General features: G+C 38.0%; 1 protein-coding gene and 1 pseudogene across 1 annotated transcript; one reads left to right on the top strand and one right to left on the bottom strand.

Moving 5' to 3' along the window:
- Positions 1–11,586: 11,586 nt before the first annotated feature.
- Positions 11,587–12,330, top strand: LOC132549182 (uncharacterized; annotated as a pseudogene).
- A 45,523-nt stretch (positions 12,331–57,853) lies between these two features.
- Positions 57,854–58,348, bottom strand: LOC132549180 (uncharacterized). Its single transcript, XM_060213098.1, has one exon. The coding sequence runs from the start codon at positions 58,346–58,348 to the stop codon at positions 57,854–57,856; it is 495 nt and encodes a 164-aa protein (XP_060069081.1).
- Between the last annotated feature and the right edge of the window lie 13,741 nt (positions 58,349–72,089).

The raw sequence follows: 72,089 nt of genomic DNA, 5'->3' as shown, positions 1-72,089 counted from the left end.
TTTAAATTACTAACCTTTGTTTGTTACTTAATTTATCTACCTCTGTTTGTTACTTAATTTATCTACCTCTGTTTGTTACTTTATTTATCTACCTCTGTTTGTTACTTTATTTACTTACCTCTGTTTGTTACTTTATTTACTTACCTCTGTTTGTTACTTTATTTACTTACCTCTGTTTGTTACTTTAAATTACTAACTAACCTTTGTTTGTTACTTAATTTATCTATCTCTGTTTGTTACTTTATTTACTTACCTCTGTTTGTTACTTTATTTACTTACCTCTGTTTGTTACTTCATTTACTTACCTCTTTTTGTTACTTTAAATTACAAACCTTTGTTTGTTACTTATTTTATCTACCTCTGTTTGTTACTTAATTTATCTACCTCTGTTTGTTACTTAATTTATCTACCTCTGTTTGTTACTTAATTTACTTACCTCTGTTTGTTACTTTATTTACTTACCTCTGTTTGTTACTTTATTTACTTACCTCTGTTTGTTACTTTAAATTACTAACCTTTGTTTGTTACTTAATTTATCTACCTCTGTTTGTTACTTTATTTACTTACCTCTGTTTGTTACTTTATTTACTTACCTCTGTTTGTTACTTCATTTACTTACCTCTTTTTGTTACTTTAAATTACTAACCTTTGTTTGTTACTTAATTTATCTACCTCTGTTTGTTACTTAATTTATCTACCTCTGTTTGTTACTTAATTTATCTACCTCTGTTTGTTACTTTATTTACTTACCTCTGTTTGTTACTTTATTTACTTACCTCTGTTTGTTACTTTATTTACTTACCTCTGTTTGTTACTTTATTTACTTACCTCTGTTTGTTACTTAATTTATCTACCTCTGTTTGTTACTTAATTTATCTACCTCTGTTTGTTACTTAATTTATCTACCTCTGTTTGTTACTTAATTTATCTACCTCTGTTTGTTACTTAATTTACTTACCTCTGTTTGTTACTTAATTTATCTACCTCTGTTTGTTACTTTATTTACTTACCTTTGTTACTTAATTTATCTACCTCTGCTTGTTACTTTATTTACTTACCTCTGTTTGTTAATTTATTTACTTACCTCTGTTTGTTACTTTATTTACTTACCTATGTTTGTTACTTTATTTACTTACCTCTGTTTGTTACTTAATTTATCTACCTCTGTTTGTTACTTTATTTACTTACCTATGTTTGTTACTTTATTTACTTACCTATGTTTGTTACTTTATAAGTCGCTTCTGTTTGTTACTTTTAATTACTAACCTCTTTATTAACCTACTTCTGTTTCTTACTTCGTTAAAACTTTTAAAACAAATGTACATTGTATGATAGAAAACGGTGTTTCTACGAGTTCAAGTTCACTAGAACAAACTTTATATTTAGCTGGGTTTGTGATTAACCCATCATAAATATTTCCTCTAATTTCAATTTTACGGTTTCATTCTCATTGAATTCCTGTTACAACTAAATAACGTTGATGAAACAATGCCGAAAGCTCCTATTTAGGTGGTAAGAGTGACGTGCCCCGGCTTTAATGGATGATTTCCTCGAAAAGTAACGCTGACCTTGACACGGATCCTTGAATCATGACTTCAGGAGACGTTTTATAGAAAAAGAAGCCAGCGACATGAAGTATTAAGGTCGCCGTGTTGTAAACAGCCGGTGGGTCTTTGTTGTTGGACTGAGGAGAAAGTAATTTTAGATTAATTGTTTACAGGCATGTTCATTTCCGATTCGTTATTTTCATGTAACACTGGGATTTCAGCTCATCAGCAGTCAGATGACAACTGATGTGGTGTTTAGAATCTGTAGGAACCTCATGGTACAAAACATTGAGTGGGCGTTGTATATGATGTCACTCAATTATTTTTCAAAAGTAGTTAATTATATAACAAAAATAATAAAAGAATCAACACAGGGCGTGAACATATCATCATATACAACAACTATGTGTTTGATTGATCTGGGTTTGGTACAATTAAAAATACTTCCGGAAATTTATCGACCTGTTCTGTTCATTACGTTACGAATTATAACAGGTAAAACAGGGTTTGTCATCTTCAAAGCCATACATTAAAAAGTGGTCGTTTCACAGTTTTTCCCAGAAGTCCATGTTTCTTACAAAATGATTTTTTCCACATCTACGTACTAATATATAGAAATCTGTCGATATATATATGTACATGTAGTTACATACATACCACCTTTGAACACTTTTCAGAGTTGTAAACTGTAACAATATGCTGTGTATCGGCAATCCACTTGTATTGTAATTCCGTAAAATGTAAATACCACCTGTACTGCGTATGCGCAGTGACTGTAATCTACATTTCCGTTGGTGTTGTTGTTGAATACACCTGTGAGTTAACACGTGGCTGTGTCTGTTGTCTCTGCCGTGTCTCCGGCCTACCTGCCTCTACATCAGAGCGAAACATAAACGATTTACGGTTTTACGTCTTGCTGTCAGTCAAACTTATGTAGTAATGTTTTTTGTTTTTTTCCAAAATATTTTCTGTGGTGCTATCTGGTGTTTATTACAAGTATGATGGATTTTGACGCTCCGTGTATACTTATCCAGTTAATACAATTTAAAATGTACGTGTTATACGTAAGGCACGTTTAAATTTTAAAAATATGCTACCTGCATTTTTGTGATATACCGTTATTTCCACTAGACGTCTCGCCGTGAGCTCAATGGTTTTGTAAGACGAAATAATTATAAACATAGTTGTGAAGTAGTTTATCTCGCATGACACTGAATTTTAAGTCCATATGTTTTTGACGGATTTTGACGCTCCGTGTATACTTATCCAGTTAATTGTTGTCAGATAATCGTATAAGCTGAATGTAGAAAAAACAAAGTGTCATAAGTTATTTTCTCTATTTGATATAGTTTTCTCAAAGATATCGCGTGTGATTTATAGTTATAGTTATTACAGCGTATGTTGTAATGTTTTCTAAGATCCGAGTCTATAATTTACAATATTTCATCTTATGTCGTGTCATAAAATTTTCGCGTCGTGTGTCTCTCTTATTACTGCGTCCGAGTTATAAAAGTGTATGATGAGGAATTAATGTTACTAATTAGCACGTTATCGTACAGCGTATGTCACGTAATACAGTTTTCTGATTTCAGTGTCGTGTAATTATTAAAGCGTCCCAGTTATAATAGTGTATGCTATAATAATATTCACGTCATACGCTTATAGTTAACATGTATGTCGAGTAATAAAGTTTTCTAATGTTCGCGTCGTGTGTCCAAGTTACAATATTGTATGATTTCTAAACACAAGTACGTGTGACATGATTTATAGTATTTTTTTTATCCGTGTCGTGTGATTCCGAGTCGAGTCGAGTCATTGAGTTTTCCACGAGTCGTATCGTGTGATTTATTGGTTGTTTGTATAATTAAGACGTATGTTGATCGTAAATTATGAAGTCGAGTCGCTCATATTTATCACAGTTTTATTTTCGAGTACTGACGTTTTCCAATATCCACGTCATTATGATTCACAGTTATTTCGCTTATTTTGACTTATACATATGTACATGTATGTTCAAGATGAACGTAAGACAGTCCAAAATTGCATTATAGTATATAGGTGAACATTTTTACATGTCATTATGTCGTTAGCTTTCTTTCTTTTTCTTTCTGTAATTTTACTTTATCATTTATTTATGCCTTGTATTATTTCTCTTTATTTTTTGTTGTTACAATATTTTTGTGTTCCAAACAGATAACTATAACTTTTTTTTCTATCATCGTAATTTTTTTCTCTTGTATTTTATCTTTCTGTGGAAAGGTTCTCCCTGAAAACCACAAAAGTTCAAAATGCACTTCTTCCTACTTTCAATTTGCACTCTTATCTTCTTTTACCTATCACATTTATCCCATCCTTGTCTCCTTTGCTATCTTCCATTCCTTCTATATCTTCAGATGACGTCATAGCTTTATGAACATATTGTTACCCCTGGCCACCTTATCACACGTTTTCATAGATATTATGCCTTTTACCCTCCATGATGGGTTGTTGTATTGATACATGGAGGTGTGCCATAGGTACATTTTATTGTGAGTCACTTCCTTTTAGTAAGAAATTGCATTCCATTGATAAGTATGACTCATTTCTTACCATGTTTGAAACCGCTGTAAATCCATGCATATTATTCGCATATTATTGTGTGATAACAATTCAAATTGTTATCCTATTTTGAATATATATTTTCATACATCCCACTTTAAGATGATAAATTTTCACAGATTGATGAAATCAATCAATTTAGTTAGTATCTTTATCGTTTCCTGTGTTAGGAATTTCCATTTCTTTATCAAACTGTTGTTTTTGATATTGCTGTGTATGGATGTTGAATCGAATCCTGGCCCTGGTTCTGACGAGATTGCAATATTTCATCTAAATGCAAGTATCAGAAATAAACCAGATTTTATTGAAGATTTTGCTGGTGAATTTGATGTTTTATGTTTTACTGAAAGTCACTTAGACGATAATGTTTCCATAAATGACCTACTTATACCGGGATTTCATTCTCCTTTTAGACGTGATAGAAATTTTGCTGGTGGGGGCGTTACTGTTTACGTAAATAATTTACTAAATGTTACTAGATTAACAGCCCGTGAATATAATAGCGATGAAACCATCTGGCTACAAATCACTTTTCCTAACTTCACTTATATAGTTGGCACCATTTATAGACCTGAAAATTCTGTTTTACCATTTTGGGACAATTTTAGATCAGCTATTCATAGGCGTTTGACATGTCACCAAATGTTATTATTACAGGGGATTTCAATGTAGATTTATTAACTGTTGTACCAACGCATGTTTTTGTAGATATAATGAATTCCCTCAGTTTGTCAAATGTTATATGAGAACCCACTCGTGCAGGTCATACTAGATCAAGTTTACTTGATCCAATTCTTTTAAGTGAATCTCTGTCCTGTATATACTCATATATTATAGATATTGATAGGTCAATCAGTGATCATTGTGGTTGTACGGTTAGTGTTAAACTACCATTTTCTTTTAAATCAATTTACAAACGTAAAGTTTGGTTGTATAATCGAGCAGAATTTGGTAAATTCAATGATCTTATAAATCAATTTGACTGGAGTGAAGCATTTACAAATTCTCAATCAGTCGATATCGCTCGTGAAACTTTTACTAATGAATTTATTAGATTTGCAGAATTATCAATACCTTCGAAAGTTGTAAAAATCAGACCAAGCCATGGATAACACCAGAATTGAGAAAAAATATACGAATAAGAGATAATTGACATAAAACAGGTAGAAAAACAAAAACACAACATGATATCAATCTGTTTAAAACTCAGAGAAATAAGGTCAACAATATGAAGAAGTGCTACAGACAAATATTTTATGAAAATGTCCATAGGCTAATAGATAACTATTCTTCGTCCGTCCCAAAAGCATATTGGAGATTAATTAAACGTCTAATGAAATCTAGCGGTTCATCTGATACAATTCCAACTCTTATAGATCCAATGACGGATGAAATAATTGAGTGATAAGGATAAAGCTGATGTATTTAATGGTTATTTTTGTAGTATAAGTCGTATTGGATAATGTCCCAGATCCCATCATAGTCTCAAAAATTAATAAAAAAAATCAGAGTGAACTATACCGAAATTAAAGATGTCGTAGAAATATTGAAACTTGGCAAAGCCTCGGGCCATGATGAAATCAGTCATCATATGATAAAAATGTCTGTAATTCAGTTTGTAAACCTCTTGAGTTATTATCTAATATGTCATTGTCTGCTTGTATCTATCCTAAATTATGGAAATTAGCAAAAGTCATGCCACTATTCAAAAAGGGTGATAGACATTCTCCATCAAATTATCGTCCAATATCTCTCCTTGCACCGTTGGCAAGTTTTTGAACGTGTCATATTCAAACATATCCACAATTATTTTATTGAAAATTCATTGTTCTATAAACATCAATCAGATTGTTTACCTAGTCATTCCACATTGTTTCAACTTATTGAAATGTATCATAATATTTGTTTATCTCTTGAAGAAAAAAAACATACATGTATAGTCTTTTGTGACATATCGAAAGCTTTTGATCGTGTTTGGCATAATGGTTTGTGTACTAAGTTAAAATCCTATGGTTTAGAAGGAGAGTTGTTGGCCTGGTTGAAAAATTATTTACATCAAAGGCAACAACATGTTAGTGTTAATGAATCTCTATCTAAATGAGGTTTTATTGATGCTGGGGTTCCCCAAGGTTCTATGCTATGTCCGTTATTATTTCTTATTTATATTAATGGTATTGCAGATGTATTTAATTCAGCCTCTCGTCTTTTCGCGGATGACACATCTCTTCAATTCTCTTCATCTTCCTGTCACGAAATTCAAACTATTCTTAACAATGATCTCTAATCTTTAAATGCATGGGCTAAAACATGACTAGTATCTTTTAATCCAGATAAAACTGATGTTCTTTCAAATAGAAACGAAATTGATGAATTATTAGAATAAGAGTTTGATGGTAAGTTTTAGATTTTACAGATAATCATAGGCACCTTAGCGTAAATTTCAGCTCCAGTGCCAAATGGGGGATCATATACCAATTATCTATTTTTCTGTTATGAAAAAAATAATGTTCTGAGAAAATTGAAATTTGTGTTATAGCGATATGCCCTTTTAAGAATTTATCGAACTTTTATTTTACCTGTATTAGAATACGCATGTGAATTATGGGACGGATGCTCAATTTCTCATTCATTCAAACATATTTTATTGATAAACAAACAAAAGGATTAGGCACAAGTTCTTACAACTTACTACGCCTTCTCCCAAAAATACAACACAAATGGTTAAATATATATAGCACGTGATGGCAGGAACATACAATATATACACAAAGACAATTTACTATCTCAATTAAGAACAATAAAGAAAAATAGGGTGGGTGAGGAAAGAAGAAGAAAGAAGGATGGGACCTGAAGAAAAAAGCTCTGGTTGCACCGATTGTCCACTACTTGGTTTCAAATCTCTTTGTCGATTTTATAAATGACTGCACGGCAAGAACGATGTTAGCCTTTGTATGGAAGGGAAGATCTGCATCTCCCCATATCAGTAGTTGTAGTTAGGGGACAGGCTGAATACCAATGTTAGAAAGAGCATCAAATAATCTCAGACGAGGGATGGAAAACTGTGAACAGACAAAAAAAATAGTGATACGCATCTTCATTACCATCATTGCAATAACATTCAGGTGTGTCACAGATACCTACACTTAACAAATTACTCTTCAGGCCACTGCAGTTATGTCTAATTCGCGCAAGGAGAACAAAGAGAAATCTATTGCCAACAGTCAAATATCTCGGTAAGACACGTGGTACAAGTGATATTTTCTTATTGAAAATAGCAGATGATGAGACACTCTTAACAGAATTGTCAAGTCTGTTCCATAAATCAATTGTAGATGGGATGCACGACTTTTTAAGATTATCTAGAATACACCGTGGTGTTTGATAGTTATCGGGATTACGTAAATCACGATGGAGATCGTCTCTTCGTAAAGGAAGCAGGTTACGAAGATAGTCTGGAACTAACCCGTTATGCATCTTATAAAAAGTAGAAAGTTTAGCTTTTTCTCTTTTGGACTTTAAAGGTAACCATCCAGTTTCAAAGTACAGTGCCTCATAAGAGGCGACCGACGACAGACCAGATACAACCCTGGCTGCTTCTAACTGCACCCTCTCCAAGGCTCAATTTCTGAATCTGAAATGCTAAAAAAGGCCCAACGCGAGGCAGCAAGAATTATCACAGGTCTGCCATCCTATGCTAATATTTATTCTTTAACTTTTGAAACTGGTTTAGAATCACTGTCTGCTAGGAGAACGAGAAGGAAACTTCATCTTTTATATAAAATGCATACTAACAAAACTCCTAAATATCTATCTTCCTTACTTTCCTCTACTGTTCAAGATGAAATTCATTATCCTTCGAAAAACAGTAATAATTATAGAGTCCCATTCTTCCGTCTTTCAAATACCATGTCTTCTTTCTTGCCGTCTACTCTTCGGAGTTGGAATACGCTTGATAGCTCTATCAGGTCATCAGCCTCGCTTAACTTATTCAAAAAGTCTTTAATACTGTAAACTAAACATTATTCATACAAAGCTTAGACATATTTGCAGTTCCCTTAATTACGACTGATTTCGGATAAACCTTGTGGATACCCATAGCTGTGTATGTGGAAATATGTGTGAAAAAGGCTATCACGTTTTCTTTGAATGCCAGCTTTATAATGTTCACAGAAATGTCCTTTTCCAACGTTTAAATGATATGAATTTACACGTTCACTGTGACTTAGATCTGCTCCTTGATGGAAATGATCAACTGTCCCCTGAAACAAACGAGTCCAACATTTTATAAAAAAGTAGCAACAGGTTTTAACCATGAAACTCTGTTATATTTTACTTCCAATGACGTCATCCCTTCTAATTTACAATAAACTATGTTTAATTCAAATAGATGAAAGTGCTTTCGGTCAAAGTTCAACATATCGGAATACCGGGAGGTCATATACCACTTGTAGTATATACATTAAATTTATCCGACGATCAGCACGTTTACACAGTGGTCTTGAAGTGGAATAACACAACGTAAAGAGACAGAAAAATGTTGTACCGGTATAGATGGGTGCTATTCAATTCCCAGGGCATCAAATATTCATTCCAACTGTTGTATAAACAGTATGTTATTCCACGTGAGGTTTAACAATTTCGCATGTTCCGATTGGCTGACAGGATGAACTTTGACCGCACTCACAGAAATTTGAGCGCACAATTAGTAGTTCACGATTTTTTAAAAATTTGATTTTTATGGTTTATATATATATATATATATATATATATAGTTCTAATTTGCAATTAGTCACAATATCGCTAGGTACGTGTATATAACTTCTAAACATACCTGTAAATGAGCGGTTTGCATATTCAGACCATATCCATACGCCACAACTGATATTGTAAACAAAACATACGTGGGTTCACAGGCACGGTAATTACATACCAGATTTATTGTGTTAGGAACAGGTCACACTAAGTCCTTGTTGTTGTTGCTAACCTAGGAAAACACTTCCTAAAGCTCGTGTTTCTGTGGGGTGTTCCCAGTTTGCCAACACCAACTATCTGGTATGTTATTTTAAGGGATTAAAGTCAGTTTCTAAATTACGGATTACCTGTAGAATGTCTGTTTACCTGTGAGAGATACTTAGTGTGCAAACATTTTGACTATGGACTTATACAATGGTTATTGTAGGCTAATATAGTTGGTTCATTTTAGAAATTGTACATTTATATTAATTTTATTTAGTATTTTATAATAATGATATATACTAAAAGGATAAAGAAACGCAGGGTGAACTTTAAACCAGAAATTAAGTATGATATCGGGCTTCATTTAAAACGAAATTTTGTATACTTACAGATAAATTAAAGCTTAAAAATTTTCAAAGTCAGTATTTTGCATCTGACAATTGGTTTAGAGGTACTAACGATTAAATTGAATGGACCCATAGGATTTTAAAATTGAAATGAGTCATCAATATTTTGTGTGTCCGCCGTTTGCTGTGGTCACTGCCCTTATTCTTCTGGTCTCAGTTAATGAGAGCGTTAATCCGTCTTATGGGGATGTTGTCCCACTCTTCAATCAGAGCTCTGGCCAACTGCTCTCGAGTAGCAGGATGTGGCTGGCGCCTTCGAACCTGTCTATCCAACTGGTCCCAAAGATGCTCGATCGGGGACAAATCAGGGCTATATGGCGGCCAATCTAGTGGTTGAATGTTGTTGTTGGCCAGAAAGACTTGGCAAATCCTTGCTACGTGGGGCCTAGCATTATCCTGCTGGAGGGTTAGATTATGCTGCTGTAAGAAAGGGATGACATGGGGTCGGAGGATCTCATCTCTATACTTAGCTGCTGTTAAATTGCCATCAATAACAACCAATTGTGATTTAAACCCGTGTGAGATTCCTCCCCACACCATTACTGAACCGCCCCCAAAACCTATCCCTCTCTACAACGCAAGCGTCCGTAAAACATTCGCCACGACGTCGGTAGACACATTGACGGCCGTCACATCGATAAAGACAGAATCGAGACTCGTCCGTGAAGAAAACTTGTCTCCACTGCCTCAGTGGAAACCGTCGTGGAGCATGTGCAGCGACCCAGGCCATACGACGCTGATGTCGAGCAGGGGTAAGGTGTGGACCTACGTAGGGGCGACGTGCTCTTACACCAACTTCCCGTAATCGATTCCTTACAGTTTTTGAACTTATAGGACGCCCATGATTTCCACGAACATTAAGTGCACTCTCAACGGCAGTAAGGCGCCGATTACGCACATGAGAGACGACGATATAGCCATCCTGACGTCGTGACGTTAAGCGCCGACGTCCTGACCTAGGTCGATCGGCCAGTCGCCCAGTTTCCCGAAGACGTCTAACAAAACGTTCTATGGTGGAAACATTAACACCAAAGTGCCTAGCAACCTGATTTTGCAGCTGTCCTTGCATCAGCATCTGAATGGCCTGACCCCTCTGAACTTCTGTGAGTCGTGTCATTCTTAAAACGAATCAAATTCTCAATTAATTTTAGGAAAGCAGTTGGTCCGTATAAAGACTAACGAAGAGTGACTTGACCAACGCTGCATGAGACCAGAACAACACGGTGCACGGGATTCTTGTTTTTTCCTTCCTCAATTTACCAGAGCTGCGCACTGTACCGTCACAAAATTTTCGATACATGACAAGGTGTAATATGACCTAATTACTCAATCCACAAAGTTTCACTTTATTTGGAGAACGCGTTCTCAAAATATCGGAATAAATATTACCCTGCGTTTCTTTATCCTTTCAGTATATTCATTTATTGTTTTTTACTAAAATCTTGTTTATTTACAATAATTGTATTTAGTATTTCATATGATAGATATAGATAGGGTATTGTATTGAACAAATGTGTTATATCATTATTACCATCTACTGTGACGGAACATTCTACATCTGCCCAAAACTCTTCTATCAGATTTACTCAATACACGCACAGATAGACGAACACATGTATCCTTTGGTCTACGCTCTACTACCAGGAAAGACACAGGAGATCTACACCAGATTTTTTTCACTTTGTTGAAAATTACCATGGCCGGTTCACCTGTGACGCGCACCTGTAGTGGACGGTGTTAACATCGCTCCGGTAAAATTCTTATATTTTACCATTTTCTGTGATACCCCATAAGCTGTTTTTTGACATGTGTAGTTAGGAAGGTATTGCTATTCACATACCTACATTATTTGTGCCACCTATATTGGGAAAAGTGACTTTGGAGCGTTTCTGATATGACAATGGACTAGCACTACAGGTAGTGACCACCACTCACGGCCACATTTGACTATACAACTATAGCTATATACTTGGACACTTCGCCAGTGTTTTATATCGATACACGGAGAATTTGTATACCTATTCTTATTCTTACACTATTAGACTTTTGACAATGTGGGGCCCAAGAAGTCTGCGCCTATGTCCATATCTGACAAATTAGAAGAATTGTCACTGAAACCGGAGAACTCTATTACGAAGGAGTATATTGATATGGTCGTCGGGAAGTTGAAAGAAGAATTGCAGATCGAGATTTGCAAAGAAAATGAAGAGCTTGTGAATTCCCTAAAGTGGAGGATAAGCACTTTAGAGTCTGAGAATGAGGTATTGACGGAGAAGGTCAGTGTGTTAGAATAAAGAGAGACCGACTCGGAAGCTTTGATAAGCGACTTTGAGAACCAGCTCAATGACCTTGAGCAGCATGGTCGGAAGAATTCTGTAAGGATAACCAGTCTGCCTGACCCGTCAGTGAAGGAATCAGTGGAAGAATGTGATAAGAAAGTGGTTGACTTCTCTAACACACAGTTGAAAGTTCCCCTACGCCCGGAGGACATCGACATCGCCCACCGATTGGGAAGATTCGACAACGCCAGGAAAAGAACTGTTATTGTCAAGTTCACACACCGACGGAAAAAACACGACATCATCAGGGCTCGGAGGATACTGAAAGGATCAGGTTTCACAGTTTCGGAGGACATGACGAAGGCCAACCAACAGAGACTGTCGGAAGCCTTTCAACTGGACTGTGTATAGAATTCCTACAGTATAGACGGTAAACTTTTTGCAGTGCTCAAGAATGGGAAAAAACGAAGACTTTTTCATGATACCAAGCTCTCAAAACAGTATCTGGAGAACGATGCCAATTTCGGTTATTCAAGGAAGTGAATTAACTAATGAGGTCGATTATGACTGTGGCTTGATGCCTTTTTCGATCAGTGAAAATATGTGTTTCTTTAAATTTATGCGATTACTCCTTGAGTGAATGAATGTGCGCTTGATACATGTATTATATCCGTGTGATGTGTTCTCTTTCTTTCTGGATATTACCCTATTCTTATCAGAGGTAAGTCAACTATTTAACAAAGTCTATACGCTGTAGTATGTAAACTTTTGTAACCTTTTACATTATTGCAGTATGGTTGTATACACGTATATGAAGTAGTCTTATTATATCACTATCATTATAAATTATATTATACCTCAAATCCTCCTGATCAACTGTATATTTTATCTATATTTTTGTCTTATGAACGTCAGATTACTAAACTATGATATATACTCTTACTCACTGACATTAGTTCTGTAAAAATTTGGGGGATTTTTAGACATTGCCTGTGGCTTTTCCCCCCATACGATTGAAAGTTTCTGACTCTCACTTCCGTCGGCTATTTTTTTTAAGGTATAAAGTACAGTTTTTTAAGATAATCACGCAAGTAATAAAAATATACATATTATGGAATAGGTATTTTACTTCAGGTTGTTTACTACCCATAGATAAATATACTTATCATCCAATGGCAATTTGTCTATCTTTATGCATTATTATCAGTCATTTATTACAAATAGGTCCGGAAAATGAATCGGATTACGTTTTTTTTTTACGCGTGCTGGGTGTACTTCCGGTAGAATCTACACGAGGATCCGTGGATGGTGGTCGCTACTCATTGACCACGTCTCATGTCTTTTTACTACTTTCTGTTTCTTCACTTACTTTTTTTATTTCACTTTTATTCTTTTCTTCTCCTTGTGCCAGGAGATTATACATATCATACAGGTAAATATAGCAGTGTCGGTAATAATATGCAATGTAACCTATCCAATATGTTATGGTCTATGGAGTCCGAATACTAACCGCTAACTGTCAGGGCTTGGGGGATAAAAATAAACGTACAGATGTTTTTGCTTATTTGAGAAGTATGAACTTTAACATTTATTGTATACAGGATACACATTTTACTGTTGACATAGAAAATATAATTAGAACAGAATGGGGATACTCCTGTTATTTTAGCTCTTTCAACTCCCATTCTAGGGGGGTAGCAATCCTACTCAATAATAATTTTGAAGTAAAGGTAATGAAAGAAAAGAAAAGTACAGATGGAAATTTTTTAGCACTTGACATTATAATAGAAGATAAGAAAGTTTCACTTATTACCATATATGGACCAAACTCGGATACACCTGCTTTTTACGATCAAATTGTAGATAGTATCCTTGATTTCGGTAATGATTCATTTATCATTTGTGGTGATTTCAAATTGGTTCTGAACCCTGAGTTAGATTGTTTTAATTATAGACAATTTAATAACCCTAAGGCAAGAGAAAAGGTTATTGAAATAATAAATGAATTGGGGCTTATTGATATATATAGAGAACAACATCCAGACAGTAAAAGATACACATGGAGAAGAACAAATCCAATAAAACAGGCAAGACTAGATTATTTTTTTAGTTTCTGAAGACCTTTTATCGTGTGTAGAAAAGACCAATATTGACCCAGGCTATCGAACTGATCACTCCTCTCCATGTATAACATTAAAATTTAATGAGTTTAAGAGAGGCAAAGGACTTTGGAAATTTAACAATTCATTACTTCACGATTTAGAATATCTGAAATTAATAAACAAACATATACTAGATGTTAAAACTCAGTATGCTGTACCTGTATATAACCTTGATAATATAGATAATATTTCAAATGAAGACTTCCAATTTTCTATAAATGATCAACTCTTTCTAGAAACACTATTATTTGAAATTAGGGGAAAAACCATTTTGTATGCATCTTATAAGAAAAAACAGAGAAATTGCCAAGAGCAAGATCTGAGGGAAAAAATAAAGGAAATTGAAGCCCAAGATGTAATAAACATAGATGAGTTAAAAGTTTGCCAAAAAGATTTAGAAGCTATAAGAAAGCATAAACTTAAAGGAAATATTTTAAGGTCAAAGGTAAAATGGGTAGAAGAGGGTGAAAAACCCACAAGATATTTTTTTCAATTTAGAAAACAGGAACTTTGTTACCAAAATCATACTAGTAATAGAAAAAGATAATGGAGAAATAATTAGAAATCAAGGGGAAGTCTTACATGAAGTAAAACAATTTTATGAAAAACTGTATTCAGAAGACTGTGAATTGCATAGCATTAACTTGAATGACTATCTTAGTAACAGTAATATAGAAAAGTTGAATTATATAGAAAAAAATAATTCGGAAGGTAATATTACAATAAATGAAGCATCTCATATTCTAAAAAATATGAAAAATAATAAAAGCCCAGGGTCTGATGGATTTACAGTTGAATTTTTTAAGTGTTTTTGGAAACAACTGGGTCATTTTTGTAGTAAGGTCAATTCAATTCGCTTCTGATATTAAAAATTTGTCAGTAACGCAGGAACAAGGAATTATAACATGTTTACCCAAGGGAGATAAGCCAAGACAATACTTGAAGAATAGGAGACCAATTACACTTCTGAATACAATCTATAAAATTGCTTCAGGTTCAATAGCTAATAGAATAAGAAAAGTCTTAGATAAACTTATAAATACTGATCAGTCCAGTTTTATCTCAGGTAGATATATTGGTGAAAATACAAGGATTATATATGATATTATGCACTATGCCGAAGAAAATGAAATTCCTGGTATGTTACTTAATGTTGATTTTGAAAAAGCCTTCGATTCTGTTAACTGGGATTTTATAGATAAAGTACTGGAATTTTTTAATTTTGGAAATGACATAAGGAACTGGGTTCATATTTTTCAAAATGGTTCAAACTCATCCGTTAATCGGGGGGCAATCTATCACCTTTTTTAATATCAAACGGGGCTGTCGACAAGGGGACCCTATCTCTCCATACTTATTCATTTTATGTGCAGAGATTCTAGCAATTAAGATAAGAAATAATGATAATATAAGAGGCATAAATATAGAAGATACTCCAATTCTACTGTCTCAGTATGCAGACGATACGTCAGTCATCCTTGATGGATCTAATAATTCCTTAAGAGAGACACTCGAAGAACTAAGAAAATATGCAGATATATCTGGACTGAAAATAAATAAAAGTAAAACAGAAGTAATTTGGATAGGTAGTAGGAAATACAGTGATGAAAAATTTTGTACAGACTGGAACTTGCATTGGGGAAAGCAAAAATTTACTATTTTAGGTATTGATTACCATGTAGATTTATATAAAATTATTATAATGAACTATGACAAGAAATTGGTTAAGCTAAAATCTCTGTTAAGTAACTGGAATAAAAGGGTTTTTACTCCTATTGGTAAAATGCATATAATTAAGTCATTGCTAGTATCACAATTCAACCATCTTTTTATTGCTTTACCAAACCCAGACATATCTTTTATTAAAAAATTAAACTCTAAACTTTTTAGCTTTCTTTGGAACAGTAAAGTAGATAAAGTGAAAAGGGACATTATTATTAAAGACTATACAGAAGGAGGTTTGAAAATGATAGATATCCATTCTTTTATTATGGCACTGAACTTAACATGGATAAGAAGGTTGTACTCTAGACCAAGTAAATGGCAATATATTCTCAGCATAAGTATTGATACAGGTATTTTGGCTAGCTGTGGATCAGGATATATACAGGAATGTGAAGTTAAGTGTAAAAATCAATTTTGGAAGGATGTATTCAAATCTTGGGGATATCTTAAAAAGAAAGAAAAGACAATGACAAATAGGTCTGTCTCATTATTAAAAACTCCTCTTTGGTTTAATGAAAATATAAGAGTAAATGATAAGATGGTGTTTTATAAAGATTGGTATAAGAAAGGAGTTGTTATGATTAATGATATACTTAAATTACCACACATGAATACATATTACACTTTTAACGAGTTTATAGAAAAATACCATATTAATACCAATTTCCTTACATATCGGGGCATAATACATTCCATAAGAAATTATTCTGCTCATAAACAACTAGAAGATGAAAATGTATCATACCCATTAATACCCACTAACTTAGAATGTTTCTTGAAGAATAATAAGGGTTCAAAAGGTTTCTATAACATACTTTCTTTTAATAAAACTGTATCTAATGGAAAAAGAAAGTGGAATGAATTGTTTGATTTTGATGACGAAACTTGGAAAAGTATATTTAACACCCCGTTCAGAGTAACTAAATGTTCATAGCTACAATGGCTTCAGTATAGAATAAATCAACACATATTAACCACAAATTCATGTTTATTTAAGATTGGTTTGACAGAGAGTCCATACTGCTTCTTACGTAAAACAGAAACGGAAACAAAAGTGCACTTATTATGGGAGTGCAGGGAAGTACAATCATTTTTTGAGAACTTTGAGACCTTGTTAGATTCTCTTTTTATTCCATTTACTTTCGATAAAGAAACTTTTATTTTTGGTATTAGGAACAATAGAAATACATACTATACAACTGACAATCTTATTTTGCTCATTATGAAGCAATACATCTATAGAACAAGGTGTTTACAAAAAACTTTATCTATTCAAGAGTTAAAATCTATTATAAAAGATAATTACATTATACAAAAGTATATATACACTGTACAAGATAAAGAAAATAGGGCAAAATTGTTCAATAGATGGAAAAAATGGGACAAGCTACTAGAAATAACACCCATCCCCTGACAGTGCGTGTTGATATACTTATTTATTTATTTTTTTTTATTTTTACTGAAGATTTAGTTTTAGTGGCTTTCAACACACTGGATTTTCAAATAGTCTTGCTATATCAAGTGGCACAAGTCTCTCTCTTCTCTCCTCTCTCTCTCCTTTTCTCTCTGTGTGTGTGTGTGTGTATGTGTGTGTGTTAAACTATATGTTTTTTCCTGTGTGTGAGTGTATAGCAGTTTTATTTTGGTGGATGCTGATGAATGTACGTTTTGTATGTATGTCAGTGTGGTAATGATGATGATGAGGATAACAATGGTGATGATGAATGTATTCACTAATAGATGATGATGATCATGCTACATCGTAATCATGAAGAGGAATATATGGAGATGGTGGTGATTATGAGGATGATGATGGTTATGGTGATGACTGTATATAGATGCTGCTTATGAGGAGGAGGAGGATGATAGTATAATGATGATAAATGACGATGAACACATTTTATAAGAATGAACGAATGATGATGATGATGATGATGATGATGATGATGATGATGATGATGATGATGATGATATGAAGGAGGAGGATGATGGTTATACATGTATATGGTGATGATTGTGTATTGATACTGCAGCTGATGATGATGATGATGATGATAACAGTGTATACATAGTTTATGGGTGTATCCCACATGTGAATGTATGTGTGTGTACATGTGAGGGAACATGTGTGTGGTAGTTTTTTGTCATATGTGATGTACATATAATGAAAACTCTTTAAAAATAAAAAGTTACAAAAAAAAAAAAAAAAAAGAAAAGAAAATGACCATGGCCAATGTCAACCTCCCACTCAACCCGACGACTGCATTCCTGGACTTCGAGATAGCTGCCCACAACGCCCTTCGACGAGTCTTCCCTGCAGTCAACATCCGCGGATGTTTTTTCCACTACACCCAGTGTATTTGGAAGAACTCCCAGACCAACGGCCTAAAGATACCCTACCAAGAAAACGACTACATCAACCGCCTTTTGAGATTGGCAGCAGTACTACCCCTGATACCACTGGACCACGTTGAGGATGTTTGGTTCAACGCCCTGGAGGAACTGGAGGAGGCTAATGTCATATGCATATGACGTCACCAAGAAAGGAGACACAAAGTGAGAATATCGTCAATATAAATTTTTCGTCTGTTTTAAACGCAATGCTGTTTCCACGAACTTTCGAAAAAAAAGTATCAGAATTATGTGATCAAATGAGACTTGAATTTGTTTCGATTTTATATGAATTGTTATACATCTATCAGAAAACTAGGCGTCACTTTAACGGTTAGTTGTATGATGTCTTCGGAGAAGATGAAATGTTGATGTTAAATTAAACAAACGAACAATCTTTCCGGATGCCATAGTTATCGTTCACTTACTTATTTGAATTTTTCGCGATTTTTTTATTTAAAAGGAGTGAATTTGATTTTGACGAACCTTAAGTTTGAGATCCGAATACAGTTTGTTTGTGAATATTGCTTCGGATTATATAAACTGTATTCTGTACCATGTCTTAAATAAACGATTTATTCCAGACAACTGTAATTATTGAAACATCCCTGGATTATTTGAGAGGACTGAGTGGCTACTTAAGTACCACTTTCTACAGCGGTTGAAAATTACGCGTGTCTTAGTTTTCTACTGGCCGAATTTCCAAAATACCGTCCCGTGAAAATGTGAAAATATTTTCTCTTCGAAAATGACCGACTCTACGTTATAATTTTTATAATTACCTTACATAACATAAACTTTAACTGGAAAATGTTATCCCCGTGAAAATGTTATCCCCGCAAAATATTATCCCCGCGAAACTAACCGACTACACGTTATAATTGTTATAATTGCCTTACAAAGCATACCAACAACCTTCAATGGAAAATGTTATCCCCGTGAAAATATTATCCTCGCGAAAATGTTATTCCCGCGAAAAGGCTTTACGTTATAATATTATAATCACCTAACAAAGCATACCCTCAGCCTTAAATGGAAAATACTGCCCTGTTCACTTAGACTGGTTAAGTATATGGTTTACCGATCAACAGTTAGAAACAAGCAACATGGACATACGGCAGAATTAGAAATGGACAGGGTTTTTGTCTAGTCTCTTACCAGAAAAAAAGTATTTGCAAGTCTTTACGCTTTAAGAACCTTTGTATTCTTTCCCGAGCACTCACGGCTAGCATGTTCACTTTATTTCTCTCTCTGAGGTGGAAAGTGTTGCTGATTTTAGTTATAAATTGACCTTTGTTATTTTCGATGTGGAATCAAAATTTAGAACAATTTCATTTTTATGGTAGAAAATTATACGAAAGACACAATAGCGAAAACCACCATTCGATACCAATTAAGAGGTAGATAGAGAAGAGCCAAATATCGAGTTAAACTGCATCATAGAGATGTCTCGTCGCTACATTTTGATACCTAGGAGGCGAATAAGGAAAGCCAATGCTGAAGAAATGTTTAAATCTAGATGGGGACATGCACTAGCCGTATAATTACATAAAATAGTTATTTAAATTCCATGTATCTACATACCACAGAAAACGTCAGGTATGTTTACATGTGCATTATGCACCAACAAAAATTATGCAGCTGCTGCGCATGCGCTACAAAGGATCATATAGACCTTTTGACTATGGGCAGTTCGGAGACTCCATTTGTCAGAGAGGATACAAGTTACTCTTTCTTCAATACTTTATAGTAAAACATAAATGTCTGTTTGTTCTTAACATCAGAGATTTTATTGTCACTGTCTGCTGAGGTGTGGAAATACTGACAGGAGCATGATCTGTCTATAGTTTACCTTGTTCTCATTTACTTACTTGTATGGACAAAGGTTTACATAGCGGGTGTCGTCGATGAAGTAGAAGGCGCTTACTCTTCTGGAACACCTGGTCTTATTTTCCTTGTTCTTTTTCAGGAATCTCTGTGAAAATCTTTCTTTAGTTCATATTTTGCCCTAGCTTTATTGAATTGAGTGTACCATGTGATTAAAAAGGATGTGATATAGTTTAGAAAACGTAAGATAACGGTCTAAAGGCCTTAGGGCAGACCTTTGTCTTGGCTTCAAACAAAATAGATTACAATGACATTTTGATTCGCAGACAAAATCAATTGAACTGATCTGTATTTAGCTAAGATATGTTCTTTCTTTGAGGCTAAATCTTCCTTCTGTCATATCTAATGATCAATATATTTTCTTGCAAACTGACCTTGCTCCCGGATCGAAAACCGAGCCTGCGTTCATCATTCATTTTATAAAGGAGCTCAGTTTAGTGGACTGCGCGCTAAACATAAGATGGAAATCTATTTTGCTGGCCAAACAAAAATTTGAAAACTGATGGTTTGTGTTCAGTCTTTTTTTTATCTAAATTTAAATTCAAAAACTTGGTAATAAGCTTAAACTGTGTCCCTTACTAAGATATGAATAAATATCTGTCAATATTGAATAAAAAGTGATTCATTGATCATTGCTTATCAACAGCTTAATATAACCTAGCCAACATCAGCAGAGCCCGCACCAATCGATCTACTTCTGGCTTTACATTCAACATTAACAGAAATCGTGTGACCTTCTTAACTTCTTCTCTACTTAAACATCGTCACTGACATTCACCTTAATTTTTCATTGACATTCACCTTTATATTTCACTGACATTCACCTTTATTTTTCATTGACATTCACCTTTATTTTTCATTGACATTCACCTTTATTTTTCACTGACATTCACATTTATTTTTCACTGACATTCACCTTTATTTTTCAATGACATTCACCTTTATTTTTCACTGACATTCACCTTTATTTTTCACTGACATTCACCTTTATTTTTATCTGATTTTGATATATTTTATTATGATGCTGACCTGATTAAGAAAAGAAAATTATGTCTTAAGAACTAAAAGACAAATGTGTTTTATGTCTTTAGAAATAAAAGACAGGTGTTATGATCGGTACCTGTGATAAGTTTAATGTTTCTTAGCCATTCTGTAGTAGGTTTGACTGATCCCTGTATGAATGGCGAGCCTCAGTTGTTTGTAAGATTCGCGTTTTCTCAAATGAGGGTCTGCTATTACTAGATTAGTGTTTTGTTCGAAAAAAAGATGTTCAGAATTATCAATACTAATATATAACGTTAGATTTTTATTTACATTTTTTTGTGTCGATTGTTTCATTTCTGCGGAGTATATAGCTGGACCCCCGGGGGTCTACAAGTTCATTGCAGCACACTTAAGGCAAGTGCTCTCTATGATATCTATTATCTAATGTTCTTAACAGTAATAACTTTAAATAGTTAGACACAATATTTTTATTGACTGATATTTCATTTAAAGCAGATGACTTTAGAAAATGATTTTCCTTTAAAAGTGATAAATATCCTGATTCATACATGGTGTCCGACAGCAATAAAGATCAAAATGGCGGAGCGTTGCTTCCTTCTCTCTAGAGAACAAACGACACAGCCAGGTTACCTTGTGAACACTTTTTGGGCAGTTTATCTTTATTTCTGGCCGGGACTTAACAGTTTGTCCTATAAAGACTGATGTCCTGTGGTGCAATGACGTCATTCAATGGCACAGTAATTAGGTATTGTGGCGGTTTAAGGGTATTACAAAGCATGATGGTTAATGGGCACCACGTGATTTATATTGATCTAATAAAAATTAGATTCATGACACCTTACCACTTTCGTCTGTCCATTACCAAATCACGTGTCTTCTCCACAGTTATGTTAATCAAGTATTTTACAGTATGCAAGACATCACTGGAAAGTTTCTCTACAGAGAAATGCTTAGGTAACACTTTCATTGGAAGATAGCGACTGACAGCATAGTCTACACGAGTCTTGGCTCCCAACGTTACACTGAGTAAAATATATTTTGATGAACTTTGTGTAAAGTACTTTGAATATTTTAAAATTAAAATGACATCTTTCGGAATTTATTTCTGTGTTACAATCTTGCTCCCTCAGTTTCTAGTGTACCACTAACTGAACTGCTGCTCTATTGCATCTCTTATTGTAACAGCAACGTAGTCGCAACGCTTGATGTAACAATTACGCTTAATGTAATGATTACGCTTAATGTAATGATTACGCTTAATGTTATAGCAACGCTTAATGTAATAATTACGCTTAATGTAATGATTACGTTAAATGTTATAACAACGCTTAATGTGATAATTATGCTTAATGTTATAACAACGCTTGATGTAACAATGATGATTATATTACGCGTTGCGACTCTTTCTCTTAGTGTCATAAACTTCTTTTTATTACAATAAGCGTTGCAACTGATGAGCAAAACATAATGTAGTTATGACATTGTTCTTCATTCTTAGTATTATCACTGAAATAGTCGTAGATTTAAGGTGTACATCAATACTGATATTATGAACAGTAACGGTAGTTTTATCATTCCGGTACTAAACGTCACCCGGAAGACCATGAATAAAGCAAAGTTAAGCAACCTGTTTAAGTTGTGCGATAGTTTTCATTATTGATCTATTAATCGATCACTTGAAATCGAATGTAAATTGGAAATCAATCAAATTTATCAGCGCACTTTTTTCAAAGGTAGCTATGAGCACGTGGTCAATAACACCATGTTGATATTGCACCTTAATAAGGACTGACAAATATTAATTCTTCGTTATCACAACAACCATTTCAATTAGACGACATTACTGACATTCTAAAATCTTTACATGTTAATAAAGCTGTTGGCAGTGATACAATAAGTCACATTATGTTAAAAAATACTGCAGAGTCGATAGCATATCCATTATCTCTAATTTTTAGATCTTCCTTGGATACTGGTATCTTTCCGTCACAATGGAAACTAGCTTTAATTATGCCATTATACAAAAAAGGGAATAAAAATGAGTCTTCTAATTATAGACCAATAGCTCTTCTCAGTACTCTTGGCAAAGTTTTTGAACGTTTGGTTGTAAAATATCTAAATAACTTTTTACTTGATAATTCTTTGATTTTTAAATACCAGTCAGGTTTCCAGCCTGTTCATTCTACTGTTCATCAAATTATTGAAATTTATCATACATTATGTGAAAATATGGAAAAATTTGAGTCAACATGTTTAGTTTTTTGTGATATTTCTAAGGCGTTCGACAGGGTATGGCACAAGGGACTGAATGTGAAATTAGAAAATCATGGTATATGTGGAAAACTTTTAGTTTGGCTGAACAACTATGTCAGTAACAGAAAACAGCAAGTTTGAGTAGGAAATAGTAAGTCTTCCGTTAAATCTACAAGTTCAGGTGTTCCACAAGGTTCAGTATTAGGCCCCTTACTCTTTATTTTGTATATAAATGATATAGCTGATAACCTTGAAAGTCTTTCTAAACTGTTTGCCGATGATACTTCATTATTATGTTCCGGTACTTCCCTTTTGGACATTGAAACCAAAATTAATAACGATACAGCTAAAATTCAACATTGGGCAGAAAAGTGGCTTGTAAAATTTAATCCCCTAAAAACGGAAGCCTTACTTATTTCAAACATAGAGCATGATCATGTCATAGATATTAAATTTAATAATGTGAGTGTCGATTTTGTTGAACATCATAAACATCTAGGTGTAACTTTAGATGAGAATTGTAAATGGGGTAAACATAGAAAACATTTGTAAAGATGCATCTAAACAGGTAAGTATCCTACGTAAATTAAAATACATGTTAAATAGACAAACTTTAGTCAAAATCTATAAGGCTTATATACTTCCATTATTAGAAAACTGTTGTGAAGTTTGGAATGGGTGTTCTCTCAGTGATGCAGACAAACTAGAAAAACTTCAGTTAGAATCTATCAGAATTATCACTGGTTTACCCTCTTATACCAGTAGAGAATCACTGTATTCTGAGAGTGGATTAGAACCATTATCAGAAAGACGCACTAGAAGAAAACTACAGCTTTTCTACAAAATAGTTAATAATCTCACTCCAAATTATCTGTATACTCTATTGCCCCCTTTAGTATCTGAAAATTCACAATATAACCTCCGTAATGCACAAAATTATTCTTTACTAAATTTCAGACTACAACTAACAAACTTATCTTTCTTTCCGTCCACTATCCGACTTTGTAACCAACTTGAACTTGAACTTAGACAAAGTGTTTCTTACTCTATCTTTAAACATTCTCTTCGACCCACTACACTAGTTCCATATTATTATTTGCTTGGTAGTCGTAAGGCTAATATACTACACGCTAGGTTAAGAAATAAATCCAGTACCTTAAATAATGATCTTTTCAGATCCAATCTAATAGATCATCGTTTCTGTCAATGTGGACACCCTGTTGAAGATACTTACCACTATTTTTTTGTTTGTAATATTTATTCGGACCAGAGAGCCATTCTGTACCGAGAACTAAATAATTTTATCCCTCTAGACCTGCAGTTACTCCTACATGGTAGTATTATCTACTCATATGAAGATAATGTAAAAATATGTCAAATCACTCAGCAATATATACTTAATTCAAACAGATTTTGATCTTTATCTCTCTATCTACCTCCCTCTATCTCCTTCCGTGATAAATGTAAAAATATTTGGTCACTCCTTGCTCCGACACAAGTGGTGACGTTTTTTTTTTTTTTTTTTTTTTTGAAGGACCCGGATGCCAGGAGAAAGCGATATTCGCACGGGATGTGATGAACTGTAGAAAAGTTTGAAAGTTATGAAAAGCGTTTTGTATTTTTACTTGTGTTGTTTGTATCAGGAGAGACCGCTCTACATGAAGTTATTTAAACTCTCTCTCTCTCTCTCACTCTCTCTCCCTCTCTCTCTCTCTCTTTCTCTCTCTCGTTTTTTTTTCGTATATTATAATTGTATTTAAACATGTCGTCTTGTCTTGCTAATATGTATTATGTAAAATTTTATAGGAAAGGGCTTTATATAAGTTAGAAAACGTGTGCCCAATCCTGCTTGTATACTTTGTACAAATAAAATATGTTTAAATAAAAAATCACAACAACAGCCATAGTTAGAACTAATTTGCTGAAACCCAGTAACTGATGCTGAGTGAAGATAATTAAACAGGCGACTTGATAAAGTAAAGAGTTGTATTGAATGTTACCTGAAGTTCACACTGAGAGAACGTAGAGACAATATGATGGAACATTATTATTGTTAACCGCCGATATTTTACAGGGATAATTACAAACAGCTTAGTATATAGGCGTTATAGAGAAGGTGGAAATTAATTTTGGTCATTGAATACAATAACAGCTTCTTGTTATTGAAAAGTTGCTTTTGAGTGTTTTTGTGTGATATAATAGTGTATCAAAAAGTAAAAAGGTTCACGATGGAAAATAAGAAAATGATGGCTGGGAAGTTCATCAAATAAATGTTTGTAGACTAAATAGTGGTTTATCTCATGGAATTCTTTTTTGAATTTCAGTGAATCGTTACATTAACTTTGATATCAAACGATTTGATGATTAATGAATCAGTTATAAAAAATCTGATGAAGTGAATACTTGGTTTTTTATTTGTTTGGGTTTTGTTTGTTAGTTTTAACTATGAAGCGATAATGCATAAAACTCAGATAACGGGTAACGGGGATTGTTTTTGTTTGTTGTTGTTGTTGTTGTTACTGTTGTTGTTACTGTTGTTGTTGTTGTTGTTGTTGTTGTTGTTGTTGTTGTTGTTGTTGTTGTTGTTGTTGTTGTTGTTGTTGCTAACTTTTTAGATATCGACATATCCAATCTGCAGTTGATTGCTTCTCTTATCTCGTTCTAGAATGAGTAAGATTACCAGCAAACCACATAGCATACACTTTGTTTTCACACAAATGATAAGAAAGATCTATCATAGTTTCTCCAGGAGACAAGGGGAAAGCCACAGTCGTTGTCAGTTGATCGCCGACCTTACTGGAAGTCGTTGTCAGTCGATCGCCGACCTTACTGGAAGTCGTTGTCAGTTGATCGTCGACCTTACTGGCAGTCGTTGTCAGTTGATCACCGACCTTCCTGGTAATCGGTGTCAAATTATCGTGAACTTCCTGTCTAGTTTATTAAATATTTCACTGAGTAATTGTCTTCACAAAATAAACCAAATGAATACGTCGATTTTGAAATACCGTATGTTACCGTGGTTTTTATGGTTAACACTAGTAACGGTCAAAACAATGGACGATACCCTGACGACCAAGTCGTACGCCATCAATGTGTTTAGTGTTTCAATTACACGATGTAAGAAAGCTTCAAGGAGCAAACATGATGCTTATCAAATACTGGGAGAAAGTAAGTAAGTGAGTACCCGATCTTTTGGATTTTAAGTCAGCTTGGTCTCCCCAGATTTCGACTTGAAGCCGAAATGTTCTACAGCTGTTGTAAGTTGGTGTCATTGGTAAGACCTTCGTTCCAATTGGCCTGCTATTATTGTCCTCTGTCGACAGCTCGAATCGCTCATTTGATTGTGTGGTGTCCTAAGACAATGCTCTATTTATCTTCTGCTGCATTTGTATTTGTTTAAATGTCTGAAATGAAATTATCGAAATCTATTTCCCCGTCGGCAATTGAATCTTACAAAAGAGCATGCTGAATGGAGTCTAATTGCCTCCATTAAGTATTGGCCAGAACTCTTTCATTTAGGTCAATTCCTTAATAGAAAAATATCTGTCTTGTAAACAGGAAAGCTAAAACGGAAAACTAGGTTTTCTGCCCGGTATCAGTGATTTATAAGAGGCTGGTGTTTTGATGTTTTGTTTCAGTATCAGTTTGGAGGTTTACATGGGGCTGGTATTTTGATGTTTTGTTTCAGTATCTGTTAGGAGGTTTACAAGAGGCTGGTGTTTTGATGTTTTGTTTCAGTATCTGTTAGGAGGTTTACATGGGGCTGGTATTTTGATGTTTTGTTTCAGTATCTGTTAGGAGGTTTACAAGAGGCTGGTGTTTTGATGTTTTGTTTCAGTATCAGTTTGGAGGTTTACAAGAGGCTGGTGTTTTGATGTTTTGTTTCAGTATCAGTTTGGAGGTTTACAAGAGGCTGGTGTTTTGATGTTTTGTTTCAGTATCTGTTAGGAGGTTTACATGGGGCTGATGTTCTGTTTTAAGTTTGATTTTCTGCTCGATGTGCTGAGGGTTTATCGACTAATACTTCTGTTGTTTAAGTACCTCAGTACAGCAATGAAAGCTATATCAGATAGTCAGCTATCTGATAATTATAACTACACGTCGTTTAGTAGATCTGACGTAATCGCTTATCACAACTTCTGATTGGGAGCTTTTTAGAAACAACTGGAGAGAAGCACAGATCGTTAATGAAATGGACAAGCACGTTTTTTTTATTACTTACTACTACAATGTGATGAAACATAAACACTATGAGAAATTGCAGCACGACATTTTACAGAGCAATCCCGTAAATCCTGTGTTAACAAAACTTCACAGTTAGCCATGTTTAGGAATTGACACCATTTTAGTATGATCTGCTATGTGTGATGTACCGTAGGATACAGGACACTGATAATCAGTACAGTCTCATTTATCATCACCTCTGTCGTATCGATCACATTGTATTACTGACGTCTAGGATTCTATGACATGTCTTTGACACATCGTTTCTTATTTCAGCGTGCGAGCTGTTAGTCAATACAACGAGTCAAATTAAACTGGGTTTATCCTGTGAAAACCTATCAGTAGACGTCCGTGTTTCTCTGTAGTTTTATACTGTATGTAGACATACGGGTTTGTCTGTAGTTCTGTAATGTCAGTAGACCGTCGAGTTTTTCTATAGTTCTGCACTGTATGTAGACTTTTGGGTTTGTCTGTAGTTCTGTACTGTATGTAGACTTCCGGGTTTGTCTATAGTTCTGTACTGTATGTAGACATCTGGGTTTGTCTGTAGTTCTGTACTGTATGTAGACTTCCGGGTTTGTCTATAGTTCTGTACTGTATGTAGACATCTGGGTTTATCTGTAGTTCTTAACGGTATGTAGACTTCCGGGTTTGTCTGTAGTTCTGCACTGTATGTAGACTTCCGGGTTTGTCTGTAGTTCTGTACTGTATGTAGACATCTGGGTTTGTCTGTAGTTCTGTACTGTATGTAGAATTCCGGGTTTGTCTGTAGTTCTGTACTGTATGTAGACATCTGGGTTTGTCTGTAGTTCTGTACTGTATGTAGACATCTGGGTTTGTCTGTAGTTCTGTACTGTATGTAGACTTCCGGGTTTGTCTGTAGTTCTGTACTGTATGTAGACTTCCGGGTTTGTCTGTAGTTCTGTACTGTATGTAGACATCTGGGTTTGTCTGTAGTTCTGTACTGTATGTAGACTTACGGGTTTGTCTATAGTTCTGTACTGTATGTAGACATCTGGGTTTGTCTGTAGTTCTGTACTGTATGTAGACATCTGGGTTTGTCTGTAGTTCTGTACTGTATGTAGACTTCCGTGTTTGTCTGTAGTTCTGTACTGTATGTAGACATCTGGGTTTGTCTGTAGTTCTGTACTGTATGTAGACTTCCGGGTTTGTCTGTAGTTCTGTACTGTATGTAGACTTCCGGGTTTGTCTGTAGTTCTGTACTGTATGTAGACATCTGGGTTTGTCTGTAGTTCTGTACTGTATGTAGACATACGGGTTTGTCTGTAGTTCTGTAATGTCAGTAGACCGTCGAGTTTTTCTATAGTTCTGCACTGTATGTAGACTTTTGGGTTTGTCTGTAGTTCTGTACTGTATGTAGACTTCCGGGTTTGTCTATAGTTCTGTACTGTATGTAGACATCTGGGTTTGTCTGTAGTTCTGTACTGTATGTAGACTTCCGGGTTTGTCTATAGTTCTGTACTGTATGTAGACATCTGGGTTTATCTGTAGTTCTTAACGGTATGTAGACTTCCGGGTTTGTCTGTAGTTCTGCACTGTATGTAGACTTCCGGGTTTGTCTGTAGTTCTGTACTGTATGTAGACATCTGGGTTTGTCTGTAGTTCTGTACTGTATGTAGAATTCCGGGTTTGTCTGTAGTTCTGTACTGTATGTAGACATCTGGGTTTGTCTAGAGTTCTGTACTGTATGTAGACATCTGGGTTTGTCTGTAGTTCTGTACTGTATGTAGACTTCCGGGTTTGTCTGTAGTTCTGTACTGTATGTAGACTTCCGGGTTTGTCTGTAGTTCTGTACTGTATGTAGACATCTGGGTTTGTCTGTAGTTCTGTACTGTATGTAGACTTACGGGTTTGTCTATAGTTCTGTACTGTATGTAGACATCTGGGTTTGTCTGTAGTTCTGTACTGTATGTAGACATCTGGGTTTGTCTGTAGTTCTGTACTGTATGTAGACTTCCGGGTTTGTCTGTAGTTCTGTACTGTATGTAGACATCTGGGTTTGTCTGTAGTTCTGTACTGTATGTAGACTTCCGGGTTTGTCTGTAGTTCTGTAATGTATGTAGACTTCCGGGTTTGTCTGTAGTTCTGTACTGTATGTAGACATCTGGGTTTGTCTGTAGTTCTGTACTGTATGTAGACTTCCGGGTTTGTCTGTAGTTCTGTACTGTATGTAGACATCTGGGTTTGTCTGTAGTTCTGTACTGTATGTAGACTTCTGGGTTTGTCTGTAGTTCTGTACTGTATGTAGACATCTGGGTTTGTCTGTAGTTCTGTACTGTATGTAGACTTCCGGGTTTGTCTGTAGTTCTGTACTGTATGTAGACTTCCGGGTTTGTCTGTAGTTCTGTACTGTATGTAGACATCTGGGTTTGTCTGTAGTTCTGTACTGTATGTAGACTTCCGGTTTTGTCTGTAGTTTTTAACTGTATGTAGACTTCCGTGTTTGTCTGTAGTTCTGTACTGTATGTAGACATCTGGGTTTGTCTGTAGTTCTGAACTGTATGTTGACCGCCAGATTTGTCTCCATTCATTCATTAATTCATTAATTCATTCATTCACCCATCTTCCTGGTCATTTTCAATCAAACCTCGTTCGCATCACTGCCAGCTTTTGTAACCGTTAGTTCTGGTGACCTTCTCTCTTTTTTCTTTAACACAAGTACATGTCTACTCTTCCTGCCAGAATCTGTCACATCGATGACGACCTGCGTGATGGTATCAGCACGTGAGAGAGTGACGGTATCAGTACATGAGAGAGTGACGGTATCAGTACATGACAATTTTACTGTCAGTTTAAACCATGAAAGTTTTAGTAGATATGAAAAGATCGGAGAAACATCTTCTACATCTGAGATTGCTAGTTATCGATATCAGGGACGCTTTAAGGTAAAGTGACGTCACGAAGTCATAGACATGTTTGGTTAATCTCTGCTGGTGAATGTTGTGTCCCGGTATTTTCCGTAATCTTAACTGCATGCTCCTTTTTAATTCGTTGATGACTCAGGATGTACACATATACTGGATTTCCTTCTGAAATAACCAAATTTATGGCAATTACTAAAATTATAGAATTTTGAGGAATGTACGCCTTCTCCATCTAAGTATTTACATTTATTTGTTTTCATTTGATCAGTTTTGATTTTCTTCAATTACATCCTAGGTGTCAATCTTTAAGCCCATAGTATCACTCATGAGTCCTAGAAGGACGAACTACCTGTATAGTGTATTTGCGCCATATCATAATTTAATTCTACATTTGTATTGAAATGTGGTATTCACTTGTCCGTCTTTTGTACAATATTTAATGTGAATATAATGAAGAACAATAAGATATCTGATTCAATAAAGATTATTATAAATAATTTTTATCTTGAATTAGAATGTTCAATGTTATGGAATATCAGTGTCGGTGCCATTGTTCCACAGAAGCCATTTTGCTGCCTTCACGAGGCTTTCAGCTTTCAGGAATATTACAAACGAACAGAGCAGGTCAAAGTACACAGGTACATGAAGAATGCTTTAAAGGACCATACAATGCTAAAGAGAAATACAACAGCTCCCTTTACCGCCATCTCAGGCAGAGAGAGATGTTTACTGTGCTTTTTGTGTATCAGATCTAAGCTTGCCATGACGATAAAGTCTTGGTGATTCTGAGTCAGATATAACACAACTGTCCCCTAAATAATCAAGTAACGTCAAAGAAAAAAATACATCGACGACTTTTTGAGGATTAGTAGGAAAGTGGACCAAGCAGTGGGCTACATTGTATCAATTTCTTTGGGTTGTTTTGTAACCGATCCTCATTCACCACCTTATTAAAATCATTTAAAATATTGGTGTTTTTCTGAGAACTCTCAAAACCTTTAACTGTTCTTCTGATTGATATTTTACTGAGACTATGAACAGCTGATCAGATCTGGTCATTGTAATTACTGTAGACAACGGCCGCAGTAGAAAGCTGTCGATGAACAGCTGATCATATCTGGTCATTGTAATTACTGTAGACAACGGCCGCAGTAGAAAGCTGTCGATGAACAGCTGATCATATCTGGTCATTGTAATTACTGTAGACAACGGCCGCAGTAGAAATGCTGTCGATGAACGGTTGAACATACCTGGTCATTGTAATTACTGTAGACAACGGCCGCAGTAGAAAGCTGTCGATGAACAGTGACACATACCTGGTCATTGTAATTACTCTAGACAACGGCCGCAGTAGAAAGCTGTCGATGAACAGTGACACATACCTGGTCATTGTAATTACTGTAGACAACGGCCGCAGTAGAAAGCTGTCGATGAACAGTGACACATACCTGGTCATTGTAATTACTCTAGACAACGGCCGCAGTAGAAAGCTGTCGATGAACAGTGACACATACCTGGTCATTGTAATTACTGTAGACAACGGCCGCAGTAGAAAGCTGTCGATGAACAGCTGATCATATCTGGTCATTGTAATTACTGTAGACAACGGCCGCAGTAGAAAGCTGTCGATGAACAGTTGAACATACCTGGTCATTGTAATTACTGTAGACAACGGCCGCAGTAGAAAGCTGTCGATGAACAGTGACACATACCTGGTCATTGTAATTACTGTAGACAACGGCCGCAGTAGAAAGCTGTCGATGAACAGTGACACATACCTGGTCATTGTAATTACTGTAGACAACGGCCGCAGTAGAAAGCTGTCGATGAACAGCTGAACATATCTGGTCATTGTAATTACGGTAGACAACGGCCGCAGTAGAAAGCTGTCGATGAACAGTTGAACATACCTGGTCATTGTAATTACTGTAGACAACGGCCGCAGTAGAAAGCTGTCGATGAACAGCTGATCATATCTGGTCATTGTAATTACTGTAGACAACGGCCGCAGTAGAAAGCTGTCGATGAACAGCTGAACATATCTGGTCATTGTAATTACTGTAGACAACGGCCGCAGTAGAAAGCTGTCGATGAACAGTTGAACATACCTGGTCATTGTAATTACTGTAGACAACGGCCGCAGTAGAAAGCTGTCGATGAACAGCTGATCATATCTGGTCATTGTAATTACTGTAGACAATGGCCGCAGTAGAAAGCTGTCGATGAACAGCTGATCATATCAGGTCATTGTAATTACTGTAGACAACGGCCGCAGTAGAAATGCTGTCGATGAACGGTTGAACATATCTGGTCATTGTAATTACTGTAGACAACGGCCGCAGTAGAAATGCTGTCGATGAACAGCTGATCATATCTGGTCATTGTAATTACTGTAGACAACGTCCGCAGTAGAAATGCTGTCGATGAACGGTTGAACATACCTGGTCATTGTAATTACTGTAGACAACGGCCGCAGTAGAAAGCTGTCGATGAACATCTGATCATATCTGGTCATTGTAATTACTGTAGACAACGGCCGCAGTAGAAATGCTGTCGATGAACGGTTGAACATATCTGGTCATTGTAATTACTGTAGACAACGGCCGCAGTAGAAAGCTGTCGATGAACAGCTGATCATATCTGGTCATTGTAATTACTGTAGACAACGGCCGCAGTAGAAATGCTGTCGATGAACGGTTGAACATACCTGGTCATTGTAATTACTGTAGACAATGGCCGCAGTAGAAAGCTGTCGATGGGCAGTTTTTTTTACCACAGGTGTCATCAGCTATTGCATTTCCCGTGTCAAACTCTGACTCATCACGGTATAAAAATAACTCGACTGGATGTGGTTGAGAAAACGTGATCTTGACTATCACTCTGTAAACAACGCGATCAGACGCGAGCAAAGTTGTCGGCGTCAGTTCCACCCTCGTGACATTTAAACCAAATCTCTTTTTATCAACACGATGCTGGGAGGTCATAAATCTATTGTTTAGTAAAGTCAGTTAGTCTTGATTAACAATCAACTGTCGTGCTTGTCTGTGGATGTATCATTGTTGTTGATCAAGTGTTCAGTCAGTAGACTTAGAAATTCGTTAATTTTTTCAGTATTTCTTTCGTTTCTTAATTGTAAGAAAATTTCAATGACGAATTACATGTCCATAATGCCCCGATGTCCTCTCTCTAGATTCTGTGACATTTTGTTTGAACATTTTTGACACCAAATGTATATTTACAGATATGATTATGATTATCTTTGTTTTTTCATTGTTTGGCTCTATTGTATGTAATCTAATCATTTTGTTTAAGTGTTTAAACAACCCCACTTCAAATAAACTTAAATTGTCCAGTGAACCAATGTCTATAATTTGTTCATACTTTCGTTAAAATTTTACAGTTTACAAACTACTGAAAGAAGATTTGGCGAAAAAATATCACACAGGAATGTAGTGACTGGCGCGAGATTCCCTTGTTTTAATGTACCAACACAGAGCCGATCCAGAAAAGTGCGACAAAACCAATTGTTCCACTGAAACAGAATCAGAAGTATCACAGCCAGAAATAAGCCATGTTTTTCTTATCACGTGCTGTTTCGGTAGTTCCTCCACCTCCTAGCTGGACTTTTAATGAAGGGAGATAACTCTCGCTAAAGAGGCTTTAGTAGGAGGCACCGCTCCGTGTGTCAGGCCATCTGACAAACCAAATATGCAAATAATTAATTTAACAATAAATTCACGTGTCATTTCTGATGCTGTATATGTCTTATTCGATCACAAACGAGCAAAAAACAGCAACATTTTGCTTTGATCCTACCAGAGCGTCTGTTTAAATCTGTCTGCACACGACGACGGCTTACAGGGTTTTCATTAACACAGTTCTATATGGACATGCCTATTTCTGTTCAACATTCTAGATATATAAAAATGTAGACATATTTGTATCATTTAATTTCCTTACTCCTGCTAGTCAGTCGTCATTCCGCCAACTGTTGCCATGGTAATTCATATCGAAAATACTAGTCACAAAACCGTACGTTTTCATGTTTCTTCCGTGTACACCTGGGGCTCTATAATTTACGTCACTCCTTAGAAAACGGTTGATTAAGAGAGCCCTTTTTTATGTCCCCGGTTCGAAAGGTCGGGTGCATATTGTGTTTTGTGCCGTCTGTTTAACTGTCTGTTTGTTTGTCTGTTGTTAACTTTAATCTTGCCCATAATTATCTTTAATTATTTGACCTTGATTGTGACCTTTGGCATACATTTGAAAATTCATAATATACGCCATAACTATTGCATCATAAGTGGTATGTCTTTTATATTTGGCATGTATGTTCCTTGTGACAAGACCTTCCTGGTGGTATCAAACTGGTTGACCATGTTATTTTAATGTTGTGTGCTAACTTTTTTACCATGTTCTCTTAAGAGTGAGTATTCACGTCGTTTTCCTAAACTTCGACCAATGATCCTTTGTACGCGATTTAACTACGTTGTGAAAACATTACAGGCGAGTTGCTCCAAGCGATTCCCTGCGCCAATTCAGAGTCTACCTCATCAGGTTGTTTCTTTCTTGGAATTTGAATATCACAGATGAATACTGACATCGTTATTTTCAGACGACACGGAAACTTGACGGCAGTCATAAACACAAACCGCTTACGTCAATATCAGATATAAACTCAATGCTTCATGCGATATCGATGTGAGTGATCTGCCTTCACACCAGCACGGGTGAATTTACCATAACAAGTAAAGTATTGTCATATATCTGTTGCTCCGTTCAAATAAAGATAATATACACTGTCGCTGGATGAAGGATGAAACATATGTATGACGTATCTCTAATAATTTATATTGAAAAGTGCTGTTCATTGGTGAGTCGTTTGTTCAACCTTCGATATAACGGGTAGGAGACGCTGCTAATGGTACCCAAGGCTAGTAGTGGCATGGTCCGAAGTATCCACATTTTTGTGATTATCAGATAAAAGAAAATCACGAATTTACTGAGTTATGGGGCTAGTGCACCTCCCATCATTATTTTGTCCCTTTCTTCTAATTCAAATTTTGATTGCCCTCAGTCACCTATAGGTTTCAAAATTTAGGTCCTTATTATCACTGCCGAGCCCAAAAAGGACGAAACAGCTGTATGATGTAGCATCACTGCCGAGCCCTGAGGATGTAATGTAGCAACACCGACGAATCCTAGAAAGACGAACATCTCTATGATGTAGCATCACTGCCGTGCCATAGAAGGACGAAACAGCTGTATGATGTAGCATCACTGCCTAATCATAGAAGGACGAAACAGCTGTATGATGTAGCATCACTGCCTAATCATAGAAGGACGAAACAGCTGTATGATGTAGCATCACTGCCTAATCATAGAAGGACGAAACAGCTGTATGATGTAGCATCACTGCCTAATCATAGAAGGACGAAACAGCAGTATGATATAGTTGAATTCATGGTTTGGTTCTACTGTATCTAGAGAGATTGTGTCCGTCCAATTGAAAAGCAACAATGACAAAAATCTGTTGTCATTAGGTTTATCTCTTGTTTTCCTGGCAGTACACAGGCGATACTCTCGATCAATCAGGTCACTAAATCGTAATGCCCAGTCTAATTGCATAGTGTTGAATGAACACGATTTGCCAGTCTTTAATCACACGGAAAGGGTTCTGTTAAAAAGCCCGCCCTTTTTACTCTCCAGTTAAAACTTGATTTATCAGTATTAAACTAGAGACCTGACAGTTTCTTCTATAATTATAGTGAATTCAATGTGATAAACCTCGGCTCACACATAAAACACAAAAAATATCCAAGATGAAGCCTTTCAGCAAGAAACGAGTTGGATTTTATTAAGGAGGCTGTGACACATTGCCTCACTCCTATATCCCCTCCCACGCCGTTTCCGGTCATCACCGTTCTACCTGGATTATACAGTTTGTGTCATTAGATCGGGGCTAGTTATGACTTGACTGTCAATAAAGTAAAACAGAACTAAGTGTCAATACATACGTTGTTTTCTACATCAAACATCGGAAACAGTATTTCCAACGATAATTAATATGGTTTCATTTCAGTAAATCTCTACCACAATAGGTGGGCGTTCTCCATCTTCCAAGGTATCTGTCATTCATTACAGGAGCTGTTTAACAAAACAATTTCATCTACATTTGGATTACACCTTACACAACTTTTGATTGGCTGACACGGCGAACCTGGACTTCGACGCATGCTCGGAAATTAAAAAAAAAAGTGGTTCGCGTTTAGTTTTGTAATACTTCAGGATTTCTATCAATGTTTTGCTGTAAAATGATACCTAGTTACTCTTTGTTATGATATTTAGTTATTTTTCATACTTATACTGACCTATATAATTATCATTTTCGCAAATTGAATTGAGCTATCTTTACAGGCTACAAATAGCTGAAGCTCGTATTTTCTGTTTTAGAAAAATGACTTAATCGAATGATAGAAATGCATGAAAGAGTCAACCAAATTTACAAGTTCTGTTTTCTACCGCAGTTATTATTTTCTGTGATTCATGAGATAAAAACGATTTTGGTCAGTCTGAAGTGAGACGATACCTTAAGTGGTCGGTTAGTAGTCAATGACCCTCCGTCAAACAGGCATCATCCTTTATATGTTTGTCGCCATCTAAAAATAATACATTTTACGACGTTGACAATGCAACTTTAAAACAGAACTGCTCTAAATATGCTGATATAGACCCTTACATCAAGGTCAATGGTCCTATATTACTTTGTCTTAGCTTTTATTTCAGTTACAGTTTCAGACCATTTGTTTTCAAAACCGTGAACAAATCCAAATCAGTGAGCATCTAATAAGTTAAAAGTGAAGCCCGACATTTTAAATAATAGGATGATCGAACAGTATTACAGTGTCACCTCGGTCTGTATCATTATGCGACAAATTATAAAAAAAAGATGTAACATTATGTCCCTGGCAGCAACAAAATTAAAATCATATGGTAAATAAGTCTGATGCCAGCGAAAAGGTCAACAAGCAACACACATGCCAAATATGAATACCCTTCGGCTTACTGTGCAAAAGTTATGGACAAGGTTAAAGTTGAACAGACAAACAAACAGACAAACAGACAAAATATGTCACCAATTTTTTCTATCCGGGAGATTGAATACTAATCAACATACTTTAATTGTAACATTTTTGTTAATTTATTCCAAAAATAACTCTACAATGAATTCTACGACTGCCTCCCGCTTTGCTTCAAACTGGGGAGCAGCCATGTTGAAATTATCCCGATGTGCTGTGACCCTTCTGATGTATCCTTAGCATTAAGATCCTAGTCAAGAAGCTGTTTTGTATCAGAATCGTTGGGTGGACGTTCGTGGTCCTGTTGGAGATTTTCCCGTCAATGGAAGGTTAAACATTAATTGTTGTCATTTTGTACATGTAGCAGACGACAATTTGCAGGGTCTCGTGCAGACAACAAAAATCTGTTCTGTTAAATGTCACCACACTGTTACATTTCGATTTATCTACTAATACATATATTATATATATATTATTCATCATTTTTAATTTGTATTCTGTAAATCTGGAGCAAATTTGATAATTGTTATTTGTAGTTAAACATCAAACATATATAAGAGTTGTCTCCCTTCACAGAATCTGTATTGATGCGCTCAGATCGATATCAATACTGTACACTTCATGGACTGATAAAACATGCTAAATAAGGTAGTTTCAGTGAGTGTGAGGTTTCATGATTAGAATGGATGTTAATGTTAAATAAATGGTAAAGAAAACAAAAACGTTTTCACATACTCGCATGTAAAATTTCTTGGAAATAGCCAACAGGACTTCGAATTTCTCTAACTTTGGTGAGATTGCTTAATACCGCCCTCCTCTTTTCATCGCCGCCTCTCTGTCTGTAACAGAATTCCGAATCTCTAACGTTGTCCTTTGGTGAGATTGCTTAATACCGCCGTCCCCTTTTCATCGCCGCCTCTCTGTCTGTAACAGAACTCCGAATCTCTAACGTTGTCCTTTGGTCAGATTGTTCAGGTACCGCCGTCCTTCTTTCATCGCCATTCCCCTATCTGTAACAGCCTTCCTCTATATCTGTGTTAGTGTGTTGCCCGTCTCAGACCGTCCATCCCGTGTGTCCATAGTATTCCAGATGACCAGGTGACCGGACGATAGTTGTGAGGACTCAGCTCAGTTATAATATCCATATTACCATAATGGGTTGCGATAATTTTTTTAAAATTTTCTCTCCTTGTTTCACAAATGTGGGTATCTGTGACTGATGCTTAGAGCGGATTTGCAACTTTTGTAATTATCCCCAATGAATGATTAAGGAAAATAATATAAATAACAATATATTTCATACCAACAGATATCCATGACTACAAAGCACCTTATACATACGCGTTTGTACCTGAAGACTATACAAAAGACACACAAGTGAATAGTACCCTTTGATACGATTTTTCACAAATTAAACTTAATCATACAGCTATTTCGTTCCTCCGAGGCTTGCCAAGGATGCGAAAGACCTAGTTTTTTAAAACAAAGTAGGCGACAAAGGGAAATCAAATTTGATGGAAAAGAATGTATAAACTAGACGGGGAGGTGGGCTAACCCCATAATTAACCCCAAATAAATCTCGTTATTCCTATATATCTGATAACTTTAGAAGAACATCAAGAACAAGTTGCAGTTCTCAACGGTGCCACTGTTCTATGGAATTGAATGTGGCATGCTGGTTACGGAAAACCTTGGGGACTAAAAGTCCACTAGCAATGTCTGCCAACAGCAATTTCAAAGATTGTACAAAACACACATAAGTAAATAACACCGTTTAATACTAACTTTAAAATCAGATACAATCCAGCCAAAAGATGAATTAAACTGCATCATACAGATATGGTGACCTTCCAGATCTCGTCAATGACGCTAAGGGCCGAGACCATATTTCTAGAAGGACACGGAGGAACCGTTCTGTGTCAATTCTCGGCGTCACTGACAACATCCACAATAACAGCTCATTCACTGACCTGAGCCGTTGTTGTCCATAAGATATATATACATGTACATTACATATTACACAAGGCTTGGTTAAATTTGTCGTTGATTCTAACTTTACGTGACACTGCCATAGTTGATGTTTAATGTTTCTGAAAATATATGTTTGAAAATGATCTCCCATACAAAAATAGGCCTAACCATTCCGATCAACTCATCACTATTTATAAAATTGTTATAAAATCATTAGATAATAGATTACACTCGCGTCATTATGATCACAAAATGTGGGAAAACATTAAATTGATTTCTTTATTTACTCTTTTTTTGTAATAAGTAACAAATTTATTTAACTAACAAAAATAAAGCAATTTTACCTTTTGACAAATAAGCGACATTTTGAATCAGCGCATCCAAAATTATTGTTATATTCAAGACTTACAGAATTCCTATTGGTGCGCAATTTCTTTAACTCTAAAAGCGCCAACTTAACATTACTTCTTAAACAAGGTAACTATATATCGTGTAACAGTGACGGTAGATCTCTCTTCACAGGTTAACCCATGTGACATTACACATTTGTTGACTGGGTTAGAGGTCAACATGTATTACAATAAAACACATGTTGACCAAAATCCAGTCTACAGCTGTTTTGTTACACCTTCTACAGTTTCTCTGCCATGAGAATGACAGTTTTTGGTGTTTGAACTTTGTCTGTAATTGAGAAAGTCACCTGTCTTCAGCGGTGTGTCTTCAGCAAATCTGTCCATGACGGCAGACGACATGAAAACATCGGGCGGGAAACAATGCCTTATTGCTTAATGGAGGAATGTCGAGTAACGACGGGGAAGTACGAACTGTGACGTAGTGTCCTTGTCATTCTTCTGGGGTAAACATCTGGAATTTCGAACTTTCTCCGCTATAGAAACGTATAAACCTGTGCAAACCAGGCCGCCTATTGGAATACCGATATCAACACAAATATTCCGTTTTGAAAGTTAAATCACTCTAGTGTCTACTTGTCGGCATCAAAATTTGGATTGCAGTAATCAGGTATCGCCCGGAAATTATGTAAATCTTTAATAAACGATTAACACATTTACATACAACCTGCTCACTGTTGGGTTCGATGTACACTCTAGCTCATTAAGGGTCTGCTAGAATGCAGCATTTTATGGTAATGGCATTTCACGGAAATATATTGTTACTGCTATGTGGCATCATTCCCTGTCCAGTTGTATCGTTATCCTTGAGTATCACTGATCGGTATTATAAGGATTAACATATGTCTGACAGGACGATGTCATTAAGAGAAAAATCGCCACGAACATGTTAAGTGTGGATATCATTTAGACAGATTTACTGCCCGGATAGGATCCATGTCTAATTATGTTTGAAACTGGATAGGTTTTTGTATTTAATTAGTGATAATTCGAAGCTGGTTAACACCTGTGACGTTTGTAAAGTTCAGACTTGGAATTACCTCACGTGCGGCGGCCATATTACCAAATACAGTTCTATTCCTAAAAATCTATGAATTTATCAACAGTGCTGCATCTGTACAGCTCTACGGAGAACGTACTTGTCGGTATTAATTTCATCAAACCTGTCAGAGATTTCCACAAGCTTGTATGAGGGGAATCTCAAGACAACGGCAGACACAATCTCTCATTCTAAATGAGACGCCATGAACAGCCGACCAGGGAGACCATGTCGTCTGTGGACATGATTCATCCTCTCAGCTGTACTTACATAGTGTCGTTCATTCGACATCGTAACATTGTCTTATGTGCGTGTTTGTTGGAGACACAATGTCACAAACAATATAACGTACCTAAACAAATTCTCATCAATGTCTGCCTTGATAAAGTAGACCCTTTAATATTATAAAATAGTGAGCCTTGATTCACCGTTATTTCGTTCTGTCAAGTATGGTTCATCGTCATCTCCATTTCGTTCTGTCAAGCATGGTTCATCGTCACCGCCATTTCGTTCTGTCAAGCATGGTTCGTCGTCACCATTATTTCATTCTGTCAAGCATGGTTCGTCGTCACCATTATTTCATTCTGTCAAGCATGGTTCATCGTCATCGCCATTGCGTTCTGTCAAGCATGGTTCATCGTCATCTCCATTTCGTTCTGTCAAGCATGGTTCGTCGTCATCTCCATTTCGTTCTGTCAAGCATGGTTCGTCGTCACCATTATTTCATTCTGTCAAGCATGGTTCATCGTCATCGCCATTGCGTTCTGTCAAGCATGGTTCATCGTCACCGCTATTTCGTTCTGTTAAGCATACTTGGCTATTTTCATTGTTTCATTCCGCTATGTTAGATCCCTAGAAACAAGGTTATAGACAACCTTCTTTTTTAATATCATTGTCTGTAACGACTAGACCAATATTTCTAATTGTTTCTGTGAACTCGTGTTCTGATATTTTCTTAATGTTCCAAATCACTTTCATTGCGAAGCTTTGCTAACAAGCGTTGGGTATCCCGCATGTTGTTCAGTATGGAATCTAACAATGTCTTCAAAATCAATATGGCTGTTCATGGAGTGTTAAAGGCGATACTCAGAAACATAAAATAGCTAAGTCACTATGTCATCTTAATTTTAGGAGTCAGCAACTCTAAACCAGCTAGAATACAAGTGTGTCGATAGGCGATGCGTGTTATTTGTGTTCACAAAACGTGTTTTTGTTTTAATTTGCTGGTGTTTAAAACGTGCCGTTTTATTAGGATGACGAGAGTGGGATAGGTTTTACACCAGGTCCAGGTATTCGGAACTAAAATTATCACCAGCTTCCTCTAGGAAATAACTGACATCAGCCAAAGTTTCACTCTAGAGTTACTGAACTGTCATTAAGGCCGAGGGTTTAATTACATTTTTCAACATTTCGAAAACTCCAAAATGGCCCTCTGCTAAATAATTGACCGTTGTTTGTCTATTGCCACGTAGTACCATTTAGAAAGCATTCAGTGATCAGAGCGAGAAAAAGCATGTGCTGATGTTTTTGAAACGCACATGTGTTGATGGTGTTGTATGACACGTGTTTATGGTTTTGTATGACATGTGTTTATGGTTTTATATGACACGTGTTTATGGTGTTGTATGACGTGTTTATGGTTTTGTATGACATGTTTATGGTGTTGTATGACATGTGTTTATGGTGTTGTATGACACGTGTTTATGATGTTGTATGACATGTGTTTATGTTATTGTATGACATATGTTTATGGTGTTGTATGACATGTGTTTATGGTGTTGTATGACATATGATGATGTTGTATGACATGTGTTGATGATGTTGAATTACATGTGTTTATGGTGTTGTATGACATGTGTTTATGTGTTGTATGACGTGTTTATGGTGTTGTATGACATGTGTTGATGGTGTTGTATGACATGTGTTGATGGTGTTGTATGACATGTGTTTATGGTGTTGTATGACATGTGTTAATGATGTTGTATGACATGTGTTTATGGTGTTGTATGACATGTGTTGATGGTGTTGTATGACATGTGTTTATGGTGTTGTATGACATGTGTTGATGATGTTGTATGACATGTGTTGATGATGTTGTATGACATGTGTTTATGGTGTTGTATGACATGTGTTTATACTTTTGTAAGACATGTGTTGGTACTGATTTATATAGCATATGTGTTGGTGCACACCCACTCACGCACATCACTCCCACACACCACACACCCACACAAACACCACACACCCACGCACAGGCCCTCCCCCCCCCCCCCCCTCTCTCTCTCTCTCTCTCTCTCTCTCTCTCTCTCTCTCTCCCCCTGAGTTTTTACGAGAACTATTACTACTTCATTCCGTTGAACAGAAATGCCATTGGAAGTAATGTACAGATAGGTTTGTGGTTTTGTTTTCACTGTACCAACTATCACTTTGACATAATGTTGCTGGGACTTTTATGGCTGGTGCCTTCGACGTAGCAGAAGTCACCCATCCTTTCGAAACATATGGTACTATTTTTCTTTGTAATATTTCCAAATGGTCCTCACATGTATCATATATTTGGTAGATTTTGAGTTGTATTTACTTTTTCATCCTCCCACTAGTCTTTCGAAAGCAATCCAAATTCTGTGGATGTCTTCGCCAGCTGCCAACTGCAAACGGTGATTATTTGCAAACTCATCTTTTTTATTCAAGGAATCCTTAAATAAAAAAACCCAAAAAATCTCTACTGACTTCCATGTCAATAGTTCCGTTTTTACAAACATCTGCGATATCACGTGCGTAATAAGTGGATTTATCTACGTTCTGGTTATTTATAGCACAATCTAATAATGTTCCAAATCTAGTTTACCGTTCTCGAAAAAGTCACGCGTCACGCGGCACAGCCGACACCTAATCCAGTATAAAGTTGTATGTCATTTAGATTCGAGTCCCTCCATTCACTTGTATTTTCATCCTCCATCCATTGTGAAAACGCAACTGCACTATGTTACCTTACTGTGACATTTAAAAAAATGTAATATATTTTCTTACTATGACGTATTACCTTACTGTGACGTGTTAGTTACTGTGACGTGTTAGTTACTGTGACGTGTTATCTTAACCTGACGTGTTACCTTACTTTGACGTGTTACCTTACTGTGACGTGTTAGTTACTGTGACGTGTTATCTTAACCTGACGTGTTACCTTACTTTGACGTGTAACCTTACTGTGACGTGTTAGTTACTGTGACGTGTTAGTTACTGTGACGTGTCAGTTACTGTTGTTAGTTACTGTGACGTATTACCTTACTGTGACGTATTACCTTACTGTGACGTGTTAGTTACTGTGACGTGTTATCTTAACCTGACGTGTTACCTTACTTTGACGTGTAACCTTACTGTGACGTGTTAGTTACTGTGACGTATTACCTTACTGTGACGTATTACCTTACTGTGACGTGTTAGTTACTGTGACGTATTACCTTACTGTGACGTGTTACCTTACTGTGACGTGTTAGTTACTGTGACGTGTTAGTTACTGTGACGTATTACCTTACTGTGACGTGTTACCTTACTGTGACGTGTTAGTTACTGTGACGTGTTAGTTACTGTGACGTATTACCTTAATGTGACGTGTTACCTTACTGTGACGTGTTAGTTACTGTGACGTGTTAGTTATTGTGACTTGTTAGTTACTGTGACGTATTACCTTACTGTGACGTATTACCTTACTGTGACGTGTTAGTTACTGTGACGTGTTAGTTATTGTGACTTGTTAGTTACTGTGACGTGTTAGTTACTGTGACGTGTTAGTTACTGTGACGTGTTACCTTACTGTGACGTATTACCTTCCTGTGATGTGTTACTTTTTGGTCACGTGTTGCCTGAATGTCATGAGTGATGTTAGTTCACATTTCTCCTGACTGTTATGGTCCAACTTTCTCGAATTCATTGAAAGAATGTCACTACCTTTTTCAAATTGCCGTCGATTCAAATACATATACTGATCCGGATCAGATGATCAGCAAATGTAAAACAGAACTTCAGAACTTGAAATAGGTGTGGTTTTATTGGTGTCCAGTATTCAATTATCGTCACTCGGAAGTACCTATTAATAAATCTGGTTAGGAAGTAGGGATTAGGAATACATTTTGGGAAGCCGTCTGGTCAGTTTCCAGTCACGATTTTTAATCCATGACCAAAATAATTCCTATATTAGGAAAAATGGAGAAAAAATAACAATCGAGCAAAGCAACAAACAAGAAAAAACTGACTTACACAGAATTACACTAAGGAGAATTACACAGAATTACACTAAGGAGAATTACACAGACATACACTAAGGAGAATTACACAGAATTACACTAAGGAGAATTACACAGACATACACTAAGGAGAATTACACAGAATTACACTAAGGAGAATTACGCAGACATACACTAAGGAGAATTACACAGAATTACACTAAGGAGAATTACACTAAGGAGAATTACACAGACATACACTAAGGAGAATTACACAGACTTACACTAAGGAGAATTACGCAGACATACACTAAGGAGAATTACACAGAATTACACTAAGGAGAATTACACAGAATTACATTAAGGAGAATTACACAGACATACACTAAGGAGAATTACACAGAATTACACTAAGGAGAATTACGCCGACATACACTAAGGAGAATTACACAGAATTACACTAAGGAGAATTACACAGACATACACTAAGGAGAATTACACAGACATACACTAACGAGAATTACGCAGACATACACTAAGGAGAATTACACAGACATACACTAAAGAGAATTACACAGAATTACACTAAGGAGAATTACACAGAATTACACTAAGGAGAATTACGCAGACATACACTAAGGAGAATTACACAGACATACACTAAGGAGAATTACACAGAATTACACTAAGGAGAATTACGCAGACATACACTAAGGAGAATTACACAGACATACACAGAATTACACAGACATACACTAAGGAGAATTACACAGACATACACAGAATTACACAGAAATACACTCAGGAGAATTACACAGACTTACACTAAGGAGAATTACACAGACATACACTAAGGAGAATTACACAGACTTACACTAAGGAGAATTACACAGAAATACACTCAGGAGAATTACACAGACTTACACTAAGGAGAATTACACAGAATTACACTAAGGAGAATTACACAGAAATACACACAGGAGAATTACACAGACATACACTAAGGAGAATTACACAGACATACACTACGGAAAATTACACAGACATACACCACGGAGAATAACACAGACATACACTAAGGAGAATAACACAGACATACACTAAGGAGAATTACACAGACATACACTAATGAGAATTACACAAACATACACTAAGGAGAATTACACAGACATACACTAAGGAGAATTACACTGACTTACATGTAGGAGAATTACACTGACTTACATGCAGGATAATTACACTGACTTACAAACTAGCGACCGTGAGTATGTGTTCAATAACATCCGAAGAACAGGCATCAGTTAAGAACTTAATAGAAATAGACAAATAACAGCTCTACAATAAAGGGGACTTGCAACATATAATGATGAGAGTTAATCAATATCTCTTATATTTTGTTTCTATGTGAGAATACGTACCAACAAAGGGAAATATCAATTATTTTAAAGTATTAATCACTTTAGATATTAAACCTTTACGTTCATCTCTTAACAGTAATAACGTTGTTTATCTAGAGTGTACGGTGTTAGAATTGGCCGACAATATCATCCGTTCTTCATGAGAATGGGACTCTAGATAGTTACCTAACCACCTCGCCATGACTTGTCCCATCGATTATTACCCAGTCTGCTTGTTCTGGATGTGGATTACTAAACAGCTTAAGGTTATAGCTGAGGTGATCTACGGCGGTCGGAGTCACTAGACATTCTAAATATCAGACACCTCCCCCACCTTATAAATATTCTTCGAGTCACAACGTGGAACTCTTCTAGGTGTGAAAACTAATAAAATACATAATAAATCACTTTGTACGATTACAATTGAATAGCGCCTTGCTGTTGTAACTGTGAACTATCCAAGCCGAAGATGAAAGATTAGATAAACATCTCACAGAGTTCTTAATGGATTTCTGAAATGCTTGCATCTGAATCCCAAGAACACATAGCAATGGCTAGATCACATGCACCGAAACCAGCCCGCGGGAGTAGTTCACGAGACAATTCTCGTCAAAATTGTTGAGCTTTCAGATGAAACGCTGCGGTAAAATGGGTCATTACAGTAATATGTGTTCACATAATAAACTTCCATTTGCTTGTCAGTCTGCATTCAGGACTTGTATATCAACTTGATTGTAGAACAGTGTGCACAGTGTTAATTAGTGTTAGTGTCGGACAACTAACCGAAAAATCATGACACATATTTCAATATAATTTAAATCCATTGTTGAGATTTATGTAGAAATCTGAACATGTATCAAGAGCCTCTCGAGAATGAAACCTTGAACTTCTTACAGTCTTTGTTGTAACCTGCAGGTCATAATTCTCAACATTGAAAATTATCATTGAAGCATGAGTGCAGCCCCTCCCCATTGAAGCATGAGTGCAGCCCCTCCCCATTGAAGCATGAGTGCAGCCCCTCCCCATTGAAGCATGAGTGCAGCCCCTCCCCTTTGAAGCATGAGTGCAGCCCCTCCCCATTGAAGCATGAGTGCAGCCCCTCCCCATTGAAGCATGAGTGCAGCCCCTCCCCTTTGAAGCATGAGTGCAGCCCCTCCCCATTCTCCCTACCCGGCTCATTATTTCATTTTTGTTTGATTTTCCTCCGTCGTCTGCTAGGCCAACGCCCTTTTTTGCCCTCGGTGTCACTGACGAGTTCTAGATAGCCGAAACAGCTGTGTGATACAGGTGCTATTCACCTGTGTGTCCTTTGTCTTGATCGGTTATTATTTACAGTGATCAATAATTAGTTGTTTTATGTCATTTTGTTTCAAAAAAAGAGTCCAACACTGTATTGATTGTCGATATGTTCTCGTTAAGTCGCCAATACATGCGTTTCGAGGGGTAAAATCGAGATAATTCTGCATGTGGATTTTTAAAAAAAATCATGCTGAAAGATTCTGGAGAAAATGGCTAATTATGTGAAAACTAACAAAACTTTTCCTTAATATTAGCAATAATTGGCCAGTGTATAGCTTAGTGTGTTGTAATGTCTATTCAATTTAAGTTTACTGTGTTAAAAGCATAATGACTTGAACAAACGGTCAACTGTCGGAGGTTGACGGAGGGTGTAAACAAAGCGAGCACTCTCATGAACGGTCAACTGTCGGAGGTTGACGGAGGGTGTAAACAAAGCGAGCACTCTCATGAACGGTCAACTGTCGGAGGTTGACGGAGGGTGTAAACAAAGCGAGCACTCTCATGAACGGTCAACTGTCGGAGGTTGACGGAGTTTGTAAATAAAGCGAGCACTCTCATGAACGGTCAACTGTCGGAGGTTGAAGGAGGGTGTAAACAAAGCGAGCACTCTCATGAACAGTCAACTGTCGGAGGTTGACGGAGTTTGTAAACAAAGCGAGCACTCTCATGAACGGTCAACTGTCGGAGGTTGACAGAGGGTGTAAACAAAGCGAGCACTCTCATGAACGGTCAACTGTCGGAGGATGAAGGAGGGTGTAAACAAAGCGAGTACTCTCATGAACGGTCAACTGTCGGAGGTTGACGGATGGTGTAAACAAAGCGAGCACTCTCATGAATGGTCAACTGTTGGAGGTTGAAGAGGGTGTAAACAAAGCGAGCACTCTCATCAACGGTCAACTGTCGGAGGTTGACGGAGTTTGTAAGCAAAGCGAGCACTCTCATGAACGGTCAACTGTCGGAGGTTGACGGAGGGTGTTAACAATGCGAGCACTCTCATGAACGGTCAACTGTCGGAGGATGAAGGAGGGTGTAAACAAAGCGAGCACTCTCATGAACGGTCAACTGTCGGAGGTTGACGGAGTTTGTAAACAAAGCGAGCACTCTCATGAATGGTCAACTGTCGGAGGTTGACGGAGGGTGTAAACAAAACGAGCACTCTGAAAAACGGTAAACTATCGGAGGTTGACGGATGGTGTAAACAAAGCGAGCACTCTCATGAACGGTCAACTGTTGAAGGTTGAAGGACGATGTAAACAAAGCGAACACTCTCATGAACGGTCAACTGTCGGAGGTTGAAGGAGGATGTAAACAAAGCGAGCGCTCTCATGAACGGTCAACTGTTGAGGTTGAAGGAGAATGTAAACAAAGCGAACACTCTCATGAACGGGCAACTGTTGGAGGTTGAAGGAGGATTTAAACAAAGCGAATACTCTCATGAACGGTCAACTGTCGGAGGTTGACGCAGTTTGTAAACAAAGCGAGCACTCTCATGAACGGTCAACTGTCGGAGGTTGAAGGAGGATGTAAACAAAGCGAGCACTCTCATGAACGGTCAACTGTCGAAGGTTGAAGGAGGATGTTAACAAAGCGAGCACTCTTTAAAACGATCAGCTGTCGGAGGTTGACGGAGGGTGTAAACAAAACGAGCACTCTTTAAAACGATCAGCTGTCGTAGGTTGACGGAGGGTGTAAACAAAACGAGCACTCTTTAAAACGATCAGCTGTAGTAGGTTGACGGAGGATAAAAACAACGCGATCGCTTGAAGTCTTGGCACTTGAATCATTAACATGGTTTATAACGTATTCATCCTACGTAATATATCGTTAATTATGTCTTAGACCGGCGGCAGATGATTAACAGGAAATCTACTATTCCATCAAGACATTATTATAGAAAAAAAACATGATTCCGGTTGACGATATACAGAACAATTTTACATGTAGCACGCAAATCATATGGTTAAACATCACGAATGTTTTTTGAGATTCTGTGAAAAGACGGCTTTGGTTACAAATAGCGATTTCTAGAAATAGTAATTTAGGCAAGTCAGCGTAGAAATGCTTGCTTTGTCAGTGTATGTAATGAGACCAGTCAAGAAAGAAATTTCAGGCCATCAGTGTAACAATATTAGGTCATTTAGTGTAGGAATATTAGGCCAGTCCATGTATGAATATTAGACCAGTCAGTGGAGGAATATTAGACCAGTCAGTGGAGGAATATTAGGCCAGTCCATGTATGAATATTAGGCCAGTCAGTGTAGGAATATTAGGCCAGTCAGTGAAGGGAAATTAGGCCAGACAGTGTAGGAATATTAGGCCAGTCAGTGGAGGAATATTAGACCAGTCAGTGTAGGAATATTAGGTCAGTCAGTGTAGGAATATTAGGCCAGTCCATGTATGAATATTAGGCCAGTCAGTGTAGGAATATTAGGCCAGTCAGTGAAGGGAAATTAGGCCAGACAGTGTAGGAATATTAGGCCAGTCAGTGGAGGAATATTAGACCAGTCAGTGTAGGAATATTAGGTCAGTCAGTGTAGGAATATTAGGCCAGTCCATGTATGAATATTAGGCCAGTCCATGTAGGAATATTAGGCCAATCCATGTATGAATATTAGGCCAGTCCATGTAGGAATATTAGGCCAGTCCATGTATGAATATTAGGCCAGTCCATGTAGGAATATTAGGCCAGTCCATGTATGAATATTAGGCCAGTCCATGTAGGAATATTAGGCCAGTCCATGTAGGAATATTAGGCCAGTCCATGTAGGAATATTAGGTCAGTCAGTGTAGGAATATTAGACCAGTCAGTGGAGGAATATTAGGTCAGTCAGTGGAGGAATATTAGGTCAGTCAGTGGAGGAATATTAGGTCAGTCAGTGGAGGGATATTAGGTCAGTCAGTGGAGGAATATTAGGTCAGTCAGTGGAGGAATATTAGTCCAGTCAGTGGAGGGATATTAGTCCAGTCAGTGTAGGAATATTAGGCCAGTCAGTGGAGGAATATTAGGCCAGTCAGTGGAGGAATATTAGACCAGTCAGTGGAGGAATATTAGGTCAGTCAGTGGAGGAATATTAGACCAGTCAGTGGAGGGATATTAGACCAGTCAGTGGAGGGATATTAGACCAGTCAGTGTAGGAATATTAGACCAGTCAGTGGAGGAATATTAGGTCAGTCAGTGGAGGAATATTAGACCAGTCAGTGGAGGAATATTAGGTCAGTCAGTGGAGGAATATTAGACCAGTCAGTGGAGGAATATTAGGTCAGTCAGTGGAGGAATATTAGACCAGTCAGTGGAGGGATATTAGACCAGTCAGTGGAGGAATATTAGACCAGTCAGTGGAGGGATATTAGACCAGTCAGTGGAGGAATATTAGAGCAGTCAGTGGAGGGATATTAGACCAGTCAGTGGAGGAATATTAGACCAGTCAGTGGAGGGATATTAGACCAGTCAGTGGAGGGATATTAGACCAGTCAGTGTAGGAATATTAGACCAGTCAGTGGAGGAATATTAGGCCAGTCAGTGGAGGAATATTAGACCAGTCAGTGGAGGAATATTAGGTCAGTCAGTGTAGGAATATTAGGCCAGTCAGTGTAGGAATATTAGGCCAGTCAGTGTAGGAATATTAGGCCAGTCAGTGGAGGGATATTAGACCAGTCAGTGGAGGGATATTAGACCAGTCAGTGTAGGAATATTAGGTCAGTCAGTGGAGGAATATTAGACCAGTCAGTGGAGGAATATTAGACCAGTCAGTGTAGGAATATTAGGCCAGTCAGTGTAGGAATATTAGACCAGTCAGTGTAGGAATATTAGACCAGTCAGTGGAGGAATATTAGGCCAGTCCATGTATGAATATTAGGCCAGTCCATGTAGGAATATTAGGCCAGTCCATGTAGGAATATTAGGCCAGTCCATGTAGGAATATTAGGTCAGTCAGTGTAGGAATATTAGACCAGTCAGTGGAGGAATATTAGGTCAGTCAGTGGAGGAATATTAGGTCAGTCAGTGGAGGGATATTAGACCAGTCAGTGTAGGAATATTAGGTCAGTCAGTGGAGGAATATTAGGTCAGTCAGTGGAGGGATATTAGGTCAGTCAGTGGAGGAATATTAGGTCAGTCAGTGGAGGAATATTAGGTCAGTCAGTGGAGGGATATTAGACCAGTCAGTGTAGGAATATTAGGCCAGTCAGTGGAGGAATATTAGGCCAGTCAGTGGAGGAATATTAGACCAGTCAGTGGAGGAATATTAGGTCAGTCAGTGGAGGAATATTAGACCAGTCAGTGGAGGGATATTAGACCAGTCAGTGGAGGGATATTAGACCAGTCAGTGTAGGAATATTAGACCAGTCAGTGGAGGAATATTAGGTCAGTCAGTGGAGGAATATTAGACCAGTCAGTGGAGGAATATTAGGTCAGTCAGTGGAGGAATATTAGACCAGTCAGTGGAGGAATATTAGGTCAGTCAGTGGAGGAATATTAGACCAGTCAGTGGAGGAATATTAGACCAGTCAGTGGAGGGATATTAGACCAGTCAGTGGAGGAATATTAGACCAGTCAGTGGAGGGATATTAGACCAGTCAGTGGAGGAATATTAGAGCAGTCAGTGGAGGGATATTAGACCAGTCAGTGGAGGAATATTAGACCAGTCAGTGGAGGGATATTAGACCAGTCAGTGGAGGGATATTAGACCAGTCAGTGTAGGAATATTAGACCAGTCAGTGGAGGAATATTAGGCCAGTCAGTGGAGGAATATTAGACCAGTCAGTGGAGGAATATTAGGTCAGTCAGTGTAGGAATATTAGGCCAGTCAGTGTAGGAATATTAGGCCAGTCAGTGGAGGGATATTAGACCAGTCAGTGGAGGGATATTAGACCAGTCAGTGTAGGAATATTAGGTCAGTCAGTGGAGGAATATTAGACCAGTCAGTGGAGGAATATTAGACCAGTCAGTGTAGGAATATTAGGCCAGTCAGTGTAGGAATATTAGACCAGTCAGTGTAGGAATATTAGACCAGTCAGTGGAGGAATATTAGGTCAGTCAGTGTAGGAATATTAGGTCAGTCAGTGGAGGAATATTAGGTCAGTCAGTGTAGGAATATTAGACCAGTCAGTGGAGGAATATTAGGTCAGTCAGTGGAGGAATATTAGACCAGTCAGTGGAGGAATATTAGACCAGTCAGTGGAGGAATATTAGACCAGTCAGTGGAGGGATATTAGGCCAGTCAGTGTAGGAATATTAGGCCAGTCAGTGGAGGGATATTAGACCAGTCAGTGTAGGAATATTAGGCCAGTCAGTGTAGGAATATTAGGCCAGTCAGTGGAGGGATATTAGACCAGTCAGTGTAGGAATATTAGGCCAGTCAGTGTAGGAATATTAGACCAGTCAGTGTAGGAATATTAGGCCAGTCAGTGTAGGAATATTAGGCCAGTCAGTGGAGGGATATTAGACCAGTCAGTGGAGGAATATTAGGCCAGTCAGTGGAGGTATATTAAGCCATTCAATATAGGGATATTAATACAGTCAGTGGATGGATATTACGCCTTTAAGCGTTGGAATATGAGACCAGTTACTCATATCCAGCGCAGAAATATTATGGTAGTTGGCGTAGGGATAATAGGTCAATCAGCATAGGAATATTAGGTCAGTTAGCGTAGGAATATTAGGTCAATCAGCGTAGGAATATTAGGTCAATCAGCATAGGAATATTAGGTCAATCAGTGTAGGAAAACGACAGGTTTCGCGTAGGACATTAATAAAAGCTTAATCATGGTGATCGCTTGAAATTAGTGGATGATAAAATATAATGAATATATGGCTTTCTTCAAAAGAATCTCACTAATCAATTGCAGAACTATTGGCGTGATGTATGACAATTTTCCCTGGGTACAATCTACAGTTGGTTCGTCAAATCGCATTAAACTTGGATGATACTGATTGAAGACCGTACGATCAACAAACTACTGCTAACTCCGACCACTATTTACACTGATATACCTACCTCATTATCTTCACGTGCAAACCTGTCCTTTGTACTTAACCTACACGATGTGAAATATCTATAAAGTAGTTTACCGTGATTTGATTGAAAATCTTTCAATTAATGAAATGCTGACGTAAAAGTGCCAACTGGTGTGTCAAACAACTGCTGCAGACTTGTCTTTTCTGCACTGAGGAAAAGGGTATATCTCATGTTTTAGGAAAAGCACGAAAACTAAAGAAAATCCTCAGGTTTGAATGAAAATCACCCAATAATAACTTGTGTGTTAATGACACGTTAAGTACTATTTCACGTGCACTTGGCGTTCTTGTGTGTCTTTTGTCTTAATGACATGTCAAGTTATATACAAAACGCCATTCCACGTGCACTTGGCGTTCTTGTGTGTCTTTTGTCTTAATGACACGTCAAGTTATATGCAAAACGCTATTTCACGTGCACTTGGCGTTCTTGTGTGTCTTTTGTCTTAATGACACGTCAAGTTATATACAAAACCCTATTTCACGTGCACTTGGCGTTCTCGTGTGTTTTCCTACAATATTTGATATTACAGGAGGTAGACACTGCTGGTGGCTTGTAGTCCCTGAGGTTTACCCTAACCTTCATGTCATATGTTGATTCATTCGAATGGTGACACGGTTCAGAATATCCTTATATGTTCTTGGCGTTCTTCTAAAATTAACAGATATATGAAATTTACGATTTTTTTTAATTATAATTTTTGTATTTCTTTCGGTTGCCTTGGATTTTCCTTCGTCCTTCCAAAATCAATAAAGATTTGAAAATTTCCTCGAGTTGCAATCGAGACAAGTAAATGGCAATTTTCTTCCCAGGGACGATTTACCATTTTTGTCTTTCCACTTTTTTTAAAACTTCAATCACTTTAACTTTTAAAAATAAGAATAATACCTATTTCGTTTTGGAGGAAAGTAAAACATTAAGGGAGAATGGCACTAATCCCCATAGTGGTGTATATTCTAAGCTGTGCCACTATTCAAATTAATCAAAATATTACATGCATGTCACGTCAAATCTCGGGGACCAAAAGTCCACCAGCAATGTGTGTCTACCACCTGCAATCTTATAAGATTGTTCAAAGGAATCAAGGGCTGGTCAATGTCCAAGTTTGGTAGTCGGATACGCATTGTACCCGATAAAACTACGTCCTGAATACGTCCTGAGATCGGAAAGTCATTAACGTCAACATCAAAATATTCCTAGAGATCTGAGAAATCACATCGACTTAATTTCTTTGTGTTGGAAATCAAAATGGCGGCACTCAAGGCGGGTTCCATCGACATTGATGATCTTGATGCCTGCTTTAATTACATCGCTTACACAGTATTGTTTTCTGATATATAAATTACCAAGGAGTAAATTAATTTAGGATACTATTATTGTTATCGTATTGAGATACAGACATATTTCAAACATTATATACAAAATTAGTTTATATCCCATTGCGTTCATATGAACGTAAACGCAATAAAGACGTTGTCCAATTTATTTTCAATTTAATTCAATTTACTATGCGTCTACCTTGTAAGTAATTACAGAATGCTTTTTCACGGAATAAAAACTTTACGTTAGTTTTACACAAACATCAGATTCCGTCCGGCGAAGTTTTAAAGTTTTCACGTTTAGCGAAACCTTCTAACATTTATTCATCGTTATTTTATAAAGCGTGCACAATGATGGCTCATCTGTAAGGCTTGGGAGTACTAGGTGATGTGGTGTGATTATCACACACTGAGTATTGCTCCTTCGGTCAGTTTTTGTCTCCCTCCAGTAATAATGTCCTGACAGAAGCAATTTAACGGTCACTGACTCGGGGGCAGTCCTCATGGAATATCCAAGAATTTCCTCACTCGAGTCCCATATGTGTCAAAAGTGATTATATTTTGTGGTTTCTTTTTTTTCTATGAAGTGAGAATAGGTCAAGGCTCTCCTAACAAGCAGGATAGTTTTTGTTGTTTTACAGAACTTCAAGAAAATCCGCTGTAACATCCAACCATATTGCCCATTGTTTTAATGCGAAATCGATGCTACTCGTAACGAAGATTTATGAGTTTGCAAGTTTTGTTCTCTAAATCTCAAACACAACAATTCTAAATGCACAAACGATATGTTATATAACAGTTTACCAGGATACTATTTGTGAGGTATTGGGTGGTTATGTGAATTAACTAATTTGATTCTTCAGCTTGATAAGTGTATAATCACACAAATACTTTTGCGTGTATATTAGAATAATAAAGGAGGAGTGCCAGTTGGGGCCACCTGGTGGCCATGACGAATACTTTTTATTTTTTGTCTATTAAAAACTTGAGGTCAGACGGTAATGACATGACATTAATCTAAGGTCAGCTCAAGGCCGTTCAGTTGTTATAGGGGGACAAGTGGGGGATCAAATTCATAATTATTGCAATAATTATCAAACTAAAATATTTTTTTATAGTTTTTTTTCTCTTAAATGTCATTTGATGATATATTTGAAAACCTTCATTAGAAAAAATGACAAAAAAATATGCCATTGTTGAAAAGTAAGTCACGGTAATTAAGTGCCCTAATTACTAATTAAGTCACGCTTGAGCACCGTTTTTTGTCATATAAACAATACGTTTATCACGTGCAGTGTATTTATTTGAAATATTTTGCATGAATTAAAGCAATGAAGAAGTTACAGTCAGGGTAAGTGAGGCATGTCATTTAAATAGACTAGTTACAATTTAAAGTGCAAGAGCACCAGTCACCATCTTATTCCGGTTAATGAAAATGAATATTGAATTATACTGTATGAAAAATTATTTCAAATAAATTTCACAGTATAATAATTCTTCCGTGCATTAGTTGTACTCTTGAGCTTTAACATAAGATGGTTTGACACTAGAGCTTTAACATAAAATAGTATGACATCATGACATCTCCCTGATGTATACCTTGCTAATGGACTTGTTTTAAACACTAGCAAACTTCAGTAATCTACAATGCAGTGTATGTAACACATGGTATATCCAGATGTATAAGTATACTATGTTCTGTGCAGTTCGTACATGCATTGACTTATGCACATATCTTTTGTATCACTAAACCGTTAAATATGATTTCATTCATACAAGTGTGACAAATATATAATAGTATTATAGTATTTTGTTTAGTTTTGTTTAGCAGTGTGCTTGCTGCAAAGCAGATTATAAAGTCAGAATATATTGTCTGAATTAGGCAGATGTTCTGTCTTTCTTGAAAGATAACATAAATAAAGATTTATGTTTAGGTGACCTTGTATGTTAGAAATGCAGAAGGATATTCTACAAACACCATGAACCAGTAGAGCATTCTAACAGTGGTTTAGACCATCAGAATGAGACACCTGACTCTAAAAAAATCAAACTTGATATTCCACGAGCTACGCTTACTGAATCGCGATGTTTCGTTTGTGGAAAGTCCAGAGATGAAAAAAGTAAAATGGTGAAACCATGCACGGAAATAAGAGTTAAGATTTTTATTAAGACAGGTGTCTTGATTCCAAACACATCTAGGTGCTGTGCTTCTCATATCGTGGGTGGTGATATTCATTCCGACGTTCTTCAGTCACTTACTCCTACCAGTGAAGACTCGAAACTGGATTCATCTGAAATATCAGAAATCAGGTGCTTCAGTGTGACTTAACTAGTAATTAGGGCACTTAATTACCGTGACCTACTTTTCAACAATGGCATATTTTTTTGTCATTTTTTCTAATGAAGGTTTTAAAATATATCATTAAATGACATTTAAGAGAAAAAAACTATACACAAATAATTTAGTTTGATAATTATTGCAATAATCACGAATTTGATCCCCCACTTGTCCCCCCTATAACAACTGAACGGCCTTGAGCTGACCTTAGATTAATGTCATGTCATTACCGTCTGACCTCAAGTTTTTAATAGACAAAAAATAAAAAGTATTCGTCATGGCCACCAGGTGGCCCCAACTGGCACTCCTCCTTTTCGCCTCTTTGTTACATTGTATTCCCTACTGCCAAGTTTGACCGACACACGTCTCTCAGTCACATGTCTCCCCGGCACACATATCTCCGGCACATGTCTCTCCGGCACACATCTCTCCGGCACATGTCTCTTTAACACATGTCTCTGACACACATCTGTCCAGCACATGTCTCTGGCACATGTCTCTTCGGCACATATCTCTCCGGCACATGTCTCTCCGGCGACCGTCTCTCCGGCGCATGTCTCTTTGGCAAATATCTCTCCGGCACACATCTGTCCAGCACATGTCTCTCCGGCACATGTCTGGCACATGTCTCTTCGGCACATATTTCTCCGGCACATGTCTCTCCGGCGCATGTCTCTTTGGCACATATCACTTCTCCGTCACACATCTCTCCAGCACATGTCTCTCCGGCACATGTCTCTGGCAAATGTCTCTTCGGAGCATATCTCTCCGGCACATGTCTCTTCGGCACCCGTCTGTCCGGCACATATCTCTCCGACATATGTCTCTTTGGCACATGTCTTTCCTGCACATGTCTCTCCGGCACATGTCTCTGGCACATGTCTCTTCGGCACATATCTATCCGGCACATGTCTCTCCGGCGACTGTCTCTCCGGCGCATGTCTCTTTGGCACATATCCCCTCTCCGTCACATATCTCTCCGGCACATGTCTCTCCGGCACATGTCTCTTCGGCACAAATATCTCCGGCACACATCTCTCCAGCACATTTCTCTCCGGCACATGTCTCTGGCACATGTCTTTTCGGATGATATCTCTCCGGCACATGTCTCTCCGGCACCCATCTGTCCGGCACATATCTCTCCGACATATGTCCTTTTGGCACATGTCTCTCCTGCACATGTATCTCCGGCACATGTCTCTGCCACATGTCTCTTTGACACATATCCCTCCGGCATATGTCTTTGGCACATGTCTCTTAGGATGATATCTCTCCGGCACATGTCTCTCCGGCACCCGTCTGTCCGGCACATATCTCTCCGACATATGTCCCTTTGGCACATGTCTCTCCTGCACATGTCTCTCCGGCACATGTCTCTGGCACATGTCTCTTTGACACATATCTCTCCGGCACATGTCTCTAGCACATGTCTCTTCAGCGCATATCTCTCCGGCACATGCCTCTCCGGCACACGTCTCTCCGGCACATGTCTCTCCGGCACATGTCTCTTTGGCACATGTCTCTCCGACACCTGTCTCTCCGGCTCATGTCTCTTTGGCACATGTCTCTCCGGCACCTGTCTCTTCGGCACATGTCTCTTTGGCACATTTCTCTCCTTCACATATCTCTCCGACATATGTCTCTTTGGCACATATCTCTCCTGCACATATCTCTTCGGCACATGTCTCTGACACATTCTTTGGCACATATCTCTCCGGAACATGTCTCTGTCACATGTCTCTTCGGAGCATATCTCTCCGGCACATGTCTCTTTGGCACACGTCTCTCCGGCACCCGTCTCTTCGGCACATGTCTCTTTGGCACATGTCTCTCCGGCACCTGTCTCTTCGGCACATGTCTCTTTGGCACATGTCTCTCCTTCACATATCTCTTCGACATATGTCTCTTTGGCACATATCTCTCCGGCACATGTCTCTGGCACATGTCTCTTCGGAGCATATCTCTCCGGCATATGTCTCTTTGGCACACGTCTCTCCGGCACCCGTCTCTTCGACACATGTCTCTATGGCACATGTCTCTCCGGCACATATCTCTCCGACATATGTCTCTTTGGCACATGTCTCTCCTGCACATGTCTCTCCGGCACATGTCTCTCCGGTACATATCTCTTTGGCACCCGTCTGTCAACAACACGCGCGTGGTCTGACTTTTAAACGCTAAAAATATACCACATGTGCCTGGTCTATGCAGTTTGGGCTGTAGATGTCACTGAAACAGTCTGGGCTCGCGATAGTTTGCCTACACGTCTATCGAACTGGAAGTGTAGAGCATTTTACAACTTAAACTGATACAAGTACATGTACCTATATACAAATGATTATACCTGTGAATTTACTGTGTTTATCACTAATTTCCGTTTTGTTTAAACTTTCCTGAAATGTTGAAAAAAAAATCCCTAAACATTATCAGGTACATTGATCTTATATTACTCAGCTCTTCAAGACAACATCGGTCACATGGCAGTATTACACGTGCTTTCGCTGAAGAAGGAGTCCTATGGGAAATATGAGGGCGACGATGTTAAATCCCGTGGGACTCGCTAAAGGAGTATTTGACCCACTAAGTGGTTCATAGATGCAATATCACGCGCCATTATCGACACCCTGACGAAGTCACATGATAAAAAACAAACTTGATAGTGTCACCATCACAAGCTAATGGCGGCTGCTAAACATGATCAGAATATTACTAGGACACTAGGAGGGAATGTAGGTCAGGAGGTGAAGCGCTTATCTCGCCGAAGGTGATGTACGTCGCTCACTTCTCCATCACCAGACACATCACGAATGAGAAGGGAAAGCATTTTATTCCAGACTGAAACAGCCAACAAAGTGTATTTGTTCTAGATTGACAGGACGAGAAAGTTAATCAGTCGTTACCAATAAATCGTTAATTTGTTTATCTTAATTCAAACATACTATTGCTTTTATTGCATTTAAATGTACCTAGTTTGTGTAGACGATAGAAAGAAGCAAAACAGGTCGATATTCTCTCTTAATTTGATGAATTTGTAATTTCTGCATGTTGCTTGAAATAGGCTGATGACGTCATCTTTGTTTTTCGTGTGTTGTGTTTGAACTTTAATTTGATTTTACAAAACGATTTATTTCAGAATTTTCACGTTTCAACAGAAATTTGGTAACAGACAAAGACCTTGAAGTATCCTACTGTAAAAACAAGATGTCCATTGGACAGTGTATCAATAGAGGATTACGGGCGGATGTTTCAGGAGAATGCACTGTCTGGTAGGTCGCTCCGAGACACCTGAAAATGACGTACGTTCAACAGAAAGCCCTAAAGAGGTGGTGTTGAAAGTAATGTGGACATGACCATCACTGTCTCGGAATTGCTTCTTTGTGGCTATTGTACTCCCTAAATCATGACACAAGCGTTCAATACCGATAATAGGGGAGATAACTGCCACAATAGTCCCAGGGTGAATTAAATCATGTGGTTTTATTCGGTTTTCAGTTCTCTAGGCTAAAGTGATCTACGGTCATATTGTTATTCGCAAAGTGAAACGAACAATCTCTTCAATGTCATTACATAGAAGAATCAATTAATTTACCGCGAAATTGACACGGAGGAAATAACTTTTTTATTTTTGCTTTTGAAATAAATCATGTAGTTCACCCCCTTGTTTAATTGTTTTTATAAATGGATGTCAATGCCGTAATGTTATATCATACTCAGGTCAACAAAATATATAGTTTTGTTGTTAAAATCAAGCAAAGTTTGTAGATTAAGCCTTCGGATTATTAGACTCGGGATTATCGGTCTTCAGGATTATCGGACTTCCGGATTATTGAATTTGTTATGTTGTTTTACTCTTTGTGGAGACTTAGCTAATGCTACTGACGGTATCATTTTTTTTGTAATAAACATATATTACCTTCCGTGAAAATTCCGTTCGAACGAACTCATATTTGAAAATAAAATCTCCGAAATTACGACACAATTTTTAAAAATTAGTTTGGTTGTCACGTAAGCATGTATATTTTGTATACACTTGGGGTAAGTCACCTTAATGGTAAGGTACCGCTAGGCGGAATTGCGTCACGGGTAGGTGTGCACGGGGTGAGATTCTCATGACAGGTATTGTGTCATTGTTACCGTGCACCCGATATGGATTTATCGGCATTTAGCGTCATGTGAGACAGGCACAGGGGACTCACTGTGGTAAGTAATCTTTATCTCTTTTTCTTTTCTATATTAGTTGGTATTGTTGTTTTGTACCAGTCCATATATCGGGTCAAACAATCTAAGTATCTGTGCGCTCCAGTCAGCCGTGACCATTGTTTATTGTTTGTATGTTGATAACTTTCATTTTTGTTGTTTTCGTACTATAATTGAATATATTATGTTTGTTTTCCTAAATATGCACATGATATAAACATATTGGAGTGTTGTACATGAAACTGCATAGTCTATGTCATGTTTCGGGTCGATTTTAAAATCTATGGAAGCCCTGATCAATTTATTAGTGCCGAGCGTAGTGCGTACGCGAACGAGTGGAAAAAGTATGGAAGCCTTGAGGTGTCAGTTGGTGTATTTCGTAATTTTGTTTTATTTTGTTTGTAATTTGGAGCCGCACATTATTTCGACGCTAATATGAACGTATTTCAGTATTTTCTAATTATGGTTCATTCTAAAGTTGAATAATTATGGTAAATAATAAGTATTTTGTACCATGTGTTTTGTTAGTATAGTATGGAAGTGTGAGTGGAAATTATAACTATTTGTGTTAATCATTATAGCTTCACATGACGGGTTGGAACATTTATTGAGTCAGGACCAGGCAGGCCTCTCCTTTACATTGCGACCCAAGCGTCAGGACCGACCAGAAGTAACGACTTTCATTCAGGGTCAAGGTCAGCGAGGGAGCATACTTAGAAGTTACACTGCCAGGGTCGGCGACTTGAATTCAGCACTTAATCAGCTGTCATGTCATTGACATAAGTGCGTTGCCTATTATGGTGATACAAGCGTGGAACTGCTTGAGGACGGTGACTCTGGATTGAGTCACGGTGATTCAGAGTATGGAACTCTATTGGGTTTGACAGGAACACTGTTCTGTTTCGTGAGCTAGAAGCTACAGGGACACTTATCATTATTTGGTTTATGAGTGTGTGAGTTAGCGAGTGTGACATCTTTAAATATATAGTTTATTTGTTTCATTGTAAATAAACATCATTGTTATACTGTGATCGGTTCTTCCAGCTTTCTTTTCCCGGATCACCAACCGTCGCTCGTCCCACGTTAACATTGGTGAACCAGTAACAGTGATGTTAACAAACACTTCGCTCTTTGTATTTTATATCATTGTCTGATCTAAATCACGTGCTACCAATTAGTGATTAAGATTTCTAAAACGAGTTACTTCAAATAACGAATGTAGGTAATGGCGCGCTCGATATTGATTCAATTCTATTTTAAAAAGTCATCTGACTTAACAACATTTTTTCTCTAAAAGCGCAGAGTATGTTTAGAAACTCAGAATTACTTAGGTAAAGACAACAAAGCAATCGAAAACTTGGGGAAAATATAAAAACGGTTGATATTTTGAGAAACCAATTAATCTGATTGGTTGCTGTCTGTATTTCGTTTGTGACGTTATTGTTCATGTATAAATATATTGTAAATCCTACAGCGGTCAAATCCTGGGTTATTTGCTCTAGGTCACTACAGTAGTTTTTCAGCCGTTCTTTATCTTGCACGAAGCCGGATTATTGTCGGTCTAAGATTGTACTGATATGGTTAGTTATAAGCTCACGTCAGCGCGATCACCGGAACTTCACAACCATGTACTTTGTGAATTACAACTACTACCACTATTGTGATAATTATTACATTAACAGTAGGGACTGTATTACAACTGTAACCACTGTTGTAATAATTATTACATTAACGGTAGGGACTGTATTACAACTGTAACCACTGTTGTAATAATTATTACATTATCAGTAGGGACTGTATTACAACTGTAACCACTGTTGTAATAATTATTACAATAACAGTAGGAAATATATTACAACTGCTTTTTACAAATATTTAACAAGTTTTGGATATTGTCCTCTAGCGTTTTTTCAACGTGTTCAGCATTATCCTCCTTCCACTTAACGTTCTCCACCTTCTTACTCACATCCGGTCTCCGGGGACACTCATCTGAAGAACTACACAACTTCCAGTTTCTTACCCGGATGGAAAAGCTGATCGGGCTGTGGTCAGAATATCAGTATTTGACACGCCCACCTTAAAGCATTCAACATTCTTAAAGAGTTCAAACATAATCGATTAGACTCGAACTTCTTGTTTTATAAAACGTGATTCTACCAGTGGTAATCCGAATGACGTCCATTAACAATGTGTCACCCAGGAGATTTACACAAAACAATTATTAAGTGTCGACCAGATTGATTAATTGTTCGATCCATACTTTTAAGTTTTTCCAAATAATTGTCGGGCAGGTAAGAAATGATATTTGACAGTAAATTATATGCCCCATTATCAAGGTGGTCAGCTACATTAAGATCTAATTCACCAGTGCGGCTATTAAAATCACCAATTGCCAATATTTCAAAGGTATTATTATTGTAATATGACGATATACTGCGTTCTAACATACTAAAAATATCTACTTCACGTGTATCGTAATAAGCCCAATTTATCGGTGGGAGGTAATTCACAAAGATATATATGTTTATAGGTGTCACGTGTCACGTTATCACGTGTCACGTTATCACGTTATCACGTGTATCGTTATAAGTCCTATTTATCGGTGGGAGGTAATTCACAAAGATATATGTTTATAGGTGTCACGTGTCACGTTATCACGTGTCACGTTATCACGTTATCACGTGTATCGTTATAAGTCCTATTTATCGGTGGGAGGTAATTCACAAAGATATATGTTTATAGGTGTCACGTGTCACGTTATCACGTGTATCGTAATAACTCCTATCTATCGGTGGGAGATAATTCACAAAAATATATATGTTTATAGGTGTCACGTGACACGTTATCACGTGTCTTAAAAACTCCTATCTATCGGTGGGAGATAATTCACAAAAATATATATGTTTATAGGTGTCACGTGACACCTTATCACCTTTAATGTAAAGTCTACCACGAACTAACATTACCTGGTGACCAATTGCTCTAAAATGTTTCATCACACCGCAGATCTTTTTGCATCTGCACCAAGGAATTGTTCACGAATTCCTAAATGGGTTCCTTGGAGCAAGCAGCCCTCTCCTTAACTAGTTGCCTGTCACTGTTAAAAACGAATATGGCTACGATCGGCAGTGTCTTTCCCCTCACAAATTTACATTGCCAAATGACATGTCTCTTTCAATACCAAGTTCCCGCACAATGAGTTTTTCCTCTGTGTTTTCAAATCACTGCTGCTTCAGTCCTGTGGAAATCAGACTGTTCTTCATGGATCGGAAGTGAACATCCTCAACAACGTATTTCAAGACTTCCCACTCTTTCCGTAGGTTCAGCCATTTATTTTCATTCTGTATCTCAATGACATCTTAATCCAGTCAATAGACTTATAGGCTAGTGACACCTAGACGCTTCCCAAGGCATTATAGGCTAGTGACGCCTGGACGTTTCCCGTGGCTTTATAGGCTAGTGACGCCTAGACGCTTCACAAGGCATTATAGGCTAGTGACGCCTGGACCCTTCCCAAGGCATTATAGGCTAGTGACGCCTGGACGCTTCCCAAGGCATTATAGGCTAGTGACGATTGGACGCTTCCCAAGGCTTTATAGACTAGTGACGCCTGGACCCTTCCCAAGGCTTTATAGACTAGTGACGCCTGGACGCTTCCCAAGGCATTATAGGTTAGTGACGCCTGGACCCTTCCCAAGGCTTTATAGACTAGTGACGCCTGGACGCTTCTCAAGGCTTTATAGGCTAGTGACGCCTGGACGCTCCGAAAGGCTTTATAGGTAAATGATGCCTGGACGCTTTACAAGGCTTTATAGGCTAGTGACGCCTAGACGCTTCTCAAGGCTTTATAGACTAGTGACGCCTGGACCCTTCCCAAGGCTTTATAAGCTAGTGACGCCTGGACGCTTCCCAAGGCATTATAAGCTAGTGAAGACTGGACACTTCCCAAGGCTTTATAGACTAGTGACGCCTGGACGCTTCCTAAGGAAATATAGGCTAGTGACGCATGGACACTTCCCAAGGCATTATAGGCAAGTGACGCATTGACGCTTCCCAAGGCATTATAGGTTAGTGACGCCTAGACGCTTCACAAGGCTTTATAGGCTAGTGACGCCTGGACGCTTTCCAAAGGATTTATTGGCTAGTGACGCCTGGACACTTCCCAAGGCATTATAGGCAAGTGACGCATTGACGCTTCCCAAGGCATTATAGGTTAGTGACGCCTAGACGCTTCACAAGGCTTTATAGGCTAGTGACGCCTGGACGCTTTCCAAGGCATTATACGCTAGTGACGCCTGGACGATTCCGAAGTCATTATAGGCTAGTGACGCCTGGACACTTCCCAAGGCTTTATAGACTAGTGACGCCTGGACCCTTCCCAAGGCTTTATAAGCTAGTGACGCCTGGACGCTTCCCAAGGCATTATAGGCTAGCGAGGACTGGATGCTTCCCATGGCTTTATAGACTAGTGAAGTCTGGACGCTTATCGAGGCTTTATAGGCTAGTGACGCCTGGACGATTCCCAAGGCATTATAGACTAGTGACGCCTGGACCCTTCCCAAGGCTTAATAGACTAGTGACGCCTGGACCCTTCCCAAGGCTTTATAGACTAGTGACGCCTGGACCCTTCCCAAGGCTTAATAGGCTAGCGAGGACTGGACGCTTCCCAAGGCATTATAGGCTAGTGACGCCTGGACCCTTCCCAAGGCTTTATAGACTAGTGACGCCTGGACCCTTCCCAAGGCTTAATAGGCTAGTGAGGACTGGACGCTTCCCAAGGCATTATAGGCTAGTGACGACAAGACGCTTCTCAAGTCTTTATAGGCTAGTGACGCATGGACGCTTCTCAAGGCATTATAGGCTAGTGACGCCTGGACGCTTCAAGGCATTATAGGCTAGTGACGATTGGACGCTTCTCAAGGCTTTATAAACTAATGACGCCTGGACGATTCCCAAGGCATTATAGGCTAGTGACGACAAGACGCTTCCCAAGTCTTTATAGGCTAGTGACGCATGGACGCTTCTCAAGGCATTATAGGCTAGTGACGCCTGGACGCTTCAAGGCATTATAGGCTAGTGACGATTGGACGCTCCTCAAGGCTTTATAAACTAGTGACGCCTGGACGATTCTCAAGGCTTTATAGACTAGTGACGCTTGGACGATTCCCAAGGCTTTAAAGACTAGTGACGCTTGGACGATTCCCAAGGCTTTAAAGACTAGTGACGCCTGGACGCTTCTCAAGGCTTTATAGGCTAGTGAAGACTGGACGCTTCCCAAGGCTTTATAGGCTAGTGACGCCTGGACGCTTCCCAAGGCTTTATGGGCTAGTGACGATTGTACCCTTCCCAAGGCTTTATAGACTAATGACGCCTGGACGCTTCCCAAGGCTTTATAAACTAGTGACGCCTGGACCCTTCCCAAGGCTTTATAGACTAGTGACGCCTGGACCCTTCCCAAAGCTTAATAGGCTAGTGACGCTTGGACGATTCCCAAGGCTTTAAAGACTAGTGACGCTTGGACGATTCCCAAGGCTTTAAAGACTAGTGACGCCTGGACGCTTCTCAAGGCTTTATAGGCTAGTGAAGACTGGACGCTTCCCAAGGCTTTATAAACTAGTGACGCCTGGACCCTTCCCAAGGCTTTATAGACTAGTGACGCCTGGACCCTTCCCAAGGCTTAATAGGCTAGTGAGGACTGGACGCTTCCCAAGGCATTATAGGCTAGTGACGACAAGACACTTCCCAAGTCTTTATAGGCTAGTGACGCCTGGACGCTTCTCAAGGCTTTATAGGCTAGTGACGATTGTACCCTTCCCAAGGCATTATAGGCTAGTGACGCCTGGACGTTTCCCAAGGCTTTATAGACTAGTGACTCCTGGACACTTCCCATGGCTTTATAGAATAGTGACGCCTGGACGCTTCCCAAGGCATTATAGACTAGTGACGCCTGGACCCTTCCCAAGGCTTTATAAGCTAGTGACTCCTGGACGCTTCCCAAAGCTTTATTGACTAGTGACGCCTGGACCCTTCCCAAGGCTTTATAAGCTAGTGACGTCTGGACCCTTCCCAAGGCATTATAGGCTAGCGAGGACTGGATGCTTCCCATGGCTTTATAGACTAGTGACCCCTGGACGCTTCAAGGCATTATAGGCTAGTGACGCCTGGACACTTCCCAAGGCTTTATAGACTAGTGACGCCTGGACACTTCCCAAGGCTTTATAGACTAGTGACGCTTGGACGATTCCCAAGGCTTTAAAGACTAGTGACGCCTGGACGCTTCAAGGCATTATAGGCTAGTGACGATTGGACGCTTCTCAAGGCTTTATAGGCTAGTGACGCCTGCACGATTCCCAAGGCTTTATAAACTAATGACGCATGGACGATTCCCAAGGCTTTATAGGCTAGTAACGCCTGGACGCTTCCCAAGGCTTTATAGACTAGTGACGCCTGGACCCTTCCCAAGGCTTTATAGACCAGTTACGCCTGAACGCTTCCCAAGGCATTATAGGCTAGTGACGCCTGGACGATTTCCAAGGCTTTATAAACTAATGACGCCTGGACGATTCCCAAGGCTTCATAGGCTAGTAAAGACTGGACGCTTCCCAAGGCTTTATAGACTAGTGACGCCTGGACGATTCCCAAGGCTTTATAAAGTAATGACGCCTGGACGATTCCCAAGGCTTTATAGGCTAGTAACGCCTGGACGCTTCTCAAGGCTATATAGGCTAGTGACGCCTGGACGCTTCCCAAGGCATTATAGGCTAGTGAAGACTGGACACTTCCCAAGGCTTTATAGACTAGTGACGCTTGGACCCTTCCCAAGGCTTTATAGACTAGTGACGCCTGCACGATTCCCAAGGCTTTATAAACTAATGACGCCTGGACGATTCCCAAGGCTTTATAGGCTAGTAACGCCTGGACGCTTCTCAAGGCTATATAGGCTAGTGACGCCTGGACGCTTCTCAAGGCATTGTAGGCTAGTGAAGACTGGACACTTCCCAAGGCTTTATAGACTAGTGACGCTTGGACGATTCCCAAGGCTTTATAGACTAGTAACGCCTGGACGCTTCTCAAGGCTTTATAGGCTAGTGACGCCTGGACGCTTCCCAAGGCTTTATAGGCTAGTGACGCCTGGACGCTTCTCAAGGCTTTATAGGCTAGTGACGATTGGACCCTTCCCAAGGCTTTATAGGCTAGTGACGCCTGGACGCTTCCCAAGGCATTATAGGCTAATGACGATTGGACACTTCCCAAGGCTTTATAGACTAGTGACGCCTGGACGCTTCCCAAGGCATTATAAGCTAGTGACGCCTGGACGCTTCCCAAGGCTTAATAGGCTAGTGACGCATGGACGCTTCCCAAGGCTTTATAGACTAGTGACCACTGGACGCTTCCCAAGGCTTAATAGGCTAGTGACGCCTGGACGCTTCCCAAGGCTTTATAGACTAGTGACCACTGGACGCTTCCCAAGGCATTATATGCACGTGGCGACTGAACGCTTACATACTCTGTACTTGTGTTTCATCTATAGCTAATCTATCATTCACTGTCTTCATCATTTCAAATGTGTCTTACACAATTATCCGGGATGAGCTTCCCTTGTAAGGGTTCATCTTATACCAACACTAAGAGTTCTACATACCTGTCCGATACACGGTTACTTCGCAGCTCCTACACAACGACGAAACTTTACGTCGTACACTCGACATATCGGTATCGCCGCCATCTTACATAAAAAAACCAATTGAAACTATTTTAATGTTTAGCCATTTACGGCCCCGCTAGGTGTTATAGCACGAGTGACAATAAAAAAACAATGTACTGTAGGTTATCACACTGATGATAGGTTAATATTACTACTTTTCATATGTTCCTTATCAGGATAGTGTCAGAATATAACACACAGCTATTCCATAGTTGTAGATCAGGAATCTGTGGAAGGTGGGCGTGGCCGAATGATAAAAAGTCTCTCTCATACAAAGGAATGCAATTCCTGAGCATGTCTGGCTGCATTCAGAACTTTGTCATTTAATACTGCTCGATCTCTATACAAGTCATAAACTCATATGTGTTTTATAGTTTTCTCATTTGTTCCATCCATATTAGCTATCATCAAGAATTCTATTATTTTTATGAGTTATCTCACTAAAAAATATTTATCATTTTTCACAGTTAATCATAGTTAACCTTGTCTTCCTGATGACGGTAAATGTAACCCCAAAATTAACGTCGTTAAATTGGATAATTTATATATAAAAAGATAGGGGGACAACTCTTATGAAAATGAGTTAATGAGACGTCGTTTTACCTTGATTTCTAATTAGGGGTGTCAGCACTTCGTTTGTGACAGCAGTTTTAAACACGTGCTTCCACGTGATAATTTAATTTGCGCACGTATCATTTTCAAGTCACATGTTACTGCAATAGAGACGGGAAATGAAGGAAAACGTGCTCATTAAAATGTTATAGAAATTTGTAAACGTTGAAATTCATATCTATATAACTATCAGATAGCAAGCTACTGAAAAGGTTGTCACCTTCACGTGTTCTACAAAAAGCGCACGTGTTGTTAAATGTGAATTTGAGGCAGTGAAACGTCAATCTGATTACGATTGAAACTTAAGATGGTGGTTCCCTACATACCAAGGATTCGCCCGTGACGTCCGTGGGCTATAGACATGTGATACTGATTTAAGCTGTCAAGAGACACGTGATTTTCGAATTCTATTTAATTGGATATACGCTGAACGTTTGATGTTTTCTACAAGGCCGCTGAAGTTATGACGATTAATGAGGCAGGTATGGTTTGAAGCAGCAATGTGTCACGTTAACATCAGTATAGTAAGTGTTTTGTGATAATACGTCTTACAACATCGTTTCCCATTAGCTACGAATTGATCTCGATTGTGTATAAGTAGCGATTGTGAGGCATTTTTAACCTTCCTAACGGTATAATTACGTCTCTATATACTGTGCGAAAATTCCCAGGAAAAAAGACTTTCCTACAACCATGAAAACAGTAGCATGTCGTAGGAAACAACATTATGTGTGGCGCGAAGCAATCTGTAAATGGGCAAAGGTAACAAGTGAATCTCCACCAACACTGCAATGGCATACACATCGCTTTCGCTTCTGATATATATCTGTCCTGCTCCTGACGATGAATTATAAATGTAGCTATATTTCATACCTAAATCTACTGAACAGAATCAAAGCTGCCGCCTTCGAAAACGATAGGATCAGCCGACAGTTTACGTACTGTGTATATATGTCATATGAAATACAAGTATTTGACATCTACAGACACAGTCACTCTATGCCGCGTTGGTGTGTACCGCTTAAGTCAATACAAAAGCCACAAGTAGATAACGATTTTTAATATAAATTTTGATTTCGATGCAGTAGATGCAAACAATTAATTAGAATGCATTATACAGCTGTTTCGTCATTCTAGGAGCCGTCAGTGATGTTAAATCATACAGCTGTTTCGTCATTCTAGGAGCCGTCAGTGATGTTACATCATACATCTGTTTCGTCATTCTAGGAGCCGTCAGTGATGTTAAATCATACAGCTGTTTCGTCATTCTAGGAGCAGTCAGTGATGTTACATCATACATCTGTTTCGTCATTCTAGGAGCCGTCAGTGATGTTACATCATACATCTGTTTCGTCATTCTAGGAGCCGTCAGTGATGTTACATCATACATCTGTTTCGTCATTCTAGGAGCCGTCAGTGATGTTACATCATACATCTGTTTCGTCATTCTAGGAGCCGTCAGTGATGTTACATCATACATCTGTTTCGTCATTCTAGGAGCCGTCAGTGATGCTACATCATACAGTTGTTTCGTCATTCTAGGAGTCGTCAGTGATGCTACATCATACAGCTGTTTCGTCATTCTAGGAGCCGTCAGTGATGCTACATCATACAGCTGTTTCGTCATTCTAGGAGCCGTCAGTGATGTTACATCGTACAGCTGTTTCGTCATTCTAGGAGTCGTCAGTGATGCTACATCATACAGCTGTTTAGTCCTTCTAGGGGTCGTCAGTGATGTTACATCATACAGCTGTTTCATCATTCTAGGAGTAGTCAGTGATGCTACATCATAGAGCTGTTTCGCCTTTTTAGGGTTCGGCAGTGATGCTACATGCTGCAGCTGTTTCGTCCTTCTAGGAGTCGTCAGTGATGCAACATCATACATCTAGGAGTCGTAAGTGATACTACAGGCCTATTTTTATATGAAATGTCAAATTTTATAGATTAATTCTATGATAGTTTTTGTGGGATTTTCGCCGACGTTTCTATGTTGTTATCTCACCGTTAACACGAATACAACGAGTATTTTGATATTGAATGTTTTCACTCAGTAATTTCTATTAATTCTAATGTCTTAAATGCGTGGAGTGGCGGGATGTTCTAGTACCAGGATATGATATAATTGACACAAATTAGACTTCTTAAGCCACAGTCCTCCTCAAACTCG

Source organism: Ylistrum balloti, unplaced genomic scaffold (genome assembly GCF_031769215.1).
Source record: "Ylistrum balloti isolate Yb309-2 unplaced genomic scaffold, AGI_CSIRO_Ybal_v1 Utg370044, whole genome shotgun sequence".
NCBI classification, from domain to species: domain Eukaryota; kingdom Metazoa; phylum Mollusca; class Bivalvia; order Pectinida; family Pectinidae; genus Ylistrum; species Ylistrum balloti.
This window is presented reverse-complemented; position numbering and strand designations above follow the sequence as displayed.

Bases quoted from the DNA above. Each gene is read 5' to 3' on its own strand.
- LOC132549180 (XM_060213098.1), bottom strand. From the start codon at position 58,348: ATGCGCCGGAGAGACAGTCGCCGGAGAGACATGTGCCGGATAGATATG.